The 72,089-nt window shown below is 34.7% G+C and overlaps 5 protein-coding genes across 5 annotated transcripts; 2 read left to right on the top strand and 3 right to left on the bottom strand.

Moving 5' to 3' along the window:
* The first annotated feature begins 950 nt into the window (after nucleotides 1–950).
* LOC109135531 (uncharacterized) lies at nucleotides 951–1,430 on the top strand. The gene has a single exon (XM_019250649.1). The coding sequence runs from the start codon at nucleotides 951–953 to the stop codon at nucleotides 1,428–1,430; it is 480 nt and encodes a 159-aa protein (XP_019106194.1).
* Nucleotides 1,431–10,142: 8,712 nt separating this feature from the next.
* LOC104900407 (uncharacterized) lies at nucleotides 10,143–13,327 on the top strand. The gene is made up of 5 exons (XM_057390869.1): nucleotides 10,143–10,877; nucleotides 10,965–11,221; nucleotides 12,007–12,082; nucleotides 12,221–12,652; nucleotides 12,863–13,327. Exons 1-5 carry the CDS (start codon nucleotides 10,143–10,145, stop codon nucleotides 13,325–13,327), a joined length of 1,965 nt encoding a protein of 654 aa, XP_057246852.1.
* A 2,875-nt stretch (nucleotides 13,328–16,202) lies between these two features.
* On the bottom strand, nucleotides 16,203–23,427 carry LOC104899746 (trimethyltridecatetraene synthase). Its single transcript, XM_010687003.3, has 2 exons — nucleotides 22,360–23,427; nucleotides 16,203–17,010 (listed from the first exon to the last, which is right to left on the bottom strand). The coding sequence occupies exons 1-2, from the start codon at nucleotides 23,269–23,271 to the stop codon at nucleotides 16,378–16,380; spliced, it is 1,545 nt and encodes a 514-aa protein (XP_010685305.1). The 5' UTR covers nucleotides 23,272–23,427; the 3' UTR covers nucleotides 16,203–16,377.
* A 15,751-nt stretch (nucleotides 23,428–39,178) lies between these two features.
* LOC104899745 (linoleate 13S-lipoxygenase 3-1, chloroplastic) lies at nucleotides 39,179–48,400 on the bottom strand. The gene is made up of 8 exons (XM_010687002.4): nucleotides 47,687–48,400; nucleotides 46,330–46,610; nucleotides 42,546–42,783; nucleotides 41,501–41,824; nucleotides 41,140–41,333; nucleotides 40,740–41,041; nucleotides 40,370–40,633; nucleotides 39,179–40,154 (listed from the first exon to the last, which is right to left on the bottom strand). Exons 1-8 carry the CDS (start codon nucleotides 48,075–48,077, stop codon nucleotides 39,398–39,400), a joined length of 2,751 nt encoding a protein of 916 aa, XP_010685304.1. The 5' UTR covers nucleotides 48,078–48,400; the 3' UTR covers nucleotides 39,179–39,397.
* A 1,408-nt stretch (nucleotides 48,401–49,808) lies between these two features.
* LOC109135530 (uncharacterized) lies at nucleotides 49,809–53,960 on the bottom strand. The gene is made up of 5 exons (XM_019250648.1): nucleotides 53,697–53,960; nucleotides 53,154–53,561; nucleotides 51,786–51,936; nucleotides 50,597–50,601; nucleotides 49,809–50,189 (listed from the first exon to the last, which is right to left on the bottom strand). The coding sequence occupies exons 1-5, from the start codon at nucleotides 53,958–53,960 to the stop codon at nucleotides 49,809–49,811; spliced, it is 1,209 nt and encodes a 402-aa protein (XP_019106193.1).
* Nucleotides 53,961–72,089: the final 18,129 nt, after the last annotated feature.

Below are 72,089 nucleotides of genomic sequence, written 5' to 3'. Positions count from 1 at the left end.
CTTGGAAGCACATTTTCTCTTCTATCCTCCATGCACAAAATATGAAACCCCTTGTTGCGACATGTGTGAGGAAAAGGGTGGGAAATGGCTCCTCCACCTTCTTTTGGCATGACCTATGGGTCGAAAATTCCCCACTCAAGTCGTCCTTTCCACGGCTCTTTCTTCTATCGACAATGCCAAATTCCCTCATTGTATCAACGGGTTTCTGGAATGGGTCACAATGGACGTGGAGTTTAGAGTGGAAACGTAATCTAAGGCCTCGGGATAGGCTGGAACTTGCTCTGCTCCTGGCTCTCCTCGATCAGGTTCTTCTTGATGCTCACTCCCATGATAGTTTTGTTTGGACTCCTAGTAAGAAAGGATTCTTTTCGGTCAAGTCATTATGCCATGAACTGGACAAATCTTCCCCCCACATACCGCAAGTTTTCATTAAAGGTTTATGGAGGGGCTTGTTACCATTCCGCATCAAAATTTTTGTATGGTTCTCTCTCATGGGCAAACTTAACACTAGAATGAAGTTATCCAAAATTGGGTTGCTCCCTCCCCACGAAGCTCTTTGCATTTTCTGCAACAGTCATGTCGAATCCGAAGCCCACCTATTTATTCATTGTGAGTTCACTCATCTCTTATGGTCATGGTGGTTCTCTCTTTGGGACCTTCATTGGTGTATGCCCTCATCGCTACATGATTGCTTCCGACAATGGGAGTATCGGGGTGCCTCCCCTTTCTTTAAAAAGGTTTGGCTAGCAGTTTTTTTCATCATTCTTTGGACCACTTGGAAGGAGCGCAATGCTCGAATTTTTAATAACACCTCATGCTCAACTCAACAATTATGTGAGCTAATCCTCCTGCGATTATGTTGGTGGATTAAGGGTCGGGGGGATTGGTTCCCATACTCCTCGGATGAAGTATTACGGCATCCTCAATGCTTAAGGCAAATGCCCGGTTCAATGCCGAAGCCTATGGGAAGGGTCACCCATCGACCTTGGAGCCCTCCTTCAATTTCAGATATCAAGTGGAATGTTGACGCTAGCCTGGATCCAATTCGTAACCGAAGCGCCATCGGTGGAGTTTTAAGAAACTTCATGGGGATTTTCCGATGTGTCTTCTCTAGCCCCATTCCTATGATGGAAATAAATTCCGCTGAGGTCTACGCCATCTTCCGAGCTATCAAAATATCAATGGCTTGTGAGGAAATCAAAACCCAAAGTATCATCATCGAATCCGACTCGGCAAATGCGGTGGCTTGGAGCAATGCAGGTTGTGGAGGTCCATGGAATTTGAACTTCCTACTTAACTTCATTAGAAACACTGCAAAATCTCACCGAAACATTCATATAAGCCACAAGGGGCGAAGCTCAAATATGGTGGCCGATGCCCTTGCTAAGCAGGGATTGAGGAGGGAGAATGAGTTTTTAGCATGGATGTAGAATCTAGTCGCAGGGTAGTAATATGGTGTATCACTATCATGTATTTTTTCTCTTTGGGTGGAAGTCTCTGTATTGATCAGATGTATTATGCTACCACTTTCTTTTCTCTTTCCTGGAGTTAGGAAGTGGTACTGATTTTCATTTTCTCAATAAATAATACATCTCCAAATTATCAAAAAAAAAAAAAAACTCCCCAGTAAATCAACCAATTAGATTTATCCTAAATTACTTAAACTTGGTTCAACCATCATAAATCATAATGATCTGAGGTATAGGTTAGTTACTAAGTTGATGTTTAATAATCAAAGGGGAAATTTGGTGGTCTTCGAAGTCATTAACTATAAACTATACTATGAATTATAACTTAAGGGGGTGTTTGGTTGTCATGGGGTAAATGGAATGGAATCAAGAAAGGGATAGAGGGGGAAAGGAAAGTGAGACCCTTAGATTTAGAGAGATGTTTGGTTGATAAATACTCATTTCATCTTTCTTCCTCCTCTCACCCTTTTTTCACCGCCGCCACCCTTCCCCACCACCTGTCCCCCGCCAACCTTCCCCATCACCTGTCGCCGGCTCGGCGCCAACCTTCCCCACCACTTGTCGCCGCTCCAACACCTTCCCCTTAAGTTGTCGTCATCACTTTTTCTACATATTGTCTTATGTTTTAAAGGCCGGATTCAAGGTTTTGAAGTTCGTATTCGATCATGAAAATTTCAGATCTAAAGTTTTCATGGTCGAATTTGACCATCTAAATCTATAAATAATGAAAGATAAGAGGTATTTGCCCATTATTCGATGTTTTTCACAACAAAATTCTATGGGTAAGTGGTGGTTTATGTGGTGGGGTTTTCGAGTGGTAATGGGTGGTGTTTGTGGGTTCGAATTGTTTCCGGGTGATTGTGGTGGTTTTGTGGGTGGTGTGGATTGCGCGATTTTGGTGGCTAGGTGAGCGGCGCAGTTTTTGGTTGGGGTTATTTTGGTCGCTTGGCAGGCATTGCTGGTGTTCGGTGACCAGTTTTGATGGTTGAGTGGGTGGTGCGGATGTTGGGTGGGCGGTGTTGGTGACTGGGTGGGTGGTTTGGGTGTTGGTGGGGCGGATTTGGTGGCTGGGTGGGTGGTTTGGGTGTTGGGTGGGGCGAATTTGGTGGTTGGGTGGGTGGTGCGGGTGTTGGGTAGGGCAGTGTTGGTGGCTGGGTGGGTGTTACGGGTATTGGGTGGGGCGATTTTGGTGGCTGGGTGGACGGTATGTGTGGAGGGGTCAGGTGTTGGTTAGGTTGTTGCATGCAAGTGGTGGTTGAGTGGCCAGGTAAGATGGTTGTTGGGTGGTCAAAATGATGATCAGTGATAAGTCAAAGAAAGGGTAACTGAAACCTTGGGAGTGGGAGGGAATGAGAGTAAAGGACTTTGGGGGTGAGGATAGGGTAAAGGAAATCATTAAATTGAGTAAACAAACAACAAGGGAATGGAATGAGTTAATTCCCTTACCCTTTCCAAAAGACCCTCATTAAAACCCCCCCTTAGAACCTTACCGTTATTCATGACCTTAAATAAAGATCATCCCACTAGGGCCGTTCCTGAATATTATTGGGCCCTGGGCAAAATAAAAAGTTGGGCCCCCTAACACATCGAAACTTAAGAAAAATATGAATGTTTACAGGAAAACAAATAATTGAATATTGACTCGTCAGTTATTTCTTTGGTCAAAAAAACTCATCTCACATGGTTAATATCTATTAGTCTGTAAAAACTAGATCAATCAGTATCTTGATGAATAAAATAACAATTTCGAAATACAAATTAAATTTAAAGCTTAATGCACTTTATTATCAGATGCCTTAAAATAAATATTAGAAATCAAATCTAATTACAAATATCAATCAACAATTAAAATTGAAACAGAAATTTGTCGTCCACTTTGACTTGTGTATCTTCTAGCATACTACTTTGACCATTGATATCTTAGTTATTCATTAGTGTAAAAAAAAAACAGGTATAAGTATATTTTGTCCCTCGCAACGCAAGAACTTTTATCATATATAATATTATGTTACTCTAAAATAGTTTACGTAAATTTAGAGTAGAACCATAACACATAGAAGTACATCCATTATTATCACTTTAGAGGCTAAATTTTTAAATTTTATTTTTATGATATAAAGTAGTACATGTAATATTATAATGCAATCATATAGATTCAAGTTGGTAAACACTAGAAAATTGATAACATAAAGAAATAAACAAAGAAGCATTGTTGAGTGCTGTAGGCATGAAAATTTTATTATATGCCACGTCACACATTTAATTGACCCATTAAAGTTTTAAAGTCAAATGTTGACTTTTATGAATGGATGATCATCAAATTTAATTAATTTGGGCTTATCACTAAATTAGGTCTATTTTAATTAATCATCTATTGTTGGGTCAATGTCCCATTAAATGAACGATGGGCTAATGAAAAGGTTATGTCCATGAGGCCCAGGAGGCAGGATAAGTGAAAACCCTAGGGTTCTCCTAACTCTATAAATAGAGCTCTCCTCTTCACTTGCAGAGGGGAGAGAAAATCAGACTCCAGAGCCAGCAAGGAGAAAAACATAAGGGACAACCTAAACTTCTCAAGTAGTCTCTCTACCAGTCAAATTGCATCAGATTCTCTCCGAGAAGAAGAACAAGATCAACCTTGAGCGAGATCAAGCCCGAAGGCCCTCATTCAAGAAGATCATATTGGTTCGTGAGCAACAACAAACCAACATCAAATACTTCCAATAGAAGAAGAACAACAAGCATACAAATTGACGTGCCGTTCTATTCTACATCAACATCCCTGAACAAGATCATGCATGCAGGCCCTTATTCAGGAAAATCAAAACTGTTCGTGAATTGCAAAGTTCAAATACACGTGGAGATTTAATCAGAGGATTAAAACATTAGAGATTGTAACCAAAAAAATACAAAATTAATAAAATATTATTTTGGTTCACATATTTTGACTCTCTATTATGCAGATTTAAAATTTGTGTTTACAAATTTGGCACGCTCGGTGGGACAATCTCTACCTCTCATCTTTTTCTCCATTCAAGCAATAAAACAAATTCATTCGACCATGGTGGCCAAGAGAAGATCTGTTCATGACAGCAACAAATCCTTTCCTCAAAGCGTGGATCCTTCGACGAAGTCCATCAATGGAGCGACAAACGTTAATGTAAGTGTCATGACCATTGAAGCAAATACCATGGAGGAAGAATTAGCAAACATGAAGATGCTCATTCACAAACTCGCCAAAGAGAATGAGGAAAAAGAAGAACAAATCAAATTCCAAAGCAAACAACTTGCTGCTCTAACAAAGAAACTTGAGAAACGTCCGATTGGTGAAAGCGAAGGCGATAGTGGTGGATCCAAATTTAGCATGAAGTCAAAGACAGTGCAAAGGATGGAGCTATCCATGGCGATTCATTCAATTTCCAACAAATTCAAGATATGATAGCCACAGCTGTCAAACGCCAACTTGGTGGAGATTTTGACGGGAACGACCACTACACCAAGCCTTATACAAAGAATCGATGCCCTAGAAATGCCTATGGGCTATCAACCTCCCAAATTCATGCATTTCGATGGCATTGGCAATCCCAAACAACATATAGCACACTTTGTTGAAACTTGTAATAATGCAGGTACTGATGGAGACCTACTCGTGAAGCAGTTCGTTCGATCTTTGAAAGGAGTGGCATTCGATTGGTACACCGACTTAGCTCCTAGATCAATTGATAATTGGGAACAAATGGAAGAAGCATTTATGGACCGTTTCTTCAACACTCGCCGTATTGTCAGCATGATTGAGTTGACACAAACCACCCAGCTGGAGGATGAGCCTGTTATAGAATATATCAATCGATGGCGAACGTTGTGTCTTCAATGTAAAGATCACCTGTCTGAAGCATCCGCTGTAGAGTTGTGCACCCAAGGCATGCATTGGGACCTGGCTTACATATTGCAAGGAATTAAGCCAAACACATTCCAAGAACTGGCAACTCGGGCTCACGAAATGGAGATGACCATCGCCAACCATGAAGAGAATTATGATTAGACATCTACGTCGATGGTTGTTCATGGCTTCAACCTTGTGAAAAAAAAAAGAAATTCACAAAAGGACAAAATACCCCAAAAAAACAATTTACTCCTAAGTAAGAGTATAAACTGCAAATCTGAAGGAAAAAAAAAATCTCCTAAGCAAGAGTATAAACTGCAATTTTTTTAAAAAAACTCCTAAGTAAGAGTATAAACTGCATACCTAGAACAAAAAAAATTACTCCTAAGCAAGAGGATAAATTGCATACTTGTCAAAAAATTGAAAATCGAACTATGTTTGGCTTGATCCAAAAAGTGTAAATAACCACTTTATTTGGTAGGTAGGCATTTTGGATAATTAAATATTCAAGAGAAGCCACAAAAAAAAGGTATGATTTTGAAATTGTACTTCATCAAGTCTAAACGTGTTTTAACAAAATATGAAACACAAGCTTGGGGGCATAGTTGTTGTCCACTTGGCTTCACTAATCACTTTGTCAGATGATGAAGCATGATAAAAACTTTGCGGTTGTCATTCACTCGAAGTTCTGGAGAAAGCTATCAAGCACCAGAGTTTCAACAAAAATGTTAAGCATGGAGATTGGAGAAAGGTCTCAAGCACCAATACTTCGTCATCAAATCTCCTGGAAGTTCTGGAGAAAGCTTCCAAGCACCAGAGATCCAACAAAAATTAAGCAACAAAATCGATGGAGAAAGCTTCCAAGCACTATCACCTATTAAAGTTCGTTGGAGAAAGCTTCCAAGCACCAACACTTGACCGGAAACACTTCAAGATTGAAGTGGAGAAGAGCTCAAAAGCACCAACATATCTTGAGTCTTGAATGATGGAGAAACTTTCAAAGCACCATCACCTTCAAAGCAGCATGTCTTAGGCCATTAGAAAAAGTTCTATTGGAGACCTGCAAAGAAAAAAAATACACAAAAATTGGAGAAAGCTCCAAGCACCAACTTCGTGTCAAGGCAATCGTGTCAGAGCTTCTAACACGACTTCACAATAATGATGTCAAAAAGGACGACAAAGTGTTCGAGGTGTGCACCAAGGTGAATAACTCACTCTTTATTTATGGATGTCACCTTATTCGTGTTTATATGGTGTCCATTTAAGAGAGCGAGCTTGGTTGTTCCTACGAAACTCGATCATTGTGTAGCTTGAGCTCTTAATTTCATGGCGTGGCTTAAACTCCTGACTTTATTGCATGATTCCTCGATGGCTTAGTGGTGTTGAAATGATTGAGCTCCTTCAAGAAAGATTTAATTTGTTCTACAGATGATGGATCCATGCATTCTACTTTAATCATAATCTGGAAAGAAAAATGACAAAGTATCACTATATGATCTATATCCACCATGACATCATAAAAAAAAAAAGAAGAAGAGAGAGAAAGGAGTTGAAAAGTGGTGCAACAATTCAGCACCATATTTCACAATTTTACCAAAGAATATACTTCCTCCATTTCTTTTTACTTGCAACGGTTTGACTTTTACACTATTCACCAACTATACTTAGTTTATGTTTGGTGATTTATAGTTAAGGAAAAACATATTCATGTGGGATCTTGTTAGATTCGTCTGAATGTATATTTTCTGAATATATACTTTTTATAATTTTTATTTATCAGTAATTAAACTTATTGATGGTTGAAAATATGCATTGGCAAGCGTGAAAGTCAAACTGTTGCAAGTAAAAAGAAACAGAGGAAGTATGACACAAAAAAAAAAAAAAAAAGAGAAAAAAAAAAAATGAAAAGTGTAGCATTAAGACCCACCACTTATTCACCATGCACGTGATCTTCTTCATCAAAGTATACTACAACAACATGCTCCTCCACCAAGAAGTGAATTGTAAATCAAAGTATCAAACCAATGAGTATTCAAAGAGGCAAAACAAATGATGGCACAACAACGAGGAGAACATCATCACAACTCCATAAGCAATATATGTTAATGCTGCATGAGTATTGCGTTGTCATTATTTTCGGCTCCACCTTCTTGGCTTCTTCCTAGCAGGATACTTCAGGCTTGAGTACACTCCTTCATGGCTTCATGATTACCGGAGAGTTGTATGGCTCCTTTGTTGTATCGTGGCTTCACGTCCTGGCGTGGCTCGCCTGAATACCTCCATTGAGATGAAATAAAATCCCTTCATACCTACTATATATAGAGAGAAGATATAACCCGTATAAGGCTATGATGGAACCCTCGAAAGGATAAGATAAAGAAAAAAAAAATCTTCAGTTTGTTATGAAGATATTCTGATGAGAGATTCTAGAGATTAGCTAACAGAGAAAGAAAAAGTCAAGTTATTCTTATTGGTTGAGTAAATTAATGGGTTTTTCCAAAATGTAGGAGATTTGGTTATCAAAATCTAACGTAAGGAAGTAGCCTATTTTCTATTAAATGGGAGTAAGTGTTCGAGACTCAATCACGCTTAAATACTCAAATATTGTGCATGTGATACAGTCTCGAGGGGGCAATTTGTAGGCATAAATATTATATTATATGCCACATTGTAAACACAAATTTTTAAATCTGCAAAATAGAGAGTCAAAAGATGTGAACAAAATAATAATTTATTAATTTTGTATTGTTTGGGTTACAATCTCTAATATTTCTCCTCTGATTCAATCTCCACTTGAATTTGATTAGTTCATGAACTGTTGACTTGACTTTCTTGAATGAGGGCCGTCGAGGCTTGATCTCGCCCAAGGCAGAACTTCTAGAATAGAACGGCACGTTGAATGCTTGTTCTTCTTCTACGGAAAGGATTTTGATGTTGATTCGTTGTTGCTCACGAACAAATATGATCTTCTTGAATAAGGGCCTTCGGGCTTGATCTCGTCCAAGATTGATCTTGTTTCTTTCTTCCGGTAGAGAATTTGATGTAGCTTGACTGGGAGAGAGATTACTTGACAGGTTTAGGTTGTGCTTGCTTTCTGCTTTTCTCCTTGATGGCTCTGCTATCTGATTTCTTTTCCCCCTTTGTAAGTGAATAGAAGAGCTCTATTTATAGAGTTAGAGAACCCTAGGGTTTCCACTTATCCTGCCTTTTGGGCCTTATGGACATAACTCTATTAAGAGTCCACCTTTTATTTGATGAGCCATGACCCAATAATAGATGATTAATTAAAATAGGTCTAATATAGTGATAAGCCCAAATTAATTAAATTTGATGATCACCCATTCATAAAAGTCAGCATTTGACTTAAAGATTTTAATGGGTCAATTAAATGTGTAACGTGGCATATAATAAAATATTTATGCCTACAAGTGCTAAATGGGAAATTCATGGAAAGTTACAATCTCTACCACGTAATAGTGCACCTACGCGTCTTCATCGACATTGTTTTTTGACAAAAAGATCAAGAGCTAACTATCAACACTTTGGGTTATTCGGAAACATACTTCATGAAATGATTCAGACATGTTTGTTGCCAGGGGCAACAAGATCAACTATTTACAAATATGAAGGTCTAGAAGATATAAAAATCATACTCCTTTTTACTAAAAAAATAAAATATTATGTGCAAAACTTTTTTCTTTTTTCTTTTTTTTTGACATCAAGAAATCGTACATTAATTAAAGGAGGAAGTACAGCCTAATGCTAATACACCTACATCTAAAACAAACAAACAAACGTAAATAAGCTATAAGAGTTCTTATAATACATAGAAAACAAAACCAACAAAAAACGATAAAGGGTCGTATATGACAGAGGGCATCGCTGGTCAAAGCTTGTGATAGTGGAGGTAAAACTTGGATTGCTGATGAAGGTGGTGAGAGGAACGAATGTCGTTCATGATTCGAACAACGAACAACTAATGTGCAAAACTTTTAATATGTGGTAGATTGAAAGTTAAAGATTGGGATTTATGGATTTGGTAGTCAATAAAAGATGGCAAGATAAAGATTGGGAGAAGAAAATCTAAAAGCCAATAAAAGAAAAAGAAATCTTAAAAAAGGAAAGTAACATATAAGGCAAGTAATATGGAGAACAATATTTAAGGCAAAAAAGAAATATGGTCATGAGATTCGACCCTTGAATCTCACACTCCCAGTAACTAAACTAGAAGCAAAATTCCAAATCATCTGCGCCAAGCCACCACTAGCCTTCTACTGATTAGAGCATCCACAACAAAGAGGATTAGAGCTTCCTTTTAGCTCTATCTCTCCTCAAAAAGGAGCTCCTCTCCATTGTAGACATTGCTAAGAGGATCCTCTTAGGAAGAGGATTGAAGGAAATCCTCTTTTTGTAGAGGAAATGGAGCATCGGCCCTTGTGCCGAAGAAGTTGATGATTGGGCTGCAAAACGCAGCTTCTTCCACTGCTTTGCTGCGTTTTCACAAAAATTTGTTTTTTTTTTTTTTTTGTAGTGGGCCCACTTGATAGTTGTTTAAGTTTTGGTTGGATATTATCTTTCTCAAAGAGTCACTAATTTTAGCAACAACTATAAAAATAATTTAGATTCAAAATTTTATATAATAAAATATACTATTGGACATATTTTATTTTTCTCTATAAATAGAGTCCAATTTTACCATAGTTTGACACACTTATTTTTTACCACATTTCTCTCTTTCTTTACTTACTCTATAATAATCAATTCATTCCCTCTTTAAAAGTTTGATAATTATGGATGACAATAATCCAAATTACATAAATAATCCAAACGTCCAAAATGATCCAAACTTCCATCACAATCCAAATAATATTCAGTTTGATCCAAGTATTTTTAACAATCCTCAATTTCAGATGGCATTTCAGTTTTTTAGTAGTCAATCAAGGCAAAATAATGTTCAAATAACACCACAAAATCCTCATTACTCTTCAAACCAAAATGAACTTGATACTTCCCAAAATATTCCAATGTTTCCCATGTCTCAACATTTTGGTGGTGAACCAATTGAGCATTCTCCAAGAGGGGATGGTAGTAGTAGTAGTAGGATCCCAAATGAAGAAATAAGTAGAGCGCAACATCTAGAAGACATTGATGAAGTTGTTGTTCAATTATTTCCCGAAGGAAGTACCAAAAAGAAGACTCCGAAGGTGACTTTCAATATAAAAGAAGATGAAGCTCTAGTCTCTGGCTACATCAACACAGGTGGAGACACCGGAAAAGGGACTAATCAATCAATGGGAGTTTTATGGAGAACTATTTTGGAACTTTATGAGGTTGCACGCCATACTAATCCAACTGAGTTGAAAGAAAGAACTATAAAATCATTGCAAAATCATTGGGATCACATTAATCACACTGTTTCAAGATGGGTCGGTGTGTATGGCAAGTGTTTAAGAGACAAAAAAGTGGACAAACAGATGAAGATGTGGAGGACAACACTCATGAGAGTTATTCGAAATTGTATCATGGTAATAGATTTAATTTAATGCATGCATGGAAAATCATGAAGACCAGAACAAAATGGCAACCCACTGGTGGCATTCAATGTTCCTCAGAGAGCGGGGGGAAGCTCTAAGAGGTCGGAACCAGATACACAGACTGAAGAAATTGGAAATGGTAGGCCAGATGGCCAGAAAAAAGCAAAGAGGAAAGCAAAAGAAGCTGCTACTGCCAGTACCATAAACCTTGACTCTTTTCAAGCATCTCTAGAAGACATTAATGATAGAAGGAACAATATAGGAGAACAAATGCTAGAACTCATGAAGGAAGGTGGAAGAGAAGAAAAGGCAAAAACAGCAAGAGGCAAAGATGCGTATGTTAAGTATGTTGATGGCAAAACCCGTTCTCGACGAAGATGACAAGGAATTGTACTTGAAACTTAAGGAGGAGTTTAAGAATATGTATTATTAGTGTTAAGGTGTCTAGATGTGTTGTATTATATTAAATATCTTTATGTTTGTTGTTGTTGTCAACCTTTTAAATTAGTGTAAGTGTGTTAAGTACATTTCCTATTTTAGTATGTTAAGTATCTTATTGTTTGTGGGTTATTGTAAACTTTTCAAGTTATTGGAAGTGTGTTGTTGCGTTAATTATTTTGGTTTGGAGTTCAAATTCTATTTTTCGTTGTTCAGCTAAATCATATAATTTACTATTGGAGTACTTGGAAATTTTTTGGTAGTGATTTGTCAAATCATGTCATATAGCTAAATGATGGTGTTCCCCTACAACTTTTTGCATTGTCTAGTCATATCAAATAATTTACAGATGGTGTAATAATGTTTGTTGTTGTTGTCAACCTTTCAAGAGTTGTCCAATATTAAATTTTACTTTCCAGCCAATTATCTGAAAAGTGTTCCTGAATCATTCAGGAGTTGTCCAAAATCTTATCTTCTGCCTTATTCAAGATTTTTTTAAAAAATTGTGTGGTTAGAAAAAAAAAAGGCATGTAAATCATTAACATTCAAATTGTCTATATATTCTGAGATCTACTCAGCACTATCTACACAACAATCTACTAAAAAGCTATTATCCTTTACTTACAAATTCACCTTCAAATATATCTAAATTGAAAATGAATTATGACAATAATTCTTCTAGTTCAAGTGATGAAATATATGATAACATGATGTTGGATTGGGTTGAAGAGAGTGAGAGTTTGCGACTTACAGAGCAGGCAATGACTTATATTGTTGCCTCAACCATTCAACAAAACGTGCCAAATAGGTCAAGTAAGAAGAAACGAAGGAAAGTTGTTCCTAGGGATCGTGAGGGGGCTAACGAGAGATTAATTAGCGACTAATTTTGTAACCAGGCGTTGTATGATGAAGGCCAGTTTCGGCAAAGGTTTCGCATGCGAAAGGAGGTTTTCCTTCGCATTACTAATGCTTTGGCTACAAGTGACTCCTTCTTCAGACCGAGCGAAGATTCTACTGGGCGATTAGGTGCATCAACTCTACAAAAATACACTGCAGCAATACGACAATTAGCATATGGTACTTCAGCTGACCAAGTTGACGAATATCTGAAGTTGGGTGCAAGAACGGCAAGAGAATGTCTTACCCACTTTGTTAACGGGGTGACAACTCAATTCTCGAACGATTACCTAAGAAGGCCCACGGATGAAGATCTTCACCGTCTTCTAAGTGAAGGAGAACGTCGTGGATTTCCTGGGATGATAGGAAGCATTGATTGCATGCATTGGCAGTGGAAAATTGTCCAGTTGGATGGAAAGGAATGTACCAAGGTAGATCTCGAACAGCTACTATCATTTTAGAAGCTGTTGCTTCTAGAGATCTTTGGATTTGGCATGCATTTTTTGGGATACCTGGGTCATGCAACGATATCAACGTACTACAACGTTCTCCTGTGTTTGATGATATTCTTAATGGTCGAGCACCAAACGTCACTTATACAGTTAATGGAAACACCTATCATATGACATACTATCTCACAGACGGGAATATATCCAGAGTGGGCAGCATTTGTTGATGCCATAACCGCTCCTCAAACTCCTAAACAAACGATGTTCACCCAGCGACAAGAGAGTGCTAGAAAAGATGTGGAGCGTGCCTTTGGGGTGTTACAAGCTCGATTTGCAATAATACGTCAACCAGCACTAGCATGGAGTATACTCGACCTACTATGGAAAATCATTATGACATGTATTATCATGCATAACATGATAGTGGAAGATGAACGAGATACCTATTCAAATTATCAAGACCCGAGTGAATTTGCCCAAGAACGACCTTCAAATCAAGGTGAATCATCCAGAACCGTTGTTGAGCCATTTACCATCACGAGAGGACGGTATGAGGATAGAAACCTTCATAACTTTTTCACTCGGAGAGAAGATCTTCATGATAGGAATATTCATATGTCTTTAAAGAACGATTTGGTCGATCGCATATGGAACTAGTTCGGGGTTCGACATGAATAGTAATATGTACTGTACATCGGCTTTGTGTATTTTTAGTATTTAAATATTAGTGTATCGTACATCATGTGTTCTTTTATTGTTCGTCAAATGCAATTTATGTTTTTTTATATAATTGTGTTAATTTATTTTACGGATTACAAACTTATACAAGCTAGTAGTTAAAGATGGCATTAATTAATTTTAATTATACACAGATTAATAATATGAAACATACCATCAAAACTATAATTATCAAAATAAATTAGAGAATACATTGTGGGGTATGTGTAAAGTAAGAAGAAGAGGATCCTCTTTGTTGTAGAAAAATATATGGAGATGTTAAAAGGAAGAGGATGAGTTAGTGGGAAATGAGGTGGAGGAAAGAGAAAATGAGGTGTCAAGAGGAGAAAAGGAGAGAGAAAATATAAGAGGAAGAGGATCTCCTCTTTGTTGTGGATGCTCTTAGAGGATGAAAATAATCATCTTTACATAATTTTGATTTAGGGTGGGCAGCGCCCCGCATGCCCTGGCCCAGGGCCGGGCCTGCATCCCACTCTCTTTCTAATTTTCTCTCTTTAAAAATTAATATCCCACAATCTTTTCCCACATATCTTCTTAACCCTGAATAATAAAAAAAAATCATCCCAACTAATTTTTTCTCTTTTTCTCTTACTTTTTGACCCCACATAACTACATTTCTTTCTAAGTAAATATCTGAAATTTTTTTTATCCAAAATATATCAAAATGAGTTTCTATTTATAGAGCTCAGAAAAATAGAGCTATTGGTATTTTTTTTATATTTTTTCACTGTGTATTTTTAAAAGAGCAAACCGTTGAAAATTTTATAACAATTACCATATTCTGAAGTCTAGTCAGAATGTGTCATTTGGCATCACTAATCCCACAATCTTATTCATCATTTCACTCACCCATACAAAATTTTCACCCCAATCAACCCATAATCTTATTTTTATTTATTGTTAAGGGGAGTTTTTTTAAAGAATACATGCTCGATCTTATTTCTTGATCATTGATAAGGATGCTCATAGTCTAATATAGTCTTAGGGCTCGTTTGGTTGAAGTTCGGAAGTATAACTTCTCATGAATTTGCATTACCTAGAGATGACCACTGGTGCGGATTGGGCGGGTTGGTTTCTGGGCCTTATTGGGTCGGGTTGAGATTTCACAGTCCAGGACTGGGCCGAGAAATTCACGATTTGGGCGGGATGGTCCACAGGCTGAAAAATCTTGGCCCACATCGGTCTGTTACCGATTTTCACAGTTCGGGAAGCGGTTCGTGAGCCTAGCGGGCTGGCGGCTAGCAGACCAGCATGATATATTTTTTTCAAAGTTATATAATCGTTTATTATTGTTACATAAAACCTTTAAAATTAATTAAAATATATACAATTATTAATATTAATGAATAATTTCATTATTTTTGAATTTGATTGAATTATAATATATGCAATTTGATTGATATGTAGACAATTTGGTTGAATAATTACTTGGGTTGTGCTGGTCCGGTTCATGGGCTGAGCTGGACCAATTTTGTGGACCGAGTTGGGCGGTTTTAGTATTGTGCTTTCATGGGCTAGGCTAAAAAAATCTGGCCCACGTTTCACCCACCAATTTCATGGTTCGAGTTGGGTTGGACCAAGCTTTTCGTTTGCTCATACCCACACGACCCAAGAGGCGGGCTGGACTGGATTGACCCGCACTGTTGGCCATATCTAGACCATTACACATGAAATTTTATTTTCTAGGAAGTACATTATTTTGTTTGGTTGAACATGGGAAATTCTATTTCCCACGGAAATTTTTACTTACCTAAGGAGGCCTAGGTAAGTTATTTCCTGCATTTTGTAGGAAATAGAACTTTTTAGGAAGTTCTACTTCCCATGTTTTTGCCAAGCAAAAAAAATACATATATTTACTTCCTAGGAATTCTAATTTTCCATACATTTGAAAGTTAGCCAAACAAGCTCTTAGTCACACGCAGCTTTCCTTGTCTTGGTTTTGTTGTTAAGTTGTTACAACAAATTAAATAAACTATAAAATTGGATGAGAAATTATAATACAAGTTTAATAAACAATTTTAGCATGGAAATAGATATAAACCTCTGTTTTATTTTTTTACTTAAAAAAGTAACGTTAAATTAGTTAAATCAATCTAGTTTAATTAAGCTTGTAGGTAATAAGATCCGTTCAATCTTTAGTTTAATACTAATAACTTTATTCCTCTTAAATTAACTTATGAAATTTCCGGTAAAAGATATGTACCTAAAAATTGAATTTTTGTAGTCCATATTAATAATATTATACGGTGATTTTTTTTTTTTTGAGGGGAACATAATTCTTTGAATAATATAGCAAGTTAATTATAACTTTGTTTTGAGTTAGAAAAAAGTTAAAGATGTATCTTTCAAAAAAAAAAAAAAGTAAAAGATGTAAGTCATGTATAGTTGAATACAGACAGCATTTCTAAATGGGCCTAGGTCCAGCAACCAAAACTACAGAATTGGTTAGTGTACCCTACCACAAAATCATAAGATCTGTTTGTCATAGATGTTCATTTTCCCCATGTTGCACAATTGGACTTCCAACGAACTTTTACATCTTAAGTCCATCCTCCATACCACGCATAACTCCATATGTGGATTAATTGTAATTCCGTTATTAGTTTTGTAATCCATATGTGCATTAATTTTTAAATAACATAGGACGGTGGGATCCAATTACAAGCCCAAATGTCGTTTCATCTGGAAAAAGAATGGTGATTCGAGAAGAACTCTTCAAGCTTATAAGATGGTTATTTATCTTCTTTTCTTTATCAAATTTGAGACTACATGTATCTGCATTTTTAACAAACAATTCAACAAAATATCAAGGTGGTTTATTTTATGCTTGATACTCATAACTTACAATAAGGAAATCTAGATTATATTATTTTAACTATAACAAGAACACAAAAATATAGGTTTACCACACTAAAACCAACTTAAAATATTAGCTTTAGATCATTTAAGTTTAAGCAAAATAATTTTGCTCACATGATATGATACATATAGTGAGGAAGACGTGGTTCAACACAAGCCATAAGAGGATTCTTCTTAGGATTTGATAGGCCAAAAATCTCTTCCATATCAATATCTTCAACCTTCATATTACCTGGTAATTTCCATATAAATCCATGAAGAAGATTAGCTAAACTTGACTCAATAACTTTGAGACCAAGACTATATCCAGGACACATTCTTCTCCCTGATCCGAAAGGTAATAACTCGAAATCTTGACCTTTCACGTCTATATTCGTTGCAAGAAACCTTTCTGGCCAAAATTCTTCAGGTTTTTCATACACATTTAGGTCTCTTTGTATGGTGAAAGTATTTACAAGCACAAGGCTACCTTTAGGAATATCATAGTCTTCAATTTTAACTTGTTCTCTAGTCATGCGAGGCACAAGCATAGGTGCTACTGGGTGTAATCTCATTGTTTCTTTTGATATTGCACGAATATAAGGTAAGTTTTGTATGTCTTTCTCTTCAACCCATCTTTCTTTTCCGATTACACGGTCGAGTTCTTCAGTTGCTTTTCTGATGATATCTGGTTTTTTTAGGAGTTCAGCCATTGCCCACTCTACTGTCACTGCTGAACTTTCTGTACCTCCAGCAATTAAATCCTGAAATTTGTTTTGTAAAAAAATAGTCAATTCAGGGGTGGTTTTTGGCCCATGCAATTACGGTGACGGAATAGGGCCCCAAAATATAAGAGCCCAAAATATATTTATTTTAAATTATGTGAAGATTAGACAAAAGAAAACATTTGGATCATTAGTAAAAGTATAAGGGAAGGAATAACGAGAACATGAAATTCGTCAAAGTTTTGTTGTTTAACCTTTTGAAGATAGTCGTCATTAGCCAACTGTAAATATGAATCTTATACTTTTATTTTTTTGAACTACAAATAAAGGGCCCAATTAAGAAAATTGAACAGGGTCCCCATTACCTCTGCTCATTTTTGCCCCACCCCTAAATCAATTGACAAAGTTAACTTTAAAAAGAATAAGAAATTTGTGTATAGTGAAACCACACACTAGATTATTATACATGATATTCTATCCCAAGTTTTTATACTACCTCCACAAAAATTAACCAACATTAAAAGTTTGATGTTATGATGTACTCCATCGGTCTCAAACTATAATTTTCATTTTCCTTTTTTCATGGTAATTTATGCAAGTAGAATTTAAAAGGGATAGTAAATATTTTTTTGTTTATTTAAATAAATGTTGTATGGGAAAAGATGATTTTAGGAGAGAGAATGGAGAATAATTGGTGGAAGAGCATTAATTGTAATATTTTGGTTGACTAAACAAAGGAAAAACAAAATTCAAGAAGAAGCAAATAAATGATGGGACACGGTTATTCTGAACAAATTATGAAAAAATGTGAAACTAAATATAGAAATGAGAACTATATTTTGGGACACCCAAAATAAAAATGAGAACTATATTTTGGGACATCTAAAATGAAAATGGGAACTATATTTTGGGACGGAGGGAGTATATAAGAATGATTTGATCATTTCAAAAAAAAATTGTCATCTATTGAGGATTGTAATGAACTTTCTAATTTATGATGTTTGGTTTACCAAAAAAAAAAGAAAATTTATCATCTAAGAACTAAGTATCATTTTGATTTTTCAATGTAAAACATTACATCTAATCTTTGTACCCTTGTTACAATTAATAGAACATGAAAAAGATTGGACAAAAATAAGGTTTTAATATAGGTAGTCCTTAAAAAATTATTATCTTGGCAGGAAAAAAACAAGCTGCATCAGAGCACTTATTTTTACTCAGAGAGTAATAATGGATATACATAATACACTAAACTACCACCATGGCCCTCATAATTTTTTGGCACCATACCTACTTCCCTAGCAAATTGCAACTGCAAATGGAACAAAATGTAACCAGAAAACGATCCGCTTAAATTTCAAGACACATTGAAGTAGTACAATTTAACACTCGAGTGTATAACATACTCAAGTTATATATATATTTCCCTATTTATATTATATTGATCAATGAACAAAATAGTATATTAATACTCCCTCCGTCTCTTTTTATTTGCTACATTTTGCCATTTAGAGCTGTCTCAATTTATTTGCTACATTTGCCAACATTACTACAAATGATAATAAAACAAAAGATCCAAAAGTTCAGCCCAAAAAATTAGCCCACTTAATCAATTCCCTAAACCTACCCAACCCACCTAACTCTATTTATTACCCCACTCCCTCCATTTAACCCTACCCAACCCCCTATAACTACTCCCTCCAAAACCCTAATCTCAAACTTCCGTCATTTTCTTCTCTCTCCTTCTGACTCTCTCTCTCCTTCTGACTGTCACTTTCCTCTCTCTTCTTCTCTTCAAACCCTCAGATCTAGGGTTTTTTACTCCAAAATTGTTGAAAAAAACAGTAGATTAATTATCTACTCTTTTCTGCGATCATTATAAACCTAGATTTTGTCATTTTGGAGTGATTTCAGAAACGAGTCCCCTGTTTCTTCGGTATTTTTGAGTGATTTTGGGTTTTCATGGATGAGTTAACTCCGAAATCAAAGAAACGGCTCTTTGATTTGATGGACGAGTTAGATGCGGAGGCTAAAAATTCTAGGGTTGCAAAAAAATCGTTGGATTTTGGTTCGTTTTGTTGGTCTTGTGGCGCGCCTTCAAGAAAACCACCAGATCTTGAATTTGGTGGTGTATTTGAGGGCAAAAAACCTGAAAAATTGGAAGAACCACCTCCGGAAGGCTTTAAATCATGGCGAGCTTACCTCTCTTGGTATAAAAACCATCTCGAAATGGTTTCGGAGAGTCCCTTTCAAATTTTGACTCAGATCGGTCCACTCCTTAACTTAAATCTTTGTTTTTAAAATTTTAGGAAGTTTTTTTAACTTGCTTTGCCTGTGGGGTTGCGTTTGATTAGATTGCATGTTTAGGTTTTTGTGTTTTTTTCATGTTTTAGCCTCGATTTGTTTATACGCATGTTGTTTATGCCTCGATCTGTTTATAAACTTGTTTTTTGCCTTGATTTGTTTAATTTCTGTTTATTTTGCCTTGATTTGTTTAATTTCTGTTTATTTTGCCTTGAGTTGTTCTGTTTATACGATATTTGCCTTCATCTGTATATATATGTTGATTTTACCCTTCATTAGTGCTGTTTATATGATATTTTCACTTGATCTGTTAAAACATGTTAATTTAAGCCTTGATTGTTCTGTTATATGATATTTTCACTTGATCTGTTAATTTAAGCCTTGATTTGTTCTGTTTATATGATATTTTCACTTGATCTGTTAAAACATGTTCATTTAAGCCTTGAGTTGTTCTGTTTATATGATATTTTGCCTTGATCTATATATTATGTTGATTTTAGCCTTCATTAGTGCTGTTTATATGATATTTTCACTTGATCTGTTAAAACATGTTCATTTAAGCCTTGAGTTGTTCTGTTTATATGATATTTTGCCTTGATCTGTATATATATGTTCATTTTAGCCTTCATTAGGTCTGTTTATATGATATTTTCACTTGATCTGTTAGAACATGTTCATTTTAGCCTTGAGTTGTTCTGTTTATATGATATTTTGCCTTGATTTGTTAAAACATGTTGATTTTAGCCTTGAATTGTTCTGTTTATATGATATGTTGCCTTGATTTGTTAAAACATGTTGATTTTAGCCTTGAATTGTTCTGTTTATATGATATTTTGCCTTGATTTGTTAAAACATGTTGATTTAGCCTTCATTACGTCTGTTTAGTTGATATTTTGCCTTGATTTGTTAAAACATGTTGATTTAAGCCTTCATTAGGTCTGTTTAGTTGATATTTTGCCTTGATTTGTTAAAACATGTTGATTTAAGCCTTCATTAGGTCTGTTTAGTTGATATTTTGCCTTGATTTGTTAAAACATGTTCATTTTAGCCTTCATTAGCTCTGTTTAGTTGATATTTTGCCTTGATTTGTTAAAACATGTTCATTTTAGCCTTCATTAGGTCTGTTTAGTTGATATTTTGCCTTGATTTGTTAAAACATGTTCATTTTAGCCTTCATTAGGTCTGTTTAGTTGATATTTTGCCTTGATTTGTTAAAACATGTTCATTTTAGCCTTCATTAGGTCTGTTTAGTTGATATTTTGCCTTGATTTGTTAAAACATGTTCATTTAGCCTTCATTAGGTCTGTTTAGTTGATATTTTGCCTTGTTTGTTAAAAACATGTTCATTTAAGCCTTAACTTGTTCTCTTTATATGATAGTTTGCCTTGATTTGTTAAAACTTGTGCATTTTACCCTTGATTAGTTCTGTTTATATGATATTTAGCCTTGATTTGTTAAAACATGTTCATTTAATCCTTGTTATTGTTCTGTTTTTATGATATTTAGCCTTGCTTTGTTAAAACATGTTTATTTTTTCCTTGAATTGTTCTGTTTTTATGATATATAGCCTTGATTTGTTAAAACATGTTCATTTAATCCTTGTATTGTTCTGTTTTTATGATATTTAGCCTTGCTTTGTTAAAACATGTTTATTTTGTCCTTGAATTGTTCTGTTTTTATGATATATAGCCTTGATTTGTTAAAACATGTTCATTTAATCCTTGTATTGTTCTGTTTTTAAAACATGTTCATTTTAGCCTTCATTTAAGCTGCTGGTTGGTGTCTTTGATGGTGGTGGCTGCCTGCTGCTTGGTCTGTTTGGTTATGTTGATGGAAGTGGTGAAAATAATAAATGCAAGTGTAAAAGTGGTTGTGTATATATAGTCCAGAATTTGTTAGGATTTTTTTCTTTTTTAGGGGGAAAATTCAATTCCCCCTTAAGTTCGAATTTTTGGTATAATTTCAATACCTCTTATGTAATCTACCTTTAAAATTTTGGAGGGAAAATTTTTTTCCCTTTGGTTGTATAATTGTAACAGAATATTTTAGTTGTATTGGTTGTATAAAAATTTTGGAGGGAAAATGAATTCCCTCTTTCTATGTAATTGGCGCCTTCCTTAAAAAAATGTGGGCCAACTCTTTTTTTTGCCTTCTAATCTGATTTTTCACAACTTAATTAACCACAATTATTTTTCTTCAAAACAACCACTGCACACCACTGTACACCCACTGTACAGTGGTCCCCCCCCTTTTCCTTGGTCTTTGTGATAAAGTGTTTGTAGCAAATAAAAAGAGACAGAGGGAGTATTAAACAAGTCGTTTTTGTCTTACAAGAAAATATTCTTAATCAGGGCCTAAGATAACAATTAGTATTATTAATTTCTTTAAAAGGTCTCTAAAGTTTATGAATATAATTTTTGCACGGCCAAAAGTCCAAAATCAATCCCACAAAAAACTAGTGTTTATTTATAACTAACCTGATCTCTAATCATATTTAAGTATTCTCCTTAAGAAGGAAGTAATATCAAGTAGACTAAACAATCCAAAAAAATAGCAAAGTAGAATAAGTTAGCACGTTTTGTACTTCTCTTGATATCTAGTTCTGAAAACTTTCTTACATTAAGCCAAATTTGTTTTCTTGTGGTTGTGGTTAAAGATAAAATTATTACTAAAATACTCCCTCCGGTCTTTATTAGTTTACCCGTGTTTTTTTTTTGGATGTTTCTTATTAGTTTACCTCTTTCTTTTATTTCTATTTCTGGAAGAGGACCACTAACTCTTTATCACACATACATTCAACTTTAATATAAAAATAATAGTTTCTATTTCTTTTTATGACCCACAACATTATTTCTCCTAAAACTCTGTACAAAAGAAAGGGGTAAATTAATAAAGAGCGGAGGGAGTAACTTTTACCAAGAGTAATTAATCATAAAATATTATTTTTTTTGCTCCAGAATTAATCATAAATTATTTATGTACGTTCTAGATGTTTTATACACACAAGTCAAGTATGGATTTATTTTTAAGTTATTAAGATCATCAATTGTATTAAATTAAAATATTTGATATAAGCATACATACCTGGCTGAATGCCTTGACTCCAATTCTCTCAAGCTTGACTTCAAGATTAGGATCATCAGCAAGTTGTAACAATACATCAACCATATCTTTAGGCACCCAATCTTCCTTCTCTTTTACCTTTCTAGCATTATGTTCATCCAACACATGCTCCATAAACCTATCAAATTTCTTAGCCAAAACCTTCATCCTCTTTACATAACCTTGAACATCAAGATACTTAAGACAAGGTATCCAATCCCCAAGATTAAACACTCCATTTAAAAGAAACAATTCATCAAGCATCTTCTTGAATTCATCCGGTGTAACAATTGGTTTCTCATCATTAGTTTCATCTAAGTACCTCTTCCCAAATACCATCCTACTAATCACATTTAAACTCAACGTTGAGAGGTGATCTTTTAACATCATGGGTTCACCATTAGTGTTAAATATGGCTCTTAACACTGAATTAAGCTCTTCAACACGAATGTACTCGAATGATTCGAGCCTCTTGACACTAAAAAGCTCCATCAAACACATTTTTCGCGCTTGGCGCCAGTATGGACCATATTGAGACCATGTTATATCAGAATAGTTATAGGTTGTGTATTTTCCTGCTGATGTTTTAGGCCTTCCTGCAAAGGCTACATCATAAGTTCTTAAGAAAAGTTTTGCCATTTTTACTGATGAGCCTACTAACACTGGGACAGACCCAAATTTGAGCATCATCAAAGGCCCATATGTTTTAGTAAGCTCATGGAGGGAGCGATGTGGGAGAGACCCAATAAGATTAAAATTGCCAATGATTGGCCATGGTTTCGGGCCTGGTGGTAAGTTGAGTTTACGACGACGGCGAAGGTGGTGGCTTAGGACTACTAGGGCTATAGACACTAGCCAAGCAGCCGCATAGGCCGCCCAAGTTGGTGCCTCCATAGGTGAATGGTTTGTTGAGGTTATGAAAGGAACAAAATGTTGTGTGTCTTTTTTTTTTGGAGGGGATTATAGTTAGAAGTGGCTTGGTCTACTACGATAGAGTAAGGGGGTACTTATAATAGATTAGGCAAAGAGAACCAAAAAAAATATTGCATAAAAGAGGAGGTTGGTAGATTTCACGCAATTTCGTTTTTGCACTTGAAATTGCATTGTAATTGCTAGACAATTTCGTTAGGTGTATAATCAGTCTTTAGTCTTCACGTTCTCGACTCCTTTTGGTATGGAAATAAATGCTGTTTTTATATCTTTTTGTTTGGTGTGAATGCGCTATATATGTTGACTCTTCTTTATAATCATCGAAAATTATTCAAGTTCGGAAAATTTTCAGTGTTTAGTAGCTACAAGTATACTAGTCTACAAGCTAGACCATGCTCTTAGAAGATGTAAGAATATGCCTTGAATTGTGGTGCTCAAGAAGTGTTCGACAAATTCACGAGAGACGCAAAACTGCGTCTCGCCCGGGCGGTCGGGCGAATCTCGCCCGGTCGGGCGCGGGAGCAATCTGGGGAAACGTTTGTTTCGCCCGGTCGGGCGCGTAAACGTATCTGGGAGAACTGGGGACCGCTCGGTCGGGCGGATTTCGCCCGGGCGCCCGGGCGGATCGGGAAAAGACGCGGAAAACGCGTTTTTGAGCGGGTTGTATAAATAGGTTATTTTAACCTATCTTTTACACTACGAAAAACACTCTGTTCTCTATGTAATCTGGTTTCTTCTATAATAAAATTTCTCTTCTCTGCCGTGGACGTAGCCAATTTGGTGAACCACGTAATTCTGGTGTCTGATTTTATTGTTTTTGCATTCATTATTTGTTCTTCCTCACATCCGTTATACAAATTGGTATCAAGAGCTTAGGTTTTCGATCTGTGTGAGAAAGATGTCTGGAGTGAATGTCAAAATCGATAAATTTACTGGGAGGAATAGTTTTAGTCTGTGGCAGATCAAGATGCGGGCGTTATGAAGCAACAGGGGTTGTGGGCACCGTTGGCAAAGAAAGCAACGGATTTAGTCACCGCTGAGATGGCCGTTCTGGAGGAGAAAGCTCATTCAACGATTATGTTGTGCTGGCAGATGACATAATCACTGAAGTCGCGGAGGAGGAAACCGCATCTGGTCTGTGGTTGAAATTGAGAGTTTGTACATGACAAAATCTCTAACCAACAAGTTGCTTTTGAAGCAACGTCTGTTCAGCCTGCGTATGCAGGAAGGTATGCCTCTTAGAGATCATCTTGATCAATTAAATACAATTTTATTAGAATTGCGTAATATTGATGTGAAGGTGGAGGATGAGGATGCCGCTTTAATTCTGCTTGTTTCTTTACCTATATCGTATGAAAATTTTGTGCAATCTTTCATTGTTGGTAAAGATTCTGTGTCCCTAGAAGAAGTTAGATCATCTTTGCATACTAGGGAATTGCGCCATAAGGCATCTGGTAGTACAGAAAGTCAGTCTTCTGGGTTAGTGGCCAGTAGTAGTGGTGGTAAAGGACAGGGTAAAAAGAATTTTAAGAAATCTGGAAATTCTAAAGGGGGTCCTAAACCTAATGATATATGTAACTACAGTAAGGAAAAGGGGCATTGGAAGAAGGAATGTCCTAAAAGGAAGCATCAGGAGAACAAATCTGGGTCTGGTTCTGGTTCTGCTGCTGTTGCAGCAGAAAATTCGAATTCTGAGGATGACCTTGCTCTAGTGGCAAATGAGAAAACATATAGTGATGTGTGGGTTCTTGATTCTGGAGCGTCATATCATATGAGTCCTCATAGGGAGTGGTTTACTACTTATGAGCAGGTAGATGGGGGAAATATTTGATGGCTAACAGTGCAGTCTGTAAGATAGTTGGAATAGGCTCTATCAAGATCCGGACTCATGATGATATTATCTATACTTTGAAAAATGTTAAGCATGTTCCACAGATGACCAACAATCTGATTTCACTTAGTCTACTAGACAGTAAGGGTTTCAGTTTCAGAGGGAGTGGTGGAGTTGTGTATGTTTGAAGGGTTCAAAGGAGGTTTTAAAGGGGGTCAAGCGTAGTACTTTGTATGTTCTGCAGGGTTCTACAATCTCAGGTTCAGCTTCTGTTGCATCGTCTGAGGTTCAGAAGGAGGATATGACCAAGCTATGGCACATGAGACTTGGTCATATGAGTGAGAGAGGAATGCAAATCCTCTCCAAGGCAGATCTTCTATGTGGCCATAAGGTCACAAACCTGGAGTTTTGTGAGCATTGTGTTTTTGGGAAATTACATCGTAGCAAGTTTCCTAAGGGCATTCATAGAACAAAAGGTATCTGGATTATATCCATTCTGATTGTTGGAGTCCTTCAGCGTGGAGTCTTTGAGAGGTCACAGGTATTTTGTATCTTTTATAGATGATTATTCAAGAATGACTTGGTTGATTATCATGAAGTCAAAAGGTGAAGCTTTCAATAATTTTAAGCAGTGGAAGGCATTAGTGGAAAATCAAACTGGGAAGAAGATCAAAAGGCTACGAACTGATAATGGTCTGGAATTTTGTTTGTCTGAGTTCAACGAGTTCTGTAAAGTTGAAGGGATTGCTAGGCATCACACTGTCAGAAATACACCAGCAGAATGGTGTAGCAGAAAGGATGAATCAGACACTTCTGGAGAGAGCTCGGTGCATGCTCTCTAATGCTGGTATGACAGAAGGTTCTGGGGAGAAGCTGTCAATACAATGTTATTTGATAAATCGTGGACCTCATTCTGGGATCAATCTCAAAACACCATATGAGATGTGGTCAGGTAAGTCTGCAGACTACTCAAATTTGCGAGTTTTTGGTTGTAATGTTTCTACATGTGAGTGAAGGAAAATTAGAACCAAGGGCTAAAAAGGGAGTGTTTGTGGGATATGGAGATGGGTTAAGGGTTATAGAATCTGGTCACATCTGAGGAAGGGTTATACTTAGTAGAAATGTAGTCTTTGATGAAAATTCTATGTTTAATCCTACTGTGATGTCCACTGGAGTGTCAAATAGTAGTAGTGTTGATAAACAGGTGGAGCAGCAAGTCACTCATGATGAGAGTGATGATCATCAACACATTGGTTCTGAAGAACCATCATCTTCGACGTCTAGTGAGGAGGCGCCTAGCCTGGCACGGGAACGTCCTATAAGGACAAATTTTGGTAAACTCCAAGTAGATATGGGTTTGAAGATATGGTAGCTTATGCACTGCAGGTGCTGAAGAGGTGGATGTCTATGAGCCATCAACCTATAGGGAGGCATTACATGTACGGAGTCTACCCATTGGCTTGCTGCAATGGGGGAAGAGATGGAGTCACTTCATAAGAACGAGACTTGGGAGCTTGTGTCTAAGCCTTCAGGGAGAAAAATTGTTACTTGTAAATGGGTTTTCAAGAAAAAGGAGGGGATGACATCTGAAGAAGGGGTCAAGTATAAGGCTCGACTGGTTGCAAGAGGGTTCACACAAAGGGAGGGTGTAGACTATAAGAGATTTTCTCGCCTGTAGTCAGACATACTTCCATCAGGGTGCTACTAGCGATAGTTGCACATCAGGATTTTGAGCTTGAGCAGCTAGATGTAAAAACAGCTTTCTTACATGGAGAGTTGGAGGAGGAGATATATATGGCTCAACCAGATGGGTTTCAGGTTCCAGGAAAAGAAAACAGTGTTTGCAAGTTGAAGAAGTCCTTATATGGGCTAAAGCAGTCTCCAAGGCAATGGTACAAGAAGTTTGATAGCTATATGATGAAGCTAGGCTACAACAGGAGCTCATATGATTGTTGTGTGTATCATAACAAGTGACAGATGGGTCTTTCATCTACTTAGTGCTATATGTGGATGATATGTTGATAGCTGCCAGGAACAAGTCAGATGTTCAGAAATTGAAGGAACTTCTCAGTGCTGAATTTGAAATGAAGGATTTGGGTGCAGCAAGGAAGATTTTGGGGATGGAAATTTATAGGGATAGGACTCAGAAGAAACTTTTCTTGTCACAGAAGGGTTATATTGAGAAGATATTGTCAAGGTTTGGCATGTCAACAGCAAAACCTATAGATACTCCAAGTGCTTCGAATAGTCATTTGTCTGTGGCTTTTGCACCTAAGTCGGCTGAGGAGAAGGAGTACATGAGTCGGGTTCCGTATGCTAGTGCAGTAGGGAGTCTGATGTATGCTATGGTTTGCACTAGGCCGGATCTTGCACATGCAGTCAGTGTGGTTAGTAGGTTCATGGGTGATCCTGGTAAGGAGCATTGGCAGGCAGTCAAGAGGATCTTTCGGTACCTTAGAGGACGTCAGATATTGGTCTCATTTATGGAGGTGATATGGCTTGCTTAGTTGCAGGATATTCTGATTCTGATTATGCTGGAGATGTAGATGGTAGAAGGTCTATGGCTGGATATGTGTTTACTCTTGGTGGTTCTGTGGTGAGTTGGAAAGCAACTTTACAACCTACTGTAACTTTGTCTACTACTGAGGCAGAGTACATGGCCTTGACAGAAGCAGCTAAGGAGGGGATCTGGTTAAAGGGGTTAATCAGTGATTTGGGTCTACATCATGATCAAGCAACTGTGTTCTGTGACAGCTTAAGTGCAATATGTTTAGCAAAGGATCAAGTCCATCATGAGAGGACTAAACATATTGATGTCAGATATCATTTTCTGAGGAGTGAGACAAGGATTAAGGTGAAGAAGGTAGGAACTGCTGATAATCCTGCTGATATGTTCACCAAGCCGGTTCCGCAGAGTAAGTTCCAACATTGCTTGGACTTACTTAATATTCGTGATTGTTAGTTGCCCTCTTGGGGCAATTCTGGAGTCCTTAGGGACTAATCTGGTCTGGTTGTCTTTTGGGACAAATCTGGTGTTTGGGAGATTCTGGGCGTTGTGATCAATGCATCTGGTTTTCTGGTGATTATGAGAGAATTCAAGTCAAGGTGGAGATTTGTAAGAATATGCCTTGAATTGTGGTGCTCAAGAAGTGTTCGACAAATTCACGAGAGACGCAAAACTGCGTCTCGCCCGGGCGGTCGGGCGAATCTCGCCCGGTCGGGCGCGGGAGCAATCTGGGGAAACGTTTGTTTCGCCCGGTCGGGCGGATCTCGCCCGTCGGGCGCGTAAACGTATCTGGGAGAACTGGGACCGCCCGGTCGGGCGGATTTCGCCCGGGCGCCCGGGCGGATCGGGAAAAGACGCGGAAAACGCGTTTTTGAGCGGGTTGTATAAATAGGTTATTTTAACCTATCTTTTACACTACGAAAAAACACTCTGTTCTCTCTGTAATCTGGTTTCTTCTCATAATAAAATATTCTCTCTCTCTGCCGTGGACGTAGCCAATTTGGTGAACCACGTAATTCTGGTGTCTGATTTTATTGTTTTTGCATTCATTATTTGTTCTTCCTCACATCCGTTATAACAGAAGACTGAAGATTCCAAATATGGAATTTGATTGTACATACCCTCTTAATAAACGATACTAGAATTTTTTGCACGCGATGCGTGCTTGAATTTTTTTTCAAAACAGAAACTCGATTTTCTTCGGCATAAGAGTCAAAATTTGAACATTAGACATATGAAGTATAATTGTTTTTAGTTGCAAAATTTGATTGGTTTAGTTTCTGTCACTTAAGTCTCTCACCATTATTTTTGTCTTTTTTTTTTTTTTTCTTTTCAAAGTTAAATTCAATGAACAAAATAGAAATTTTATTGAATTTATTTATGATTTAAAATATTATAATTTTTTTAGTTGATCTTTGAATTAAGTACAGTATTAACTTCTAAATTCTAAACACTATAAAAAAGTAAATAATTTTTTTCCTTGTCTAACTTCTAAATTCTGATTTCAATATAAATACACCTCTATTTTTATCATGACCCACGATTAATTGTGAAGGGTTCTTGAGAATAGTGATTTGTAAGTAAATTTTTGTAAATATATTTGTATGTATTAACGCTCTAGTTTATTAGTTTTAGTTTGTATGTTAATTTTAAGTTTTAATAAAGTTTTCCGATTATTGAGTGATTTGCGTGCTTTTCTCAATTGTATGAGTGATTTGTAAAGTTTCTTTTTTTAAGTGATTTGTGAGTGAGTGTTGTAAATTAATTTTCGGTAGTTTTCTTTGAGTGCCGATTTTGATTTTGACATTCCTTTTGTAATTTAGAAAGGGAATGAGGGCAAAATAGGCATTTCAAAAGAGGACACCATTGCTCCCCTCTTCCCTTATATAATAGAGATATGTGCTTGCTTTGGTAAAACTTGATCAGAAAATTATTAGGTGATTATATTCAAGAAAAAGAATGCTAGGCTTTGTTATAAGATTTTTTAACAAGAATAATACAAACTTTTGCCCATTCTCTCGTAATAATACAAACTTTTGATTATTTTTTAATACTCCCCCCGTCCCATTTTATTTGCTACATTTTGCCATTTAGGTGTGTCCCAATTTATTTGCTACATTTGCAAATATTTTCATATATAGTACATAGGTCCCACACTTTATTTACAAATTTGTCATCACTCCCTCCTTGGTTTTTGTAAATATTTCCATATATAGTACATAGGTCCCACAATTTACCTATTTGCTTTTTTGTTAATTCTTGTTATGGCAATGGTCCCACTCCCTCCTTGGTCTTTGTGATAAAGCAAATGTAGCAAATAATTTGGGACGGAGGGAGTAATACAAACTTTTGATCAAAATTCCTCCAGTAGGCCAATACCAGTTATTAACTTGTTGTAGGAGGTAACAAGTTGATGTGGTTCGGGTAGGTGAGGGGTTTGGGGGGGGGGGGGGGGGGAAAGAAGAAAGATCATTTTGTAATTTTTTTGACTTGTTTTACAGGTTATAAGTCAACTTGACCTACTGGAGGAATTTTGATGCAAAGTTTGTTTATTAAAAAATAATCAAATTGTATTATCACGAGAGAACGAGCGAAAGTTTGTATTATTGTAGTCAAAAATCTCTTTGTTATATATGACTGTAGTATATTTTGTTTTTGAAGAATTCGATATGCTCCCATATTATTGTAGTATATTTTGCTTTCGAAGTATTCAATATGCTCCCAATGCTACTTTAATTTCATCGCAGGTAAGGTCTCCATCAAAAACAATTCTAGCCAAAGCTAACTTGTTAGAACGCCAATCAATGATGTCTTGACCTAATGGTTAAGATTGAGGTGTTGTGAACGATTGGTCACATGTTCGAATCCCTCCTCCCCTTTTTTGTACTGCCTTCGTGGCTCATATGGACCAAAAAAAACTTGTGAGTGCGCTAACTTTGTTTTGGACTCTTATAATTAAGTTGTTGTGCATATACATTCCAAAATCATGTATGAGACAACTACGTCAAAATAAGGCAGATTAGCATATAAAAACAGACACAAACACCAAGGCCGTTTTAATGAGCTTCTTTGATTGACATAATAATAATACAATTCTTCCTTTAATTATATAGTACTAACTCTCTCTTTTTTTTTTGGATAATTTTAGAGGTTTTATTTATTAGCTTCAAAGAGTCATAGGCATCATCATACATTATTTGCAAGATGAAACTGACAGCATGCCATCACAGATTATACAAAGTTCCACCTCTAATGATCATGATATGAAAAATGAACAATAATCACACTATCGATAACACCAAGCTACAAACTCAACTCATCTTCTCAAGCCTTGTTTAACTAGTGAATTTGCAACTGCATTCAAATCTCTGCATTTATGAGTGGTTGTGATGTTCAACCATGATTTTCTGGAATTCCTTATGAAATTGAGAATGAAACTTAGATTCCCCGGTCCTCCATTATCACCATGGCACCATCGCACGACTGAACAACACCAAAGAAGGCAACAAGATCCAACAAAACAACAAAGAAACACATGAACTCCTTAAACATTGAAGAATGAAACCATTTAGCCATTGGAATACCCCTCACTACACCATCTCTTTGCTACTTAAACTCCCTTTTTTTCTTCACCATTTTATGGCAGAACCCTAGATTCTGAAGAACTTGAGAGTGATTATTCTTCTCCATATTGCGATGAAATCCAAGATGAGTAAGTAATTGACATTGGATTTTCTTAATTGACCTTTGAAATGAGAGCTTGGCACAACCTTGCTCATATTAGAATCAGGTAGAACAATGAATAAATACTAAGATCATCAATTGAATCTACATTTCTATCATTTCCTTTAGCACAAGTAGAGACCATCTCCATCAACATAGACTCAACTAATTTCTTTAAACATGTGATAGATGGGTTATTATGATATAACACATGGTCACTATGATATTTTCTCATAGTTTTGCAAGCTTAGTTAATCAATATCATTTTCTAGATTCTCTTGTTAATTTTCTCAATTTTAGCTTTAATGGCCAAAAAAGAAAAGCTCGAACACATATGACATATAGTGACCGTTATACATATATAGTCACCTTTCAAATATAGTTTTTAATGTGATCCTAGAATGTTGTGATTTTCAAAGAACAAGTTCAACGCGTGAGAGAGGGAAAAAGTTGTTTGATACAGCAGAGGGTCACTATGATATAGCAGAAGGTCACCATGATATGGAAATAGTAAATATTATTTTTTTTCTTGACTAATTTCTTTACACATGTGATAGATTGGTTATTATGATATAACACATGGTCACTATGACATTTTCTCATAGTTTTGGAGGCTTATTTGCTCAATGTCATTTTCTTGATTCTCTTGGTAACCTACGGATGAGATTCATTCTCATATAAAAAAGTGTTCTCACATAGGGACCTATTCTCACCAGATCCCAACCCTATATATATATATATATATATATATCACGAGTCTATATTTGTCATCAATTTACACATGTTTATTATCATTTTATACATAGTTATTATCATATTATATATGTTTGTTATCGGTTTATGTGTATATTATATTAGTTTATACGTATATCATATTAGTTTATAAGTTGATGTGAAATATTCATAAACTGATAACAAATGTATATAAACTAATATGAAATACGAGTATGTATAGTCTGATATGTAATATGCATAATCTGATAACAAATATATGTAAACTATATTGAACATAACTCGGACGATCCTAGCCAATTTTTTCTGTAAAATAGTTAATTCCATGTCCAATCAAAACAAAGACGAAAATTTGAACTTCATTCAACCATAAATTTCCATTAAGTGTAAGTCGAGTATATTCATCATATACTCGAGTGTATCATTTAAATATTTTTTTGTTCATTTGCTCATTCCAAACTCTCGCTTATGAGCATATTTTGCTCATTTGTAGAATTTTAAACGAGTAATGAGTAAAAAAAAAAAACTTAAATATATCATATTCACAATATGCATGTTGAATGATAAAAGTTGTAGTACTTCCTCCGTCGTGTTTTAAATGAACATTTTGTTTTTCACGCAATCTAAACGCGCTTCTTTAATCATTAATATCTTTAGTTGTGCACATGTAAAAAATATAAAAAAGTTATAATTTGATAGTATGAATCGAGACGAATCTAACAAAATCCCACTTAACTATATTTTTCTTTATATAATGACGATAAATTGGAATCACAATTAATCAATAAATAGTGTAATTTTATTCAATGTTTCATTTAAAACGGAATGGATGAAGTATATATTTATATAGTTATTATACGCAACTATAGAAGTCAAGTAAAGGAGAAAAGGAAAAAGAAATCAAAGAGGAAAGTTAGATAGAGGAAAATCAATGTATATGCTCCTCTTGAAGAAAGGTAATAGAAGTTTTGTTGTCATTTCCTTTAAAAAAAGAATAAGTTTTCTTGTCATCTAGCTAAATGAAAAAACAATGGTTTTTGTGCGTAAGCTTCCGTTAATTGTTTTACTTCTTGTTGTTGACGTAACTTTTGTTTTAGACGATTAAACTAAGACTATTCGACTTTCTACAAATTCGGGAAAATTTCCTCGAATTTCAAGTGTAGAAATGGGTTGATTTATAAGTTATAACCAGGAGTCCGTACTTGACCAAGACTAGATGACTTCCACAAATTATTAAAATTCTCTCACGTATATTGATGGCCAAAACTAGTAACAGGTAGTAGATTATGGACCAAGGTGTAAGATAAGCATCCTATACCAGCTCCAAAACACAAGACAAGAAGAATGAAACGCACCATTCAACATGCAAAAAAGTAATTGATTTGACAGCTAATGTACATTCCCATTACATCCAGTGTACATGTCGAAAATACAAAAAAGTAACTGATTTGACAGTTACTGTTCAACATTTAATAACTGATTTGATATCAACCGCCATCATTTCCCCTCATATATTGTTCACCACTTCTCTATTTTCCACACTCAACCTCCCTGTACATTCTTGGCTTCATGGTTGTTCATTAACAAAATCAAAATGTACAATGACAGCCCCCCAGCTGAAAGTAACCCAATTCTTGAAGCTAGTGTCAAGTGAGTAATTTGCAATCTTTGTACACTCGGTGTGTTGATGTTTGTTCACTAATGACATTAAATATGTACAATTACAGTCTCATACCGAAATTCACCACTTCTCTCTTTTCCACACTCAACCTCCTTGTACTTTCTTGGCTTCGTGTTGTTCATTAATAAAACAAAATGTACAATGACAATCCCCAGCTGAAAGTAACCCAATTCATGAAGCTGATGTCAAGTGAGTAATTTGCAATCTTTGTACATGGGTGTGTTGATGTTGTTCACTAATGAAATTCAATATGTACAATTACATCCCATACCGAAATATGTCAAATGAGTAATTTCCAATCTTTGTACACTGTGTGTTTGATGTTTGTTCACTAATGAAATTCAAATACAATTATGTCTCATACCGAAATTCAATAAAATCACAATGTACACTGATGGTCATTATTTTTATCACTAAAAATCCCCAAATGTACACTCGTATATTATTGTACACCAAACCATATGCATTTGTACATTAAAAAAAATGTTTCACGTGATGAGAGAGAAAGAGCTGGCTCACTTTCAAAAATACTGCCAAAAGCCAGCTACATGGGCAAGGTGTTGGATGCTCATCCTACACCTCGGTGTAGGATCTAATTTGTTGTAACAGGCTAACAGCCTCTATCCGTCACTATTTACTTCTCGTATGGATTTGCCTATTTGCTATATGTTATGGGGTAAAATCTAATTTCACGTGGCAGCTATATAGTGATAGCATATGTGTACAGGTTGCGGCAAATAATTGATTTAAAGATAGAAGCACGTATTGCTGATGTGGCAGGGAGTGGGTTTTGACCTTCCTAGGAACGAAGAAGAAAGTCGGTAGCATTAGGGGAAAACCAGCAAAGAGGTTACAAGAACTTACCAAAGATATTGTGGAATCTCTAGAAAAGAGAATCTAGAGCTTACTAATAGGAAATTCGTTACATCCTTCATTCAACGGCAACATAGCATTACACTATAAATAGCGCACTTATCTAGCATGTAAACATCATCTCATCACTCCAATGCTTTAGCTCAATCTCTCTTTCTCCCTCCATCATTTTTGTTTCATATTCTTAATTTGTCATATCTCTTTCTCTCTGACTTGAGTTGCTCGTCCATGTTGTCAACCAGGCAAAACCAGTGTACTTGTACTGCAAATTGATATTATCATAGTGGATTGGCGGTACATCGATTCCCTTGTGGTTTTCTCCCCACTTAGAGGGTTTCCACGTAAAATCGTCTTCTACGTGTTATTTCTTTAATTTTGTACTATATTTCCCTTATTTATTTTGCCAAGTATTGCAAGTTAATTGTCAACCCTCTCTCAAAGCAAATTATCCTTAGTGTGAAATTTTCCCAAAATACTATATTAGTCCTTTTGATTGAAACGAATGGATTTGATACACCAACTTCTTGTTAGAAATTAATATGGCAATTAAAGATAAATTATAAAATAGATTATGGCGCAATTAGATAACTGTCTTCAGGGTAAATTAGCCCCTACTATATTGCTGGTAGGGGTAACTGATAGGCGTGTCGCGCACCTAACAAAAATAAATAACTTAACTAACCTCCTAATTATGTAGTAGGGTAAGTCAGTGTCGATCCCACAGAGAGAAAGTTGTTCTATGATTAGTCCTTAAATAATGATAAGACTAAAGGATGTTAATGTAAATAATGGTCGAATGAACTATACTAATCAATATATAAATAAAAGACTCTATAGTTAAGTATCCCCACTAGCATGAAGTAATACAAAATAAGTCCTACCCCAAACTAATCAATTAAATGTTCACAAGGAAAAGTCCACCCTATAAAATACCATAAACCTCTCCCGAGTATCTATGACTTCCTCGATAAGCATTCAAGTCTACTCCCATGGAATCATGCAAATTAAAGACATTAAATGCGACACTCTAACTTCCTAACAATCTAATCACCTACTCCCGTGGAGAACTTCATGTCCTTAATTGAAATACCCAAATTCGTCAAAACCCAACTCCCGTTGTGATTAAGACACTAGAATTAGAACAATACTAGCTATCCCTAATCTAGTATTGGAATATGCAGAATCAATTAAGCAAGAACAAATAAACATAACTAATTTGGGGATTTAAAGAAATAATCATGAATTAATTCATACTAGGGTTCAACTTAACCATATATAAAAAAACTACTCAAGCATAATTGAAATAGATAAATAAACTAGAGAACAATAATTAAAGTTCATAATAGAAAACAAAGAGAAAAGAAGAAGACAATAAGTACTTGAATTAATGAAAGAAAGGTAGAGCCTTTGAGAACAATGAAGATCTACAAGTTTCTCTCTCTAACTTCTCTCTATATATGCTAGAACCCCTAAAAAAAGTGTATGCCATAGACTATCTCCCGTCCTTAAATAAATAAAAGAGTATTTATAACTTCCTAAAATAATAAAATCGACTTCGCATAATGTGTCATGGAGCAGATCAACACGGACGTGTCAATAATGACATGGATGTGTTGACTCGTAACCATAAAATCTATTATACGAAAATAAGCTAATGTCTCAAAAAAATCAGAGTGACACGGACGTGTCAAAAGTGGCACTAGAGGTGTGCATGGGCCGGGCCAGCACGAGCTCACTCAAGGCCCGACCCAACCCGTTGTCCGCTGCATGGGCCGCGGGCCTGTCACGGTCAAGAAATTCATTTCAGACCCGCACCGACACGAGCCCGCGTGGATCGGCCCGCGGGCCGAACGTTCCTTTCCTATGTTTTTTAGGCTGAAATTGTAGATCATCCATTGTGGGTAAAAAAACATAAAAACTAATGATAGATCATAAGTGAGGTGGAAGAGAGAGGAAATATTAAAATAATTGATGATCCAAATTTTTGGATCAACCATTGTATATGCTCTTCACTATTTCCTGATTTCCCTAATTTTCTTTTTAATGATTTGATTTTAATCTATACACTTAAGTTTTTTTTGGTTGGAATACACCTAAGTATTTGGACACTCATTTTACTCTGACTCTTTAAGCATTGTTAAGTATATTGAATATTATTTAACTTAGTTGGTAACTTTTATGAGGGTAAATTTAAAATCTTGGATCGAATTTTCTCCACATCATTGTGTTTAGTCATTTTTTAGCTTCGAAAAAAATATACTTAAGTATGTGAGATCTCGTTGGAGTTGTCTTAACATATTTTCAACTTTTTGTAATGTTAACTTAATAATTTAAAGAAATTTATGGTCATTATCTTGCATTATCCAACCTAATAATGGATCGGTGTAGATTATAAACAAAGGGATGTACTTTGTAACTCCATTGTCCATGGCAAAAATATTTTATGCACTTGACTACCAATTTTTAGTTGTTAAATAGAACTAAAGAGAATGTACAATGGGTTGGCTTTAGGTTGGTCTAGCAAAAAGTAAAGCTAGCTTTACTTAGTTTTGCTATTGGGGCAATTGGCCCTTGGAGTTGGTTGGTCTGGATTTCCAGACTAACAGCACCTCGGATGGAGCGCACAAGGCCAATGACTCTCCAATTGTAGCGCGCCACTTGGCATTTTTGTCTACAACACTTTTCCCTATAATTTGCAATGTTCTAAATTTTGTAATGTTAATAAAAAAAATCAGCTTATTATTTTTTTAAAAAAATTACAATAACGCGTATAAATATTTTTATCTATAAATCGAGTCCAAATTTCATATATTTTACCAAACTTCTTCCCAGCCTAATTTTCTAATTACTCTCTCCTACCTATATTACTTATACTAAGCCAATATTATGGATTCAAATAATCCTAATTACTCCAAACTAATCCAAACCACCATAAAATTCACATCTCACTAAAATTTCATGTATGTATGTTTTTTAAATTTTCTATCTTATGTATGTGTTTCCTTTTTTAATTTATAATGTCAAGTTAACGTAATTTAATTTAACATAAGCTAATTAGCTAATTTAATTTAACGTAAGCTAATTAACTTGTAACGTAATTTAATTTATCGTAATTAATTTAACATAATCTAATTAGCTTTTATCAATTAAAATCATCTATTTCACATAAAAATACAAGTAGAAGAAGAGAGAGAATTTTGTGGGGTTTGGTAAAAGTAGGAGAGAGAAATAGAAAAACCAAGTAAGACCAACCAAACCATTGTGAGAAAAAAAAAATGAGTTGGTGGGAGTTTTAGTGGGATGTGAGGTGTAAGAAGGAGGAAAGGAGAATGAAAGAGAGAGAAAAAAAAAACTCAAAAACCATTTAAAACCAACCCACCCATTATAAATGCTCAAGTTCATTTCTTCTGGATGCAACATTTGATTTTTTTTATTAACTCGTTTATAAAAAAAGGCAAATGTTTTTTTAAAATAAAAACAAAGGAAGCATATATAGACATAACCTTTAAAACCACCAAGCTAAAAGTCTATTATAGTTAGGCTTGTTTAAGATTTACTTCCTCCGTTTCTTTTTACTCGCTACACTTCTCATTTCACGGACTCCTATAGGCAATTTTTGGAGAAGAGAGAGGTAGAGAGTAAAAAGAAAAGGGACCCATGTGGGAGGAGAGAGATAGAGAGAGTTTATTTCCCAAAAAAGAAGTGTAGCAAGTAATGTAAAACTTCCCATAATGGAAAGTGTAGCGAGTAAAAAAAACGGAGGAAGTATTATGTTCCGCCTTGGCACATGTTCAACTTATTACATATTGATTAAGTCTAGCTCAAGAGGCATTTGTTCCCGAATGTACAAATTTCATCATACATTCTGGTGTACCATGAGCATGGTACATCTAAGACTATATTATTACTCATTGCTCGATTGAAGGCTGCAACTTTGTGAACTTAACTAGTAGAATCCCTGATGTTAACAACATGCCGCTGTAGAATTTTCACGAACCAAGCCGTCAAAGTTGTTTTCTCCAATGTCCGTAGCCACCGCTCTTCATCAGGTGATTCGTCTTGCCATCCAAAGTAATATCCAACGTCTTTACATTGAAGGTGAAAATCTCATGGTCATCAATGCAATTCAAGGTCTCGAGTCTTATCCTTGGTAGCTTGCTTACATCATCAAAGACATCCAAGTTATGCTTTGTTCCTTCATGTCTTTGACACTCCATTTATTATAGAAAGTTGTATACATTCTACTCTTCATTCTATTCTTGTGAACGATAAGGTTGGCCGGAGCTTCCTAGTGCGGAGGGTCTCCTAATCTTCTTTCTTCTTACCTTTATTTTTCAAAAAAGACTTTTGCTCATTTCTCATTTGAAATCATACAACAGAGCAAAATGTATTATTAAAAAAAGTATCAAATGAGCAACAATGAGTCTTGAATGTACCATGCACGTGATACACCCAAAGTATGATGAACAGACTCTCCTAGAAGAATTTTTGGTTCATAAACGATTTTCTCATTCTAGAAGAATACTTTTGCCATAATCCACTCCCGAATAAATATTCATATACAATAATTGGTCATTAAATTTTAGTTATTTGGGTTTATACAAAACATAAGCTTTCTCTAAGTCCAATAGCATATTAGTTATTACAGATAGTTGACTCTCTAGATACACTTAAAACTATATCACGAGATCCCAACCACTAATTTGGGATCAAAACAAAATAGTTAAAATCGCAAGTCTAGCCGTTAAATAGTTATGCTATTGGGTACTCCTCTACAAGTAACTCCAGGCTCAGAGCTAGGAGCCATAAGCTCATAAGGGATTACACCAGCACCACACCTATTTCTAAGGCTAGTATCAGAGTTCCTCCGATCAATTTCTTTCTCCACCCTTCTTATCTCCGACGAGAACTCGAAGAACTTCTCGACAATCACTGGGTCCCCGGTCCATGTCGAGGGCTGGGCTCGTTCCCCAAGGTACTCCTCATCAGGAGAGTGTGTAGAGAGGGTGTCAATCACTGCGATAAACTTGCTTGACTGTAAGACACTAGGGAGTGCAGATAGGTAAAACTTTTGCGGGTCAGACAAGAAGCTTGCATACTCGGGATCATTCTCATCGGGGATCAAACGACGCATCAAAACAGGGCGATTTGGGACGTACCCTCCATAAGGGTACTGCCCGAAATTAAGAGCAGCATGCTGGGCGGAGGCTAACCAAACCAAAGTAGTGATGATTTTTACAAGGTCATCTGTAGTGTTTAGTTCTGGCCACCAGCTTGCATCACGCACATCAGCATGACCTACATTGACTGCCTCGTAGTACCAAGCCTGAATCTCCCTATCATCGGACACTAGGTTCGTGTCCTTGTAGTAATGGCTCACATAATCTCGAACCCAGTTTTCGATGGCCTCCCAAATTAGTAACCCATCAGCGGCATATGGATAATCCTTAAGCAAAAGCCTCAGTCCATGTGGTTGTGTGCTGTCTGGTACTGCCATTCCTCTGAATAAACAAAACAAAAAATCTTAGGCACTGATGTTTAAGATAGGTTAAATCCAGTTCCGACAAGATGGCTTGACAAAGTTCAATTCACAATTAAAATAAGTTCAAACAAGGGACCATGATTATGTTAAGGGCTAATAAGCTCAAATAAGTTTTTGAAAAAAGTTTTTCAGGTCAATAGAACGAAGAATTAATAATGCATATACTTTTCCTACCTTCGGATAAGATCAGAAGGGAGGCCTTCCAAGTCAAAACGCCAATCCTTATAGGCAGCCGCGCTAATCTCCATGCTATAGCGACCAGGGGTGAAACAAGCCTCAATAACACCATCCCCATTGATCAAGCTTTGGCGAGCTAGAGCATTGATATGCAATGTGTATCTCATATGCGGCTCCAAGAGCTTGTAAATAGGATGCATACAACTCAATTGCCTGTGAGCTGATAGGATAAATGGCTCTAATGCTGCATGAGTCCGCAACCTAAGCATTCATTAGATTCAAGTCAGATTTTATAAGTATACGAGCTTGTAACTAAGTATTTGACTTGTGATTTAAGAGCATAGTAGAGCTTTCAAGATTTGCTTACCAGTGATGAACAAGTTGGTGAACACTAGCATCATTGGCACAGACATGAGCCTTAGCTAGCTGCCAAATCCAGTTACTGGTGGCATCAAGCGCAGGACTCACTACCCTTTTCGAGTTTGGATTGGGTCCCGATGGTGGTAAACTCAGCTCAATGGCGATTGGCTTAAGGGTGCCAAGTGAGGTTAGGAAGAACACAGTTCTAGTTGCATAAGATTTCCGGCCATCTAGAGCATTCAATCGCTCCAAAAATGGAAGAAATGTGTCGTGATAGTCCACAATGAATAGCTTGTTCGCATCCAGAGCCTAAAAAATATACAGAGTTCCATACCACACCATAAGCCACTAAAACAAAATATATTAAGCTAGACATGATGAAATGAAAGTGTAGAATATGTTTTTACCTGTTGCACCGACATCCCATCTAGGTACCCAACAATGTGTTCTTCTTTGAGGGAAGATTCTACAGGACCAAAAGTATTTGGGTCAAGCTTGCTCACTGGTGGAAAAGACTGCATCCTCTCAATGCTAGCGGGGTTAACACCAGCTAAAAATTGTCTTGCAAATTCATCATCTCGCATCCAGGCCAATTTATCCTCTGGATATCAACCAAGCATTAGTTAGCAAAGAGATACTCGCTATAATTAAGGTTTTGTGTGGTTGGATGGAAAACATTATCGATGTAAAAGTCTCCATGACAAACATCTTTTAAAGTACAATTAATGGTATATGTATTGATAAAAGCAATCGTTTGGTAAGACTTACTGGAAATTATGACAGGGGTATCAAACTTAAGCAAGCCTTGACTTGTTGTCTGGATTTTGCTGACAACTTGAGGCAGTTTCTTAAGAAGTTCATCATGTAAACCAAGGTTAAGAAGTAACCCTTCACTGAAGAGGCTGTCAAGGTGCTTAAACCCGGTGAAATCGTGCTTAGATGAAATATTGGTTGTTAACGATGGTAGCAAGTTGTGAAGAACTGCTTTCAGCCTGCAGAAAGAGAATGTTCCTGCCTTTGATTCCTCGAATTGTTCGTCTCTAGGAACATATATTGGTAATGGCTTCTCCACACGGCTCTCAATCATGATATCTAAGTTGCATTAGAAAAATCACATTTAGTTGTCCATCCATCACATTTAACTTTAAGTTTCATTTAGAGTGTCTAGATGTACTCATGTATATCTAGAGAAGTGATACATCATTCCATCCATCTCTAAAATAGATCCTTAGATAGACAAATTGTTCATTCATGCTTTTAAAAGCTATCGTGCATTACTAGGACATATTATACTTATGTTCTCTAATTAATTGTTCTAACTTGGCTTTTCACATATTCTTAAATATATATTACATTCTAAATATGATAAACAAGGTGTAACAATATACATAACTAGTCTTACATGCACGCAATGCGTGCGATAACATATGATAATATATGAAGTAGAAAATAAAATTAATTGGGTAGAATAATTGTCTTTATATTTTATGTTATCAAAAAAAATGATATTTTAAATGTCCTAATTTCCCCCCTTCTTCATTCAAATGAAACAGTTAGTTATCCTCCATTTTTTTTTTCTTTTTTTCCTTTTTCTATTTTTTGGTGTCCCCCATGTGTTGCCTTATAGAATAGAGATCTTAGACTTACACCTTACTCATAAGTGAGGTATCGTCAATTCATCGCCGAGATTAAAAGAAGAAAACATATAGTCATTTAAGTTACAAAACTTGTTCATCTCGGAAATAAACTGGAAATTTCTAACTGATAAGTTAACTAAAACGAATGCATGCTTAAAGCTAAAGATTAGACTAACCAGTTTCCATAGGAGGTCTGCCAGTACGACACCGTCTAGGATATGGAATCTTTTGACCTCCAAGAATTGGACGTGAATATTCTGCTCCTTTATCTGAATTGCCCAAGTCATTATAGACATCATAGTCATAAATCCTGTCCGACAATTTTCTCTCTCCTTTGCCATTACCCCTTATTTCTTTCAACTCCTTCTCTCTTAGTGCTCTCAGTCCTGCAGGTGTCTCATGTGGTAGATATGGCTGCACCCAACAATTTAATAAATTAGATTTTCTTAGAACATTTTTGCACTTACTTTTTTTGGTGCAAAGTGCAAACTTTTTTATACTTATATGCGCGCTAGAATCAGTGATGTTGGGATTTACATAACGTGAGTAGTGACACACAACAAATTCCAATGGACCAAACGCAATCGTAGGCCAAAAAATAATTATTTAGATAGTTTCAAGCTATGTTACCCAGATATATATTGAGTGTCTACTCGGATACGGGTGTCTAAGTGTCCGACTCGGCTATTTTGTAGAAAAAAAAAAGTCAAGTTTTTAATTTAAAATCTCTTTTTAAGGTAAATAAAGGTGTCGGAGTAACACGGGTTTCAAGAGTTTGTTAGATAGATTAATCTCTTGCATCTTTTTAATGCACTTATCTATTTCAAAAAGAAAAAAAAATGAATTAATCTATGATAAACTAAAGATCTCTGATATTTTTTTTGAAAACAATATCTCTAGCTGATTTAAGTCATAGAATTATAAGATAATTATGCATACCATTTTCGAACCCCGTTAATGGTGGCTATCGAAAGATGTTAGACTAACCACATATTTTTTAATCAAGCAAACTATTTTACCTTACCTTTTTTTCCTTTAACTTTTGTGTATTTTTATGTAACTATTTGTTAAGAGCATAACCCATATGTAGGTAGAAAATAATTGTCCCACATTAAAAAATTAGAGAAATTGACTAATGTATAGATTGGTAGGTTATTCCACCTATCACTAATTGACTTTAGGATGAAACCTAACAACCTAGTATATGGTCAAACTCTACGAAGACGTGGTCTTGTATTAGACCTAATGAAGTTTATCGACTTTGATGGATTTTTTCATAGCTAGCCAAGTAGCCATCTTCTCTAAGTATTATTTGTCAAGATCTCAATAATAAAACTAAATCTCATCCCTAGTTTGCAAATTCGTTACGGATATGATTATAAAGTTAAAAAAAGCCACCCCTTTTTCTGCTTAATGTGTACAAGAATATTAAAAGTAGCAATAAAAAAAATGTGCAACTTATTGTTGTGATTTGTGACGCTTGACATTGAAGGTGAACACTAAGAAAACATTGCAATAAAGTGGGGCTTAAGAGTTATGATGAGTCAAAAATCAACGTAGTAACATGTGGTTAGGAGATTTTTATTGAAGGTGGTCGCAAATTATTACTCATGAAAAGATGAACTAGTGGTAAAAAATAGATAATGGTGCCCACAAAACCCAGAAGTATGAAGGATGTTCAATTCTCAAAAAGAAATAAAACGTGACAAAATTTGCTCTATAGTCTATATCATTATTACCACCAAAAGCACCACAAAGAGGAATCAGCTAAGCATGTCACATAAAGTAAAAGATTTAAATTATTGCAATCTTTTGATGCCTTTGTTGAATATACGGGATTTGAAAGTGACACTAGTCTAAGTACGGTCCTTTTGATTATTTTTTTTGTGTGAAGAACTCAACTTTGTACAATATTCCAAACGTATAAGTACGAGAAAGTAGCAGCGCATACCTGGTATGGGCCAACAGTGTCCATACCGGGGTATATTAGTAATTTTACCAGAAAAAGACAAAAAAAATTGACTTCATGGCAATTTAGATAACTCTGATCATGTAAGAGAGAAATCAGATCAATTACAATGTGAATCAGATCAACTACAATGTGAATCAGATCAACTATATTGTGAATCAGATCATGAATTTATGTAAGTAAATTCCGAAAAAACAAAAAACAAAAAGAAAATTAAAAAAAAAAAAAAAACAAAAAAAAAATTAAAAAAAAAAGTTGCATTTATTTACAACTTTACCCGGTATTTGTAAATACCGGGTATGCGCGAATCATTTCTCGTATAAGTACTTACTAAGTAATTGAACAGAATAACAAATAAAATAGTATTTCTGTCAAAATATAGTTTCATACTAGGTATGATAAACCTCTAATAGGTATATATATTAAGACACAAGTTTTCGTATTACAGATATTATTTGTATATGTAAAAATAGTGTTTGTCTTGTTTTTTCCTTATTTGTTATACAAAACATAAACGATATTTTTGCATAAATAAATAATATTTGTTATATACACAAAAACTTGTGTTAGATACATCTAGCTGTTAGAGATTCATCAAACCTCAGTTTATATATACTCCTATTAATTCAGTTTTTCAATGGTGGAAGATTATTATAATTTATTTTACTCTCGGTATTTTTTTAATCGCCTACTTTGAGTTTTAATTTATTTACATTAATGACGATTCATGAGCCGTACTTAGTTCAACTTATAAAATATTATTCAATTGTATTCCATTATGATCAGTTAAGCAATTATTTTGCATTAAGGAAAAACAATATAATTTCAGTATAATTAAATAAATCAGGTGAAATAAACACATACATAGTATAGTAATTTAACATGTTTGTGACGAAAAGTACGTTTATAAGGCATTTTAGTTTTTAAAAAAATTTGTTTCAATGTAAAATTAAATGTAACTTCATACTATTAAGAAAAGATTATAGGTTATTTTGTATTATCAATACAATATTCGATGTTATTACCTATGAAAATCTAATTAAAACTAATTAAGTTCTTGATATGTATAAAAATGATTTATATGCTTTATTATTTGAAACTGAGAGAGTATTATTGATCAATAATCTGATCAAAATTTAACTTGCTTGATCATGCAAAGTCATCTATGACTAATAATTTTGGACAGAAAGAGTGCTCTCCTACCTAACTCTAATACGCCAACCATTAAGCCTTACAAATGTACTCTGAAGTTGCACCACTCAAAATTCCAAATCTTGGAATTTGGAAATCATAAATCATTTTCCACTAAGAAGACAATTTTGTAAAGTTGTTTTGACCTCAAATTATGAGTATTGTACATTCTGAGATTGACATAATCAAGAAGAAACCACGTTTATATGAATGAAAGAATAATCAAGGGATTATTGATTATTAATGCCACCACTCAACCGTTTTGTAACTTTGTGGTTGTATGTCACTTTTTAAAAGGCTATACAGTAATATAATGCCATGACATGGATATATATTAATGTGTATAGCTGTTACACATGAAAGAAAGAAATAGACGTGATTCTTCTATGTGCATGTGCAAATGAACATTTTGTCTATATAACTACTTATTAATTCGGGTAAGAAAAAAGCTTTCCTATTAACAATGATTTTAAAATGATCATACTAATTAATATAAATTGGTCTAGTGATTAAAACTTTAGTATATGAACTTGAGGTCGTGAGATCAAAACTTATACTTTACAATTTTTAGTTTTTTATTATATATGGATTACATGAACTAAAACTCTCGAAAAGAACGTCTTTTAATATATTTATATAGATTATAAATTTATACCTCGGCTATGTATTGAAATATACAGCAGTCATTTTAGAAAAGATTAAGTCACGTTCTCTTTAACTATCGTCTAAAGTTCATTTTTACCTGATAGTCATTTTTGGGGCGGTAAATGCAATATGTCCTAATTAGAAGCATTAATTACCTTATTATGGAAAAATATCCTCTTGGCTTGAATATCTTTGTAAGATTGAACCCAAGAATTGCAAGGGAAATGGATAGGGCCACATGCAAAACCTTCAATAGTAATACTCTCTAAGAAAAACTCTTGTTGGTGGTTGTTGGTGATTAAGATAGCTCCTGGTACACCAAAATTGGAGTCCACCACAAATTCAGCCAAATAATTCACCCTTTCAGCTTTCAATTTTGATTTTTTTGACCAATCCTTCAATACTGCTTCGCTGCTTTTCTTTGGTCCTCTTGCTCCTAATACGCCAAAAACCATATCATATAATTAATCATATTTTATATTTTGAGTATATAATTTTAGGTTCCTCTAATACACGCAAGAATAATTTAGTTGCATGCTTATCCCTTATAAAATTAATTATTTGCATGATCTACCTAAAACATTAAGTAATTTGCTACTTTTTCAAGGATAAAAAAAAGTGAAAATGGATCAGAATATCTGTCACTTATGGCACCTAATGGATTGTATGTACGTTCAAATTGTTCAATTATGTCATGCCATAAAATTATAATTTTTGTTGGACCCAAAGAAGAAAGTGTAAGTCTTTTTACCTTCATCACATACGTAAAGGGAAAAGCTAAATGTAATACTATTATTTCCGAATAATACTATTTCCCTTTAATAACATCATTTCATTAATTAAATTTCACCAAAAATATGTAAAGTATTACCACAATTTTTTGTATTTTGCTTAACTTAAGTATTACCAAAAATATTTATGTTAGGCAATAGCACGAGAGTACAAGCTATAATTTAATAATGGTCTAATCAAATGTTTATGTTACACTTGCATCCAAGACTATATGTTTCTAAACAATGTATTAGCATGTGTTTAAGAAACCAAAATTAAAAAAAGTACTTCCTCACCTCTGATATAAATGAAACATATCTTTTTTAATTACGTGTGACAGTTTTTTTTTAAAAAGTATTTTATTTATTTTAGAACGGACAAAGTATTATTTCTAGATAATGCATCATGTATGCCCATTGGAATCGAGAAACTTTTTTGTTTGTTTGCGGGATTCTATAATACATAAAAAGCATAATATGGGTTTGTTCTCTTCGACATAAAACAGTTAAAGTGAACTGAATTGAACTGAACTGAAATGAACAGTGATATGTGAGAGTAAAAGTATTGTCCATAGTTGAACTAAACTGAACTGAATTGAACTGAAATGAAGTTAAAAAAAAAAAGCAAAAACTAAAATTATATTGATCAAAATAATAAAAATATTTATAAAATTCTAGAGTTCAAGAATAGATTAAAAAAAAAATTAGTAAGAAGTAAAAAGGAGAGAGAAAAGGAGCATACTTGGATCAATTTCAGAGCTAACAAGCTGAAGAACAACATTTCTGCCAATCTTATCAGATAAATTATCAATATGTTTAACAAGTGCTTCTTTTAAATCTTCCTTAATCTTGTTCCTCACAGTAACCACAGCTCTAACCTTAAATTTAGCATCACCAGAATCATCATGATTATGACCCAACAAATCAGACGGCTGAGATGTTTTGATCAAGTAATAATCCTCACTAACAGCAGCTACAGGTCTCACAGACAATCTTTTCCCTCTTAAATAATTAGGTTTAATTAAAACAGGGAATTTTTTAGTATAAGGGAGTGTTTGGATGAACTTAGTGGAAGAAATTAATGAAGATCTTTCCATAATTGATGTGCCAAAGATTTCTTTAGCTCCTGCCATTTTTAGAAGGTTTGAGATTTGTAGGTGAGATGAAGGAGAGTATGTATGTATGTATGTATGGAATTAAGAGGATCTCATCTAAGCAAAGAATGAAGTGGTGGGAGTGTATATATATTGAAGAGAGAGAATGGTCAATGAGGAGAATGGTCACGTCAACACGTTTGATTTTTCCGAGTGAAAGAGTATGAAAAATTGAAAATTGATTATTGAAATCTAATGACAAATATGGTAGTAGAATTATTTGATGAAAAAAAGCTGCTGCTTTTTTTTGAACTTTTTTTTATGGTGAAAAAAAAGTTTGTGAAAAACTGAAAATGATCCCGGTGTCTCTACATTCTTGTTAATTGTCTTGTTAAGTTTGGACATGAATAATAAGTAATCGATAGTAGGTGAGTGTAGGCTTCTTGAGTGAATAGTAAGGTCTTGTTCTTTTTATCTGAATTTTGTTTAATTGATATTTTTTTTGTTGATTGAAATTGACCTATGCTTATTAAAAGTAATTATTATTGATTAAAATGATTTTTTTTATTCATTCATGTTATATTTGTTATATAATTAATTGAATTCTACTTATTAGAATTTGTTTTTACTTGTTGAAGTTGATATTGTACTTAATATATTGTTTGTAAAGTTGAAGCGAACAGGGGATAAAAGCAATAAATTAATAATTATACTTGATGAAGTAAAAACAAGAATTAGTGGAGGTTCCATATCACCTGGATATGAAAAGAGAAAATTTGAGACTTATATTTAACTTAAGGCCTCACATCACTTGAAAATGACAGTTTTCTGCCCATTTAATTAGTGGTACTAAATGGTAGTAATGATAATAGTTTTTAGGGTAAATTTGTGAAGACATTCACATGTCAACATTTATGGTAATACTAGCTACTACATCCCATAACACCTATTTTCTTCCTAAAATTTCATTACCATCCATTGTGATGACTTTCGTCATTGTGAGATATGTATGTGGTGAGTAGAACAGTAGTGCAATGCATATTAGTTTAAATTGTAGGGTAGCTCTCTTTCATTCTATCGTAATGTTGCGCAAGGGCAAAAGCTGCCTTTATATAGGACAACTTACAAAACCTAAAGAACGGTCACATGACCTAATGAGTGAAGGCACTTGATCGCAAAATATAAACAGCAAAGTAATTACATAATTGCCATTAAGCTAGTTTCTTCTTCTCCTCTCAACATTCCCCCTCAAGTTGAGAGTGGAGATGACACTCCCAACTTAGTCAGTAACAACTTGTCTTGAGCTACATGTAATTGCTTGGTGAAGATGTTCGCAACTTGCTTGGAGGAGGGAATATATGTAGCTTGTATGAAGCCTTCCTGAGCTTTATCTCTAAAGAAATGACAATCCATTTCTACATGCTTTGTCTTCCCATGATGAACTAGGTTTGCTGAGATAGCCATAACAGTTTTTTGTCACAAAAAAGAGGAGTAGTGCCAATGTGTGACAGACCTAGTCTTTGAGTATATGCTTCAGCCATATAGCTTTACACACAGTTAGAGCCATGGATTTATACTCTGCCTCAACTGTAGAACGAGCAACAACAATTTACCTTTTACTTTTCCAAGAAATAGGAGAGTGACCAAGCATGATACATAAGCCTAATGTAGATCTTCTAGTGATAGGGCGGCATGCCCAATCCTATAACAATAGGCAGTAAGAGAAGCACTTGAAGAATATGCAAGAAGTATGCCTTGATTAATGGTGCCTCAGAGATACTTAAGGACTCTTTTTGCAGCTTGAAGGTGGACACATGTTGGTTTATGCATGAATTGACTGAGAAGATGCATAGAGAAGGCTATGTCTGGCCTAGTGAGGGTTAGATAAATGAGCTTCCTAATGAGTTGTTGATAAACTGAAGCGTCAGGCAGAGGATCTCCCAGGTCTGCAGTGAGCTTGACATGAGGGCTCATAGGAACCTTAAGTGGCTTGCAGTGAGTCATATTGTATTGTTTAAGAACATCTGTGAGATATTTTTTCTGAGAGAGGAAGAACCCTTCTTTTGTTCTGTCAACTTTAATACCTATGAAGTACCTTAACTCCCCTAGGTCCTTCATACGAAATTGAGTGGAGAGAAATTGCTTAGCTGCCTGTATAAAATGCATATGAGATCCAGATATCAAAAGATCATCAACATATATTAAGATAGCAGTGAAAAAAATCTCCTTCTAGCTTAGTGAATAGAGAGAAATCCGATTTGGACTGTTGAAAGTGAAAACTTAAGAGCTTCACTTAGTTTGGTAAACCATTCCTTAGGGGTTTTTATTTTGTTAAGTAATTAAGAGATATATTTTCAAAAAATGAAGCTTTTATAACCTAACACTAGGGCAACTGATTACAATCCATGGTAAGTTCCCTTAGTCAATCCCTATGTTTCCTAGTACATTTCCTAGAAAGTATATTGTATATCTTGTCTATAATTGTTCTTTTAAATCTATAAACATGCTTATGCACAAAATCCACCTTATAATTCCACAAGGCATCATTCCTTGCTAACCAAATCTGATACACAGAAGCACAGATAACAACAAAAAAACACATTGCATTGAAACCTGGATTTGCCACATCTGTGTATATTCTACATAACCTTTATGATAGAACCAGCTTGAGTATTTATCTACAACCATTCCATAATCATTTTGAGAATAAGTTTGATAAAACAACAATTGGAGAACAGATGTGAGTGATACTCCACATCATCACCATAAAATAAGCAATTAATTATTCCGACAACCCCAATTTTAAACAAAAAATCAGTTGTATGAAGCCTTCTTTGAACCATTAACCAACAAATAAACCTATGCTTTGGAATATTCATCCTATTCCAAACAAAATCACACCACATCACCTAAGGAGTAACACCCATATATTCCAATAAACAACCTGAATATTATAGAATGGCAACTGACAGACCTGTTGGAGATTCATTATAGATTTTAGTTGCTCTTTTGCTATACAAATCATCCTCCAGTACCAGCTACAGCTCTAAGTGGGAACATACACCTAACAATCTTCCTCTTTAATATAAACCTCATGCACCTATCTAATCCATAAATTGTCCTTCTTTGCTGCAATTGCCCACACATATCTTCCTAAGGCAGCTTGATTCCATTTAACAATGTACCTAACACTAAAACCTCCTGCATTCTTAGGAAGACACACACTCTCTCTCAATTAAATTTCCAGGTCTTTGACTGTAGAATTCATCACTCCAAAGATAAGCACGACAGATTCCATTGATTTCCTGCAAGATCTTCTTTGAAATTATGAGAATTTGAGCCCAGAAAAACATGAAGGCTCAGTAGCTTGCCTAGGGGTTTGTTTCAAGCCATTTAGAGATTTACTCAATTTGCAAAGTTTGTTAGACTTGGTTTCATTTTGAAACTCCCGCTCTGATTGAACTTGGATTATATGACCAATGCCATGCCAAGTGGAAGAGTCATATACACAGTTTCATGTAATTCACCATGCAAAAAAGCATTCTTGAAATCCATTTAATGTACAAGCCAGTTCTGAACAGAAGCAAAACAGCTAGGAAAGATCTCATTGTTGCTAACTTGGCTACAAGGGGAAATGTTTCTTCATAGTATACGCCATACCTATGTTTATTTCCATGTACCACCAATCTAGCCTTGTGTCTGTTAATAGTCTCATCTGGATTATATTAGTTTTATAGAGGCACTTACACCCAATAGGTTTTTTCTTGGGTGGAAGTTCAGTGACTTCCCATGTGTGGTCCGATTCAAGAGCACTCAACTCCTCATTCGTAGCACTAACCCAATGAGGTTGTTTCATAACAAGTTTGAAATTTTTAGGCCCACTACTATTCTCAGTAATCTGTGACAAGAAACAAGCAAACTAACGAGTGCTGTGAGTATCAGTTAAGATTGTATGTGAGATGGTGTTTTAGTTAGCATAAAATTATTGCTTGTGTAGTAGTCATCTAACCATCAAGATGGTTTATGGATCCTAGTTGACTATCTCATAGTAGAAACAACAGGTACATTAGGTGGGATAGGTGCAGTAGTCATTTCATCAAGCTCTTCTCTTTTCTAAGGCTTGGTGAGTGTTTGGATAGAAGTCATCATTTTCTTCTACAACTTCTATCCAATCATCATATTTACTGTTAGTATTGACAGATAGAGGGGTGTTTTTCTCACCAGTAGGCTTAAATACATTGTATGGGTAGATATGCTCATAAAACTTGACATTATCTCTACTTACAAAGGTTTGATTTTTTGAGCAAATTCAATAGTTTGTATCCTATTTTTCTTACAGGGTAACCAAGGAATACATAAGGTACTCCCCTTGGTTGAAATTTATCATGTTTTCTATAAGATTTACAGCAATACCAAGGCAACCAAAACATCTTAAATAAGTAGTCAGGCTTAGCATTGTTCAACACCTCATATAGAGTCAAGATGTTTAACACATGAGGGTGAGCCTGTTTATGATATGCACAACAGTCATGATGCATTCTCCTCAGAATTGCAATGGAAGACCACACTGGAACCTTAGAGCTCTCCCCATCTCTAAGAGATTCCTATGCCTCCTTTCGGCTATTCCATTTTGCTCAGGCCTATAAACACATGTTGTCTCATGTTTGATACCTAGCTGCTCAAACATAGGTTTACACTATTTGTCTTCAAATTCCAGTGCATTATCTGATCTAATCTTTTTCACAAACTTATCATATTGAGTTTTTTTCCATATGGACAAATTCCACAATTGCTCTAAATGCATCACTCTTAGCTTTGAGCAGCTGCACGCACCCAGGTAACCTTGCGGTTGTCATCTACCAGAGTTAGGAAATACTAGCGCCCTTGCTGTGTACTCACCTAAGGACCCCAGATGTCCATATATATGAACAAGCTCAAATGCTCACTGGCCCTACTTGTGCTTTGTTTGAATGGCAGCTTCGTAAATTTGGCTATATGACATGTAATACACTCTTTAGCTTTCTTCAAGTTAAACCCCTCCAACTTAGATATCTTCTGGATTCTCTGTAAGGGTGCATGATCCAGTCTGTGGTGCCACACACTAGTTAAATTCACCTTGCTTCTTTGTTTTTCTACTGTTGTTGGCACCCTGAGTTCAGTGTTTGCTGTCATGCCACTATTTTTCACCATTCTCAGGTTAGTAGTTTCTTCTTTCTTCTTGTTAACAAGTTGATTGACTTGTTGCAACACTTCTTGTATGGGTGAGTTGATGAAATAATAAATCTCATTCACAACTTTTCCAACACCCCTCACATGAGATGTGGCAAAATCTTGTATGATGCAAACGTTTGGGTGAAAGACAACTTTGCGTCCCTCATGAGTTGTCAGCTTCTGCACAGATAGAAGATTGTGCCTCAAGCTAGGTACATACATCACTAATTTAAGTTTCATATTGCTTGCAAGTTTCACACTCTCACATTGTGACACCATGGAAGTTTCTCCTGTTGGCAAGTTGATTTTTGCCTGATATGGAGTTCTTTGTACATTGCACAAATGATCAAGCCTTCCTGTCATATGGTGGGTGGCCCCAGAATCTATAATCCATTCCTTAGATTTCGTCTAAGCAAAGTTACATTTCATCATTTCAGCATAGTTTACCTCCATTTTTTCTCCAGAGTCATCATCTCCTCCTTTTGATGGAAGAGGTAACATCCTTAACAGTTGCTCTAATTGTTGTGCATTGATTCCACTACTCAGTGAGCCACCTTCACTTTGACTGCAAGCATTTGCAGCCATTTTTCCCTTTACTTCTTGTCTTCCTTTACCCCATTTTGGGTAAGTTTGCTTGTTATCTCTGAAATTTGAACTTCTATTCACACCTTCTTTCCCTTTACCTTTTACATCTCTTGTTGTTTTTTGCATTTTGCTAGAAAATTAAAGCCTACTATTGTCTAGCATTTATCATATGTGTGCCCTGTCTTCCCACAAGCTTTGCAAGCCAACACTTCTCTATTGTGTGTCCAACTTTTCCACAGTTTCCACATGACTGCTCTCCCTTCTTATTGAACATGGAAAACACATCACCTTCTTCCTTTACTATACTACGTGTTATATCCACGCTAGGCAAAGGTGTCATCATCAGAATGTGACTCTTTTGTGGTGCATATTCTTCATTCAACCCATTTAGGAACTGGAACAATTTATGTTCCTCTTCTTCTCTTCTTACAACCTTTATATATCTAGCAATATCAGTTCTGACATTTGAAATAGGTGAAAAATCACTCAAAGCTTCTAGTTCGTCCCACTTACACTTCATCTCAGTGTAATAGTATCTGCTACTAATCTTCCATGCTGTGTTGTTTCATACAACCCTCTATGCAACTTATATTCCCTAGCCCCATTTGACACATAGTATCTTTGTTCTAATTATTTCCAGAAATTTGCAGCACTTTGAAGAAACATCACATATTTCTTTATGGGTTTTGACACATATGCCAATGTCCATGAGACCAGTTATTACATGTATCCCAAGCTTCACTTTTTGACAGAACCATTGTCATCTCTTTTTTCACCTCCTGTCACAAAACCTAGTTTTCTTTTTAAGGCAAGACTGATCTTAAAAGACCTCTTCCATGCCCTATAATTTGAAGATCCCTCTAGTTTTTCAACACTAATTGTATTTGTACCCTCTGAAGGATGAAGGTACATGGGGTTAGATATTTCTATCTTATAACTCATTATACTACTCAGATTGTTGTAAAGATCGACTGAATCTGAAAAAAACTCTATCTTTATATTAACGCAAAGTAACTTACTTTCTTCACAGACACATGAGCTAAACCAAAGACTCCAACTTTCCACTAGGATTTTTACTAACATCACAAACAACACATAGCAAGAACATATAATTACTAATTACAAGAAAAGATTAGAAATTTCAAACCTTGCTCTAATACCATGATGACTTTCGTCATTGTGAGCTGTGTGTGGTGAGTAGAATAGTGCCATGCATATTAATTTAATCTGTAGGGTAGCTCTCTTTCATTCATTCTCTCATAATGTTGATTGACAAAGGATGTCTTTATACTCCCTCCGTCCCAATTTAATTGCTACATTTTGACCGTAGGCACTGTTCACGTGATCATAACTTTGACTATCGTTTACTCCATATACATAAGAAAAAACATAGTCATGTTGGATCTTGTTTGATTCGTCCCAATTTGTGTTTTTCAAATAGATAATTTTTATAATTTTTTCATATATGAAACTCAAGATATTGGTGTTTGAAGGTGCATCTCGTAAACTGTGATAAAGCAAATGTAGCAACTAAATTGGGACAGAGGGAGTATAGGATAGCTTACAAAACCTAGGGAAACACCCCTTAGAATATTCCTATGGTCACATGACCCAATGAGTGAAGGCACATGATCCCAAAATATAAATAACAAAGTAATTACATAAATGCTATTAAGCTAGTTTTGTCTTCTCCTCTCAGCACATTACCACTTGAAAAGGTAGGGTCTGTTCTCTTCGGCATAAAACAGCTGAACTGAACTTATTGGAGCTGAACTGAACTGAACTGAACTGGATTGAATTGAATTGAATTGAATTAAATTGAATTGAAATAAACTGAATGTAATAAATATATCAATAATATTTTAAACAAGAATAATATAAATATTAAATAATAATTATAAAGATAAGTAATAATAATGAATAATATAATAATAGTATTTTGGATATTTTTAAATGATAGTTATAAATAAATAATATTAATAATCATAAATTAATAATAATAATTAATGATAATAATGATAATTAATAATAATTATTTTATATTATTTGTATTAATATATTAATACTTGATGATGATATATAATAACAATAATATCTAAGAAGTAAATTAATATTACTATTTTAATAATTAGATTTAATAATATAAAAATATTTAGTAATAAAAATAATGATTGGGTTGGACCGCAAAATTTACATCATAAACCGTCTTGACGCGATTTGATTGGTTTATGGGCTAAAAAAAGTGGGTTTATTTGTGCTTTGACCTAAATCATGTTCCTCCTAATAATAATAGTAATAATAATGAGTAAAGCTACAATAAACAAAATAATATATAGAACAACAACAACAACAAAATAATTAATAATACTTAATAGTAATGATATATATATTAAATATAATAACAATAATAATAATAATATGATAAATAATAAGAGTAATTAGTAAAATAAATTATACCAACATAATAATATCTAACAAAATAATTATAAAAGAATGGAGCTGAGCTGAACTAAACTGAACTGAACTGAACTGATCTGAATTGAACTGAACTGAACTGATCTGAACTGAACTGAACTGATCTGAACTGAACTGAACTTATTGGAGCTGAACTGAACTGAACTGAACTTATTGGAGCTGAACTGAACAGAACTAAAAATAAGCTGGGGAGAACAGGCCCGTAGTATTAGTGATAATGAAAAATTATAAAGAAAACCTCATATTTTGACATCGAGTTCCATTACCATGGATATTAACTTGGAAATATCTTAACAAGTTTACACTAAAAAAATATTATTATTACCAACAATTAATACCATTAACCAAATGGACTGTTAAAGTAAGTAATAATATAATTATTTATGGACTAATTGAAATAACACACTAAACAATTATTTAATGGCGTAGGAATATGGATGGCAACGGGCCGGATCTGGAGCGGTTCTTGATGGTACCAGATTCAGATCCGTTTTTTGAGCCTAGACCCAGATTTGGACCGCAACCTACAGATCTCAAAAGGCAATACCGAGATACACTAGATCCACGATTCTACGGATTTGGATCTAACCGTTTTTCCAAAAAGTTGTACAAATAATTGTTAATATTTTATCACTAAATGATATAATTATTATAACATTCACCAAACTACAATATAACAACATCCCAACATTTAAAATATTCAATCTTGTATGAGAATGAGATAAACAGTAGCCTTAAGTTACTAACTAAAAATTAAAATATTCAAACTATAAAAAACGAATCTGCGGGTCGGATCTGGATCCTCTCCATAAGATCTAGATCTAGAACCCAATTTTTTGTATGGGATCCGCCCAGATCTGCAGGGTCCAAAAATGCTAAGATCCAGATCCTTCAAAATTGATCTGGATCCACATATCTGAAATGGGTTCAAGATCCATTGTCATCTCTACTTAGGAAATATGTAACAAATGTTTATAAAAAATAAGTTATTCTTCGAGATGTAGATCTTCTTAAGGTGAGTTGGAAACCGACAATTGGACCCAAATTCGGCGTGAAGTTAAACCTCTTTGTCATATTCGATTCGATAAGCATGTTTCAATTTTATTTTTTTAATTAAAGGGGAGATAAGCATGTTTCAAATTAGTAGTTGCTTAATTAACTTGTGATGGGACGAAACTTAAAAAATTGAGCTTGTCATAGATTTATAGGGAGTCAGAGCAATATAATGCACGAAGAACATGGAAAATCCACGTACCCGGTACCACAGTCCGTAGTTAGCCATCATTTTGGCTGCCAAGAGGATAATTTCAGCTCCTCTTTAATTTCTTGCTTCAACATCTACGAAGCCACTGAGAACAAACTATATATTGTTACGCAACAAACTTTGAATCGTCTTTGATTTATTTTAGTGGAATGGTCAAATTGTAATCGTTGTTTCTAAAACCATGAACACTTAACATATCCGATGATACTAGTATTAATAATAACATGTAGTTTTATTATATTATCAAACAAGGGAATCCAACCACATATCTACATCGTATATATAATCTAATACATTACATAATCTTACTGAAACAGTATAAGTTTCAATCTTTGTCATGAAGGATTTGTTCTATTCAATTTATTTTTGTTAAACGTTATTTGTTGTTGTTGTATTGAATATATTCCTGCTTAACTAAATCCTTTTTTACTCTTCTGAACTTATTGGTTGAACTTGTTTTTGCTCAACTTAATTTACTTTTGCAGAATGTTAATTATTTAATAGAACTAAACTCGTCCGTGGTTTGACCTAATTTTGGTTTGCTAGACTTAATTAATTTTTGATGAACTTAACTTAGCTTTGCTGAAAATTATTTCAATAGTTGATGAGCACATATTGGAAACTAGCTCTTTGCTTAGAGCTTGCACTTAAAAAGAATTGCAATACATAATATGGTCATTTATATATATATATATATAATATATATATATATATATATATAATATATATATTATAATATATATATATATATATATATATATTTAATATATATATATATATATATATATATATATATATAAGTGAGTTCATAGGAGAATGCATACTTACATGAGAAATGAGAATGCATTTTACACGCTATAACTTTAATGAACAAATGATGTAACTCTAATGAAAAAGTGATGTAACTCCAAAAAAAGAATATTAGAAAAAAAATTCAAAAATTTTTTTTTTGGGCTCAAAGTTTTTTTTGGAGGTATAACTCTAATAAACAAGTATTGTATACACTAATCCAATCGTGTAATTGAGATTCATTCTCATTTCTCAGGTAAGGAGCATTCTCATTGTGTGGTGTGTTGTGTGTGTGTTGTGTGTGTGTGTGTGTGTGTGTGTATATATATATATATATATATATATATATACTTCATCCGTCCTCTATTAGTTTACCCGTATTCCTTTTAAGGGTGTCCCTTATTAGTTTACCCCTTTCTTTTTTTTGTTGTTTTTGGAATGAGACCACAAATTTTTCATCACACATACATTCAATTTTAATATAAAATAATAGTTTCTTTTTTTTCTATGATCCACAACATTATTTCTCCTAAAACTCTGTGCAAAAGAAAAGGGTAAACTAATAGAGGACGGATGGAGTATATATATACACTCCCTTCGCTTTTATTTATTTGCTACATTCTTGTCTATACAAGAATTTAGGATATGTCCCTTTCATTCTTTTTTGATGTACTTTTTGACTTCTTTAGCATTAAATAAGGTGGGAAAAGGGGAAAAAAGTGGTACTTTTTGGTGAAATAAGAGGGGAAACAAATATAATACTATTACTTTTTGGTGGGTTAAGTCTCTTAATAAAGAAATGTAGCAAATACAAAAAAGCAACCTTTTTTAGAAAATGTAGTAAATAATTAAAAGCATAGAGAGTATATAATATGTTCTTTGCTTGCAGAACTTTTTTGAATGTTGTTAAGCTTTCCTTTATTTATGATGTAAGTTGGATGATACAACTGGATCTTCTTTTTTTTTTTTTTTTTTTTTTTTTTTTTTTTTTTTTTGAAGTCCACTTTGGGTTTTCATGACTTTATTATAGTTTGAAGCAAGCTCAGAATTCAATATGTTCCAAAATCTGAATCCACTTATATGCCGAAATATTTGTGATGTCGTCCAATCGAAACCTTCTTTATTACAACAATAAAAAAAAAAAAAATTGAAAGTCATTTCCTCTCATCTTTTAAGGTGGATTTGATCATCGATGTCGAACTTAATTGGGAGCAAATAATGGGGGGTTTACTAAAACATGCTTTTAAGGCCTTGTTTGGTTGTATATGAGAAGTCATATTTCTTAGGAAGTTATTTTTTCCATGTATTTGAAATTTCTAGGAAGTATAAAATAGTATTTGGTTGATAATGGGAAGTAGAACTTCCTATGGGAAGCTCTACTTACCTAGGGGGACCTAGGTAAGTAACTTCCTCCATTTTGGAGGAAGTAGAACTTCTTAGGAAGTGCAAATTCCCATGATTTTGCCAACCAAACAACTTCATATATCTCTACTTCCTAGAAATTTGCACGTCCCATGATTTGTTTTGTCAACCAAACAAGGCCTAAGTTTTAACTGAAGTAGCTGGTTTGATCCGGATTCCGGACCCGCATGTACCAATCTAAAAAAAAAATTGAAAATTTAAAGAATAATCAATTAATAGCTAATTACAACAATCCAACTAGAAAGTTTCTAAAAATCCCAATTCAATACATCACCAAGAATCTCATCTTATGAGAGTTAGAGGTCTTGATTATTACTCTCTCCATTTTCTTTTGGTTTTCTTGTTTTTCCATTTTGAAGTTTCAATATGTTGTTTTTATTTTGAATCTTTCTATACATAGTGTAATTATAAATTAAATTTCCTATTAGTTTTAAGTTGCAATAAATGTTCTTTTGGACTTATTTTCAGTTCAAATCAGCTCAGTTCAGCCAAAGTAAGTTCAGTTCAACCAAAATAAATTTAGTTCAGTTTAGTTAAGCCAAAATAAGTTTAGTTAAGTTCAGTTTAGTCAAAATAAGTTCAGCTCAGTTCAGCCAAATTAAGTTCAGTTCAGTTCACTTCAGCCAAAATAAGTTCAATTCAGTTCAATCTTGTCTAATGTTGTACTCCCTCTGTATTTTTTATCTTTACTACTTTGACTTTGCACGTTTGCCAATGCACTTATTCTACATTAAATATCTTTCATTATGTATTAGTAAAAATTATAATGATTGAATATTAATAAAGAACTCATTGAGAGGAATCAAACAAGACCCCACATGACTATATTTTTTCTTATATATTGAGAAAAATCTAAAAGATTCTCTCTAATTGTGAATAGTGTCAAAATTCTAAGTGAGAAAGATAAAAAAATATAGAGGGAGTAATTCTTATTTTTATTTTCAATATCACTATTAATATTTTTATTTTTATTATTACTTCTTTATTTACTATTTATTATTTATTATTTATTATTTATTATTCATTATTTATTATTTATTATTTATTATTTATTATTTATTATTTATTATTTATTATTTATTATTTATTATTTATTATTTATTATTTATTATTTATTATTTATTATTTATTATTTATTATTTATTATTTATTATTTATTATTTATTATTTATTATTTATTATTTACTCCCTCTGTTTTTTTTTTATCATTCTTACTTTCCTGTGCGCGTCTTCCAATGCACGTTTTTAAACTTAAATATCTTTCATTATATATGAGTAAAAATTATAACGATTGAATACTAATAAAGTACTAATTGAGACGAATCAAACAAGACCCCACATGACTATGTTTTTTCTTATAACTTGAGAACATTTGCAAAGATTCCTTCTAAACATGAATAGTGTCAAGATTCCAAGTGAGAAAGATAAAAAAAAACAGAGGGAGTATTATTTATTATTTATTATTTATTACTCCCTCCGTTTCCTAGAGATCTTCCCACTTACTGTTCCTACAGATATCAAGGAAAATCAAGTTGTGTGGGGCTTGGTGTGAATAAAGTAGGAGAGATAAAGGGGTTAAGATAAATAAACAAATAAAAGGGGGTTAAAGTAGGAGAGAGAAAGGGAGTAAAATTGATTAATAATGTAATGGTGGACCATATGATAGTGACATGAGAGGGTAGATAGGGAAATTTGTTTTGCCAAATAAAGAATAAAGCAAAAGAGGGAAGATCTTTTGGAAACACCCTTAAATGGAAAGAGGGAAAATCTTTAGGAAACGGATGGAGTATTTATTATTTATTATTTATCATTTATCAGCATTTACCATTTATCATTTATTATTTATTACTATTATTATTTTCTATTAGTATAAAATAATAAAACAAGTATTGATAATATTATGTTAGTATTTATTGCTTACTATCAATTATTATAATAGTAAGTATTGATAATATTATGTTAATATTTATTGATTACTATCGATTATTATAATAGTAAGTATTGATAATATTATGTTAATATAGGCTAGTTCAGCCAAAATAAGTTTAGTTCAGTTCAGCCAATATACATTCAGTTCAGCGCAATTCAATTCAGTTCAGCCAAAAGAAGTTCAGTTCAGTTAGAATAAGTTCAAAAGAACAGGGCCTAAAGGTGTCAGACTACAGAGTAGTCATTTTTTTTTTTACTTTTTTTACCCTTCAAACTTTTGTGTCATTGGTTGCCTAATAATTCAAAGGGCTAGTTATTCTACTTTTAGTTGATTTAATTTTATTTATAATAATGAAATCTTATTCTTTTTATTTACTTGCATTGGTTTTTCCTTCAATTACACATAGAAACATCAAAAGAAAACAAAGGTAGTATAGCATAAAAATTCCAAACCTACGTAACTGGAACACATAAAAACATGTTCCGTACTATATATACAGGGTCGTCTAATAGGGAGTGCAAAGCGTCCAACAACACAATTTCCCGCCTTTTAGAGGGCCAAAAGTCTCAAATTAAATGTTTGTTGTATTCATATTATTCAAAATTGAGCTTTTTTTTGCACAAAAGTATGATAATAATGCTTATTTTATGATACATATTGATAATATTTTTACAATTTCTGCATAATGTCTTTATATCTAGGACTCAACTTTATAATTAGTACAAGGACCCCATAATTTTTAAGACGTCCTTGTCTATAAATGTCTTATACCCATTGTTCCTAACAAATTTGACTTCAATAAACAAAGTGAATTCCAAAATTTATAGAGCAACATACAATTGATTCTTACTGTTGAATTGGCGAAAATATTAGTGGTGGAAATTGTTGGAAACAAGGAAGCAAGTAGAAGAAGAGACTAGAGAGAAAAAAGGATCCTTAATTGTGATCTATTGAGTGGAAAGTAAAGATTTGTTGGGTAGAAAAGTCAATGCATAATAATAACGGTACCAAGAGAGTAGAGACTAGTATTCAAGGATTTGCACCGACCACAAAACAAGACAAAGCCTCCAGCCCTCCACAAAACCATGTAGAAACGGTAGACTCTGTGACGGTGTCCCGCATGTGTATAGCATGTATATAGCGTCGTTTTCAATTCAACCAATCAATCAACTCCCCTCTCTCTAATTTTCTCTTGATTTCTTTTGGTTTTTGCTTTCCCGATACTGGAATACAGGCCCGTTCCTGACATTTTAAAGACCTTGTGCAAACTAAAAAATATTGGCCCTTCCCAATTTCGAAGTTAATTTATAAATTATGAAAGTCTACATTTCAAGTATACGTAAAACGATCCAATAAAATTTCTAAAAACACATTTAAAAATCGCATATCAAGATCAATTGAAACATTAAAGAATCACTTCCTAAATTTATAAATATGAAAATTTTACGTATCAACATCACACAAAAATCAGTTTATTGTAAAAAAAAAAAAGAGCAGAGGAGCTAAAGTTCTGAAATTCTCACTAGTAATTAAGAGTATTAATTTAGAAAACACAATGTTGCATAACAAGCCAATATCAATCATCAACCAAAACTGCCCTTATACACTTCTCTATTTGCAATTTTACGGTTTATAGTATAACGCAAATGTCACAAAATTGAATTTTACACAAGTAGGCAAGAAACCAATTTCATCATTTCTATAATTTATATTAAGTAAATTATAAATATCAAATCTACCCGAAAAAACAACAAAATTCTCAATTAAAACATATCAGCATTACAATAATGAGAAAAAAAATTACAAACAACTTTTATTTATTATAGATCAAATTCATCTAAAACGTCGAAAAAAAAGTACAGACAGCTTACCCTATTATCCAAATTACTGGAGAGTGAAGACAAATCACCCAGATTGTTGTTTTGCATCCAACACCTTGGTAGTAAAAAATTTAATTCTTTGCTAGGGTTTAGGAATCGAATAGTAAAATTCCCAAATTTTGCCAATTCATCATAATATTTGAGCCCAATGATAGTAAAAAATCAGAAGAACGAATGAAATTGTTGAGATATGGAGTTCATGGAAGGAGCCTAATTTATATGTAAATTTAATTACATTAGAAATTGTAACAAGAAATTATCCTTTATGGGGAAAATCATTTTCAATTGTCAAGATTTAGATTTTAAAAGAGTGACTGATTAAATAAGAGTGGAAATTGCAAAAGAAAAATTGGAAGAGAGAGATTTTAAGAGTCTAAAAGACAAAAGAAGGGAGAATATTTCCGCTATGGGAGAATATTTCCTCTTCAATTTCTGGCCCCATATTCTGGGTGTGCTATGGGAGAATATTTCCGCGATAATGGAATGCACGCATTAATAATCTATGATGATCTTAGTAAACAGGCGGTGGCATATCGACAAATGTCATTATTGTTACGCCGACCACCTGATCGTGAGGCTTTCCCAGGCTCGTGCACAGATTTAATTAAAGATGGAAGAATTCTTTGTTTCGGAAGGAATTCATCTACACGGAAAATTTCCAAATTTGAATTCGGTAAAGGAGAAGATGGAACGGTTGTGGGAGTATTAAGGAGTGTAAATGAAGTGGGCTTGTCTTTTACATTCAACTGTTTTAGTTGTTTTAGAGCACAAGTGCACAATCGAAATGAATTTTGGGCTTTCCTTCCTTGGGCCCTGGGTGGGGGCCCTCCTGTCCAGCCTCAGGGACAAGCGTGACACTAATACCAAGCAATATTACCTGGTTTACTGCTAAACCAATTTCCACTCCATAGGAAAGTTCTATAAATCTGATCTATCTCCTTCAACAACGTCTTAGGGAGAATAAAAATTTGGGACCAATAAGCGTGAATACTTAACAACACAGAGTTGATAAGTAATTGAACCTCTATTTTGATTTTTTTTTTTTAAGCAGGAGATATTTTTCTTCTTTAATCATATAGATTTGCTTGGTTTCGGGGTTTTAACCATGTTTTTATTAGTGCATATAATTTTGCGTTATGTAATGTTTATGATGAAGTAATTTTTATTTTATGTTAGCAACGATGATAATTATATTAGCTTAGCTTTTACTCAAATTTGGTGCATCAGCGCTTCTTGTTGTATTATAAGCTAATCAAATTAACTTCTTGTTATGTTCCTTAGCCATGTAAATATTTTATTATACCAGCTTTGGGACACCTTAATAGGCTTGTTCTGCTATTCGAATTGGTATCAATTCATATTCTTGTCTGGATTTAGTTTGCCACTTGCGTTTATGTAATGTACAAAGATGCCTTGTCCAATTCTCTAAGGTGTTCGACTCAACACATTAGGTCTCAATCTCTGGCAAGTTACTTTGAATCATGAGAAATTTTTTTTTAACTATATTAATATAATGTGTTGCTTTTTTCGCATTTCATTGGACTAGCCCTATCCTATGCCCAGCATCATACGATGCAATTCCAGACACATTATGTACTCGAGTCGAAACTATATATGCTTAATTAGAACATGGATGAATACACAGATTTGGAAGTGTTTTCCCATCTACTGGACAAAAGTTATTGGTAAGATTTATGCCTTGATTCAATCCATCATGTGACCGTTTGCTGCTCTCAATTGCCCATGGGCCATTGACAAGTTTGAGCTTATTGATAAATAGGAATATACAACCGAAGCATTAAGCGAATTGATCTCTTAAAAAAGAAAATATTCCTAAGATTTTATTTGTTCTTGTTTAATGTCATCAAAAATCAACAAAGAACGAACACAAAATACTTTTGGGATTTGTTCATTTGGTGACTATTATTAACCCCAAAGGTCATAGTGGGGGAATTTGGATTGTTTGGAATCATGAGCGGATCTACTATGGTTGACTGTGTTCAAGTCGTTCAACTGAACCCAGTGAATTTGGGAATAAATTAGATAACGTCATGATAACTAACATACACATAGCATGTGAAAGAAATTCTAAGGTGAAATGGATTTAGCTCAACGATCTTACCTCGAAGAATGAAGAAGTGCAATGATAGTCGGGACTCAGGAGGTCGACATCTGCTTCAGACAAGCTCCCTCTACTTTTAGTCTCGTTTTGTTTCTTTTACTTTTTATATATTTTTTCCCGTCATTTTGTTTGCTTTGTTTTATCTTCATCTGATTATCTAATGTGATTTATTTTTTAGCTAGTACATCAATTGGGATCAAAGCTAGTTATTTTATAATTTTGATTGTAAACTCTAATTAGCCCACTAGTATCTTTAACAAATTTAAAGAAGCCATTGAAAAACAACTTCAATAATATTTTCTTTAAAAGCTTTCCAAAATCTTGCATTTTCTCGACAACTTTTTTTTATAGGAAAAGTCAGGTAGGGATTATATTAGATCGAGCTCCACCAAAGTGCAAACACAATGGGGATAAGAGTCAAGCCAAACAAGCCGAGAATTACAAGCAATGTTCCAACGAGCTAACAAATGGGCTACAACATTACCTGCTCGTTTATATATGAAAAATGGAAAAAACACAAAGTTCCCTAGCCATATGAGTTATATCTTTCACTACACGAAAGAAACGGGACAAGCCATCTTCATTTTTCTTGATAGCACACACAAACTGCAGCATCACTTTCCAACAAGAGGTTACCAAATCCACATCTAAGGGCGAGTTCAATCGCGAACCGAGCTGCAGCAGCCTCTGCAAGACTCGCATCCCACTTCGCAGCAACACACTTCGATCCCATCGCCACAATTTGTCCCTCATGATTTCGGAAAATCACACCCAAGCCTTCTTCCCCATTTGGACTTATATGCGCATCAAAGTTGGTTTTCACAAGGTTCGTACACTAGGGGAAAAAACATAAAGGGCTGCGCTTTTCGTAAAAGCGCAGCCCTTCTTACCTACAGAAGGGCTGCGCTTATTTAAAAAAGCGCAGCCCTACTAAGGAAGGGCTGCGCTTTTTTAAAAAAGCGCAGCCCTTCACTAGTAGGGCTGCGCTTTTTTAAATAAGCGCAGCCCTTCTGTAGGTAAGAAGGGCTGCGCTTTTAAAAAAGCGCAGCCCTACTAAGTGAAGGGCTGCGCTTTTTTAAAAAGCGCAGCCCTTCTGCTTAGTAGGGCTGCGCTTTTTTAAAAAAGCGCAGCCCTTCCTGAAAAAATTTGAAATTTCGGAATCGCGGGCTTTGAAATATTGAGCGGGATTCGTCAAATATATTATCCCTCATTCTCTCTCCTCTCTCACGTCCCTCATTATTCCTTTCCTCCTTCTCTCTCATCCTCTCTTCTCTCTCATCCTCTCTTCTCTCTCAAAAACTCCCATAAACATTTGCGACAAAAACCTTGAAATGATTTGCACTAAACATGGCGACGGAGTCCGATTGCCTATTGTGATACCTTTTCGGAAGCGGAACGAGCCAACGAGTCAAACTCACCGCTATGCTGTGATGTTTAGGCTTTTTAAGCCATCCGAGTTCGTTTAAGCCTCCAAATACCCATTTTAAGTTTTTCCGAAATTTTTTTTTCCTCTTAAATTATGTATTTGGGTTTTGTTTTATGTATTTAAACATTATTAGGTTGTAGTTCTTGTATTTTCAGATCTATAATGTTCTTGTATACTTCTCTTTGTTTATATATTTTGATTAATGTTCTTGTATACTTCTCTTTGTTTTGATTAATGTTCTTGTATACTTCTCTTTGTTTTGATTAATGTTCTTGTATACTTCTCTTTGTTTTGATTAATGTTCTTGTATACTTCTCTTTGTTTATTTTGATTAATGTTATTCTTGTATACTTCTCTTTTTTATTTTGATTAATGTTATTCTTGTATACTTCTCTTTGTTTATTTTGATTAATGTTCTTGTATACTTCTCTTTGTATATAATTTCTTGTATTTTCATCTTTGTTTTGATTAATGTTCTTGTATACTTCTCTTTGTATATTAGTTTTTGTTCCTTTTTTTCATTTTCGTTTCATTCTTTTTATTGTTTTGGGTTTAGTATTTTCGTTTCGTTTCTCTTCTCTTCAGTTTAATTTCAGAAAATGTGAGATTATGAGTAAAAAAATGACAAAAAAAAATTTTTTTTTTTTATTTTTTTTTTGGTAGGAAGGGCTGCGCTAGTTAGGAAAAAGCGCAGCCCTTCTAGCCCAGAAGGGCTGCGCTTTTTCCTAACTAGCGCAGCCCTTCTGGGCTAGAAGGGCTGCGCTTTTTCCTAACTAGCGCAGCCCTTCTAGCTTAAGGGCTGCGCTTTTCTAGCGCAGCCCTACTTAAAAAGTAAAGGGCTGCTACTGAAAGGGCTGCTGTCAAAAAGCGCAGCCCTACATGCCTTTTTTAGCGCAGCCCTTCTTCATTTTTTCACTAGTGGTAGCAGGAGGTTGCCAGGACCCAATCACGACATTAGGGGGCACTCTAGGCCGGAATACATCCTTCGCATAAAAACGATACTCTTCCACTTGCTTCACAAACCTGCTTGCCACTACCGTAGGATCCACCATCTCCGCATCAAAGGTGCCTTTGTTTCGACAAAACCAAGCTGCCCACATAAGAGTACAAAAAGTTGTTACCTCATCTTTCGAAAGCTTGCTCAACATCCATTCAAAGCACTCCACGAATGATGATGTTGGATCATCAGGCACCAACGCAGCAAAATGGCTCCGACGCCAGATCTCATTGGCTTGCGTGCACTTAAAAAGCGCATGGAGGATGGTTTCACTCGACCCTGCACACAATTGACATTTGCTGGAGCTACTAACATGGCGATTGTGTAGACGTTCACGCAGCCCAACGCTATCACGACATACCCTCCACACAAATTGATGAAGCTTTGGTGGTCCATCAATACCCCACACTAAATAAACATGGATATGACCTTGTAATCTAAGGAAGTGATGATAAATTCGCTACTTCTCGCCAAATATGTCAAACAAAAAATGATTTGCAATATGGTATTTGATTAGACAAAGATATTTTGGATTTTATTATGTGTAACCAAATTTATTGATCTTCTCAGCCCATGTTTACATTCAAACCTACTATCCAGTATTTCTGAATCCGCCACTGTTTGGAATACATCTCTTCGTGAGATTGATAACATTGTTATCTCAGTGACTAGCTCATCACTATTATATAAGAGAAGGGGAGCTATGATGTCCCCATTTGAATAGACTGTTTTACCCTTCCTCTTTTTTTCTAAATTACAAAACCAGTTTCAACCAAAGCGAGATTTCAAAAAAAAACTACTGGAAATACAATTATAACAATCAATCACAAGTCAATTGAAATCAATAAAATTGCATGATTCACGTCATACAAATCATTCAAATGAGAAAACTTTACATAAACAAGAAAATTCAATTACAAACTATAACCCATTAGCAATTGCATACTTCGTTTCCAAGAACCATTTACAATTACATACTCAGAAAAATTGCCAATACACTACAACGTCAATAAAAATTACAAACTAAGAAAAACATACGTTTCAATGGGGTGATTCGCATTTGCCCATTGGTGATTTGTGAACTCTTAAAAAAGGTACATAATTCTTTTTAATCTTGCAAGTTATTTCAACTTAGTTGAAACAAAAACTAATAACTCTTATTTTCAAATTATATGAATAATTTAAGTCTATATTATATGGTATAAATTTCGAAATAACTATTTAAAAACTCAATACATGTTGTAACAAAAAAAGCAATAAAACATAAATGAATAACAATGACACAGAAATCAATCTAAAAATGAAATTACACTAATTTGCCAATACAAATAGTGAAATTGAAAATCGATTAAAACGATTAATTTTATTGAAATTTCTTATGAATAACTTGCAAGATTAAAAAGAATTATGTACCTTTGAAAATGAGTACAAGAAGTCTTGAAAAATAACAAAGGGAAATAAAAAGGAAAAGTGGGATTCAAGAACTTCAACCACAAATTTCTTAAAAAATTATTTTCACAAATAAAAGTTCAAACAAAATGTAACCAGATCTTTGAGCGAGAAATTTAGTTAACAATTATATTTTTGGGATGAAATCAGTAACATAAGACATAAAGAATTACCTTCATATTTGAGACCCCCATTTAATTTGTCAACCAAATAAACTCCAATTTTAACCCCATTCCCACGAACGTTTTGAACATTACCACCCGATGAAAATGAAAACCTAAAAATACCCACAAAAACAGAGACGAAAAATACCCTAAACATGAATGGAGTGTTGATGGGGTTAATTTTGTAACACCCCAAAATCCATACACGTCTAATGCTATGTCGCATCGACTTTGGGAGTGTTACCGCCGCGATGGAACGCAAGGCATAATTAGAAATACGGTAACTCAAATTCATTGTCTCAAAACCAAATTGCAGCGGAATAGAAAATGTAAATACAACTCGGGAATCATAGATGACCCCTCTTTGTTCAAACTCAAACCATTTAACAATGTTCTATAAAATTCAGTAATACTTAAACCAAAAGTTTAACTTCAAACTACAGACTAGCCCCCTTATGCTTGATATCATGCAGCAGCACCAGCTCACCTAGTCTGCTCCCCATTGAAGTATCAATGGTTCATCACAGGTCAACAAACACATAATAACACACAGAGTCAGCCATGCTGAGTACATAATGAACCATTGAAACTATATGAACATAAATGATGCACACCTTACAAACTGCTATATGAAACTACGTTATCTCACATCCTTTAATCTTTCATTATTTGGCATCGAACGGGCACCGTCATCTTACTAGAATCATACGGGCTACTGAATCCTTAATAGACAACTTGGTCTATTAGATGAAATGCAAATACGGTTTTGTTCCGTCTCACACCCATCACCTTAGTATGCATACCCCAAGATCGAACGGAACCTTCCGCCTACTTGAGTTATCAAAATATAAGGACACTACTGTCGTCACAGTAGGCCTGCGTAGGAGTGTAGGACAAGTCCCACACTCCCCCCTTGTTCTATACTTGTAGGGAATCCAACTACAAGTATTGCCATAATCTTCTTTACTACTAACTATTCTTTTATAACTTAAGGAGTCATTTACATGCTCTCTTAATTACCAAACTCAATCTTATCTCTGGTAACACTCTCGTTACTCTATAGATCAGATTAATAATGCTGATGTTACACTACGATAGAACTTCGCATTTCAATGCAACATATTTCAATGCATCATATTGATTTCACGTTATAAACGTCTAACCAAACAATCACAATCAAATGTTCCCTATCATGGTACTAGGTTCCAATAAAATGAACGCAACCTAATCATGATACTAAGCTTGAAAGTAAACTGGTACGCGTACGTACCTTGTAGCGGAGAATTTTGCTGACTTAATGAACGAGCCGCTTATGAAATTGGGACCTAAACGTTAATACAAAGCTTTAGTGTTACGTCCTTGATAACACTAACAACTACTACGTACTAAGACCATAACGATCTAACGATTCGAATTAAACGATAGTTAAAACCTTATTCCAGAACTTTCGTTATATTTCTATTCTAGTGATTTAACGTCTTTTAGAAGTCAAAGTTAGTGAGTAACTAAGCTTAGTTTAGCTTATTAGTCCACTATTTTACCAACCAAAAGGTCATAAGTCCAACCTGTCTTATGTCCAGAAGTTAAGTCATATGTCCAAAAGTAAGTCATATGTCCAAAAGTAAGTCATATGTCCAAGAGATAAGTTCCATGTCCAAAAGGTAAGTTTCATGTCCAAAAAGTAAGCATATGTCCCAAAGTCAGGTTCCATGAAACAGGTCACTCATGAAACGATAATAACTTTAACTAATAGAACACACTTTTCCTACTTTCAACTTATTCCAATTACAAACCTAACCAGAATTTTAACTTAAAAACAGAATAATAACTTAACTAGTTAAACAATCTAATAATTTACTGAACACTCTAATTACTAATTATTAATTACAAACCTTACGTAATTACGAAAACTGTAAATATAAATAATAAAACTGATATAATATTTTAGGTACATAATAGGGTATACCGCTAAATTTGCCGGCGATAGACACCGACGACGAATTCCGGCGACCCTTGCTGCCACGCACGCTCGCGCTACTGCTTCGCACGACGCACACACACAACACCACGCGACCCTCGTCGCAGCACGGTCTCGCACAACACCCTCGACCCTTTTCGCACCACTCGCACAACCTTCGCACAACTCGTCGCACGAAAATCTCGAACAAAACCCTCGACACTCCCGCACAAAATCTCTTCGCACCAAACTCTCGAGCACCCTCGAACCATGCACCAAACTCTCGACGAATTCGCACCAACACTCGCGCGAAACCCTTGCAGCCTTCGTCGGAACCCTTCGCACCAACACCACCCACGCACGGCACCGGCGACGTGAAG

This window comes from Beta vulgaris, chromosome 7 (genome assembly GCF_026745355.1).
Source record: "Beta vulgaris subsp. vulgaris cultivar EL10 chromosome 7, EL10.2, whole genome shotgun sequence".
In the NCBI taxonomy this organism is placed as follows: domain Eukaryota; kingdom Viridiplantae; phylum Streptophyta; class Magnoliopsida; order Caryophyllales; family Amaranthaceae; genus Beta; species Beta vulgaris.
This window is presented reverse-complemented; position numbering and strand designations above follow the sequence as displayed.

Coding starts and splice junctions, on each gene's coding strand:
- LOC109135531 (XM_019250649.1), top strand. CDS start 951: ATGCCGAAGCCTATGGGAAGGGTCACCCATCGACCTTGGAGCCCTCCT.
- LOC104900407 (XM_057390869.1), top strand. CDS start 10,143: ATGGATGACAATAATCCAAATTACATAAATAATCCAAACGTCCAAAAT. Junction 11,222..12,006: donor ACAGCAAGAGGCAAAGATGC/GTATGTTAAGTA, acceptor TAATTCTTCTAG/TTCAAGTGATGAAATATATG. Junction 12,083..12,220: donor GTTTGCGACTTACAGAGCAG/GCAATGACTTAT, acceptor TTTTGTAACCAG/GCGTTGTATGATGAAGGCCA.
- LOC109135530 (XM_019250648.1), bottom strand. CDS start 53,960: ATGCAAAAAACAACAAGAGATGTAAAAGGTAAAGGGAAAGAAGGTGTG. Junction 53,562..53,696: donor ACTCTGGAGAAAAAATGGAG/GTAAACTATGCT, acceptor ACTCCATATCAG/GCAAAAATCAACTTGCCAAC. Junction 51,937..53,153: donor TAGAAAAACAAAGAAGCAAG/GTGAATTTAACT, acceptor TTCTTGTCACAG/ATTACTGAGAATAGTAGTGG.
- LOC104899745 (XM_010687002.4), bottom strand. CDS start 48,077: ATGGCAGGAGCTAAAGAAATCTTTGGCACATCAATTATGGAAAGATCT. Junction 41,825..42,545: donor CAGACCTCCTATGGAAACTG/GTTAGTCTAATC, acceptor AATGCAACTTAG/ATATCATGATTGAGAGCCGT. Junction 40,634..40,739: donor CACCAACTTGTTCATCACTG/GTAAGCAAATCT, acceptor ATGAATGCTTAG/GTTGCGGACTCATGCAGCAT.
- LOC104899746 (XM_010687003.3), bottom strand. CDS start 23,271: ATGGAGGCACCAACTTGGGCGGCCTATGCGGCTGCTTGGCTAGTGTCT. Junction 17,011..22,359: donor GAGTCAAGGCATTCAGCCAG/GTATGTATGCTT, acceptor AACAAATTTCAG/GATTTAATTGCTGGAGGTAC.